A 72,089-nucleotide genomic window follows, 5' to 3' on the forward strand; every position below is an offset into this window, starting at 1 on the left:
CCGGAGGGGCTCCTTCAGCCCAAGCGCTATACTACTGCGGCGTGTAGTCCGATCCATATAATATACTACTGCGATGTGCAGTCCGATCCATATAATATACTACTGCGGCGTGCAGTCCGATCCATATAATATACTACTGCAGCGTGTAGTCCGATCCATATAATATACTACTGCGGCGTGCAGTCTGATCCATATAATATACTACTGCGGCGTGCTGTTCCATCCACATAAATACTTATTGCTGCGGCGTGCAGCCCGATCCATAGCATATCAAATACCCTCACCATGGGGTTCTCGACCCCTCTCAGTTAATATAGACTTGGTCTCTCGGGCACACTAAGATAAGACGGGGTTCTCAACCCATACGTTGCTCTCATTAGGATTTAACAATTTCTAAAGCTGGTTCATATTATGTTTACCAGTTAAGAACATGACTGAGGGTATGATTTTGACAAGAAAAGTGAGGTCAACCAATACAAATGCCCCCTAAGGGTTCTATAGGTCGGCACAAAGCCCCAAACATGGCAACTAGCCCATAATATAATGATAATAATTAAGTCTCAGTCAAAAGTACAGTAGAGTCATCAAACGGGATGGGCCGAGTCCAAATCCCCAGTAGTAACAGACCCCACGCTCGTCATACAGCGTGTGTCTCATCTTAACATAGCACCACGTTGTGCAAATCCGGGGTTTCAAACCCTCAGAACATCATTTAAAACCATTACTCACCTCAAACAGGCCGAAATCCTAGCTCGCTACTCCCTTGCCTCGCAAATCAACCTCATCGAGCGTCGAATCTGATCAAAACCACAAGTAATACGTTACAATAGGCTAAGGGAATACAACCAAATCGAAAAGACTCGAAAAATATCGAAAATCACGAAGTTGGCAAAACCTGAGCCCCGGGCCCACTTCTCGAAAAAACAGAAAATTGACATCACCGGATTCCTTATCTCGCCACGAGTCTATGCATATCAAGTTTACCGAAATCGGAGCTCAAATGCCCCCTCAAACCCCCAAATTTCTATTTCAAAAGTCAAGCCCTAATTCTTCCCTTTTTAATCAAATTTCCATGAATTTAGATGTTGAATCTACAATTAAATGATGTTTTTAGGTCATAAAACTCACCTCCAATCAATCCCAGTCGAAACCCTCTTTAATCCTCGTCCAAAAGATCTCAAGGATGTTCAAAAATGGAGGAAATGGGTTTGGGTTCGCGGATGAAATGTTTTTAACATTCTGCCCGGATCAGTGTAGCTAACTCTATGCGATCGCATTAGAGCTCCTGCGATCGCATAGACCAAAAATCCCATGGTCTCAAATTACCCTATGCGATCGCAACAGGCCTTATGCGATCGCAGTGCCTTACCAAACAACATTGTGCGATCGCAACCCCTTCATGTGATCGCATTGAACAACCAAACAGCCCCTAAAATCCTTCTATGTGATCGCAACCCTTTGTGATATGCGATCGCATAGAGCAAAATTGCTCTGCACTGACTGCTGCATTTCTGCAGCATTTTCCAACTTCAAAAATTCCCGTTAACCATCCGAAATCACCCCGAGTCCCCCGGTACCTCAACCAAAAGTGCCAACCCATCCTAAAACCTTCCAATCATCAAAACACCACAAACAACACCAAAACCATCAAATTACATCGGATTCAAACCCAAATTTCTTAAAACTTCCGAAATACGCATTTGATCAAAAACCCGACCAAAACACCTCCGAATGATCTGAAATTTTGCACACACATCCAAAATCACCTAGCGAAGCTACCGCAACTCTCGGAATTCCATTCCAACCCCGGTATCGAAATCTCACCTGCCAATCGGAATTCGCCAAAATACTAACTTCGCCAATTCAAGCCTGATTCTACTACGGACCTTCAAAATCAATTTCGATCACACTCCTAAGCCACGTATCAAACCCCGAAGCTAACCGAATCACCGAAAATCACATCCGAGCCCTCTAACTCAATAGTCAATACCCGGTTGATTTTTTTCAAAACAAACTTTTCTTAAAGAGACTAAGTGTCTCATTTTCCATCAAAACCAATCAAATTTAACTCTAACACACCGAATATCAATAACAAAACATGAAGAAGCATAAAATGGGGGAAACGGGGCAGTAACTCACGTGATGACGGGCCGGGTCGTCACATAACTTATTCGTACTTCGCGCGGTAAAAAATGAATCCACCAACAACTTTTTTCAAATTTAGGTTGAGAGAGAAGGATGTGTGTGTATATATATATATATATATATATATATATATATATATATATATATATAGATAAGACATACGTATGGAAAAAAATTATTAAAAAAGAAAATCACTTAGGAAAAATTACATGTGCGAACTAAAATAGGAATAAATCTAAAAAAAAGTATCAAACTTTTTGTACTTTTATATATACTGACAGTATGTTGGGGAGCCAAAAAATGTCTTCTTAATTGGAAGAAAAGTTTCATCCCTATTTAAATACTATCGAAAATTATATTAACTATATATATTAGTAATTGTATTTAAAGACTTTTGAGATTTGAAGAATAAGAAAGCCAAAAATGTCAACAAATTAATAAATAGGTATTCATAAGATACCATGTTATCTCTAGTAAAAAAATATTATATAAGTACCAAAATGAAAAGTAGTGGATATTTAAAGTTTGATGCCGAAAAAGACCACAAATGGATATTTTATTAATAGTAATAAATATTAATTATAATGGTAGAGGATAGTTGATTAATCATATTTAGAGACGTTTTGGCTATTTAAATAAAGTAAATGCCAAAATGGGGGAAACCTTCTAGTTTCAAACAATTAAAAGAGTAAGATGAGATTTTACTCCCTCCTAATAATGACCCAACGAATCTGTATAAGGAATTCAAATTGGAAAAAGACAATTTTCTTGTGCTCAAGTCAATACTAAAATGCATAAAACGGAAAGCCGAAAAAGAAAAAATGAAACCGGATGATCAAGACATCAGACATAGAGAGGCATCAACTTTTGATGATCATACGGTGTTAACAAACTTGCCATTAGACTTAGTTGTCACCGATTGATGAAGCATTCTGACACGTGTTACGTATAGTATTAACTAATATAATCTAGATGTAGTAAGAAGTTATGATAAACACATAGAAAGTCTCAATTACTTCATTAAAGACGGAGCAACTAACATGGTGAACAACGAAGATAGACGACACAGGTATTTGCAGATCACACCATGGCCTTCAAAGAAAAATGCATACTAAATGTGGGTTACTATGACATCTTACGAACATGCAAACTTACAATCGTAAACCAAATAACTTTGCCAGATGACAGAGTGTACAGATAAAAAAATCGCACTTATAGAATGAAATGCAGACGAACATAAAATGAATCACAAAATTAGTGAGATTCCACCATGGCCCAAAAGAAAAAAATGTTCGGGACATGTTCCTGCAATTTCCTCATTCTTTCACTAATTTGAGTTCAATTTACCACCACATGAATAAAAACTTTAGTAAAAGAAAGAAAAAAAAGTCGCTCAATCACCAGACTTCCTTCATAGTATATTAAATATAAATAAAAGAACACAATCAAATAGAAATCCAAGGAAATTTGTCAATTGATTAAAGTTTTGTATAGAATTGCAAATGAAGTCAATCAAATACATCATGGAAACTTCTTTAAGAGATAAATATACATTCATTGACTACTGGTTGTAGGTACCTGTACCAGTTCACTTACAACCTCGTTCAATCCACTTCTTTTCTGTTGAAGCAAAAGCTAATTCTTCTATATTTTCATATCACTTTAATTTGTTAGTGTTGAACTTTATGAAAAGGAAGTGCGTAAAAGATTGGGTGTGAAGAGGCAGTGTATTGCTTTCTTTCTGCTTTAGTAGATATCATTGTATTGAATGCTGCAACCTTTCCATAATCAGGAGAGTGTCCGTTCAAATTGCTACTTTTGTGGGAATTAATTGTTGTAACTGTCCACTTTTTTTGGAAGAACACGATCTTTGAGAACATAAATTTTAATGTTAAAAGGAAGTTTTATATCATAGTAATAGAGAACATAAATAAATGGAAAAAAAATAGAAAAAAGGATAAATGGCAATCCTTATATATGCCACATCACCTCTTCCATTCCCAACTTTATATATTATATAGGGCAAAATACATAAGTACCCACCTAACCTATGACTCAAATCCCCCTTACACACTTTCTGTGGACGATAATAATATTACACACACAACCTTTTAAAATTGTGCCTAATACATACTACGTTTGCCAGATGGCACACGCGTGTTTAACAAAAAAAATGAGCACGTCAAACCAATGCATTATCTGTCCAAGTCCTTATATAAGCACACATGTCTAAATCTTATTTGTCCACTTATTTTTTTTAATTTAATAATTAAATGAAAAGAAAATGATATCCAAGCCCTTCTTCCCCATTTGGAGCCCTCCCCGGAAGCCGGCGACAACCGCAGCCTCCTCATCTTCTCCCTCTTGAATCTCCTTTAAGAAGATGTCAGCCATAACTCGTAATACCGGCAACGACCTCAAGCAACAAGCCGAGAACTCCCTTGTCAGGTCATTAGTTTCACTGTTAGTTCATGATCGATGAGCTCAGATCTTCTCCGCGTGGGTGGAGCTATCAGATCTTTCGGCAAGCTGGTGTTCTTCGTTCAAATCTGGTCTCGTTTGGTTAAAAAAGGCAAACAACAGCGACCTCCATTTTCGACCACTGTTACAGTGGCAAACCCATCGGTAACAATGGTGATTCCACAGCAAACAAAACTTAGAAACTAAAAAAAAAAATGAAAATTTTATAGACTAAAAAAATGGTGAAAATTCATGTTAATATTTTGTTTTGGTGGGGATTTTTCATGGCTGATGGAGTTTAGAGGAGGAGGTCGACGGGTATGGGGTTCAGAAGAAGATGAGAAACGTGGGGGGGGGGGTTGTTTCTTTTTTGTTTGTTTTCTTTTAAATATTATCAATTGGTGTAAATTTAGTATTTTTTTTTTGAGTTAGGACACGTGTCACGACCTTATTGGCGCGTGATCTCACACATATTTTGAAAAGCTGGTCAAGAAAAAAATGGTGTGTACTAGCTACACTTTAGAAAGATTGCATGTGTAATATTATTATCGTCCACAAAAAGTGTGTAAGGGGGATTTGGGCCATAAGTTAGGTGGGTACTTATGTATTTTGCCATTATATAGATATATAGATTCAACTTCGTCAATTGAATTTATTTGTAACTGACTAAAGTTTATAGTTGGCTTTCAATATATTTTAACGCCTAGGATTGTTTAAAAATTATTCTTTCAATCAAGAAGAATTATTTTCTCAACCGCATGGATGCAATGAAGCCGTGGACGGTGACCAATTACTAACAATTACCTATTGCAATTCATGGTCATAAACCGCAGCGTACGCACAAATTTTCGTAGGCAGTATCAATATTTAAAAAGTTTAATAAATAAATAAGTTACCGTAATAACAAGCGGTCTCATTTTTTATATTTATATTCATTTTAATTTTATTTATGATTTATACATATAAAGTATAAAAATATTTCGACTAAGCGGTGTCACGTAAACAAGATGCCTACGCCTCATGGATACTCCCCCCCTCCCCCATGATAGGATCAGTACAGGGGTGGACGTACCATATAAGTTACTGATTCAACTGAACCGAGTAATTTTGGTTCATATCATGTATATATATGTTAAGAAATTAATTTATTAATATTAATTAATTTCTAACCTAGTAATTAACTCAATAATTAGTGGATTTAATAGCTTCCAAATTCATAAAATTTAAATTAAATATACCCCACATTTCACTGATCCCCTTTGACACGATTCTGGTCTGCTCAGTGCTGCCAGCATAGTATTATTCCACGCATTTCATGTATATATGCTTATTGTTCTTTTATTTTTTTTCCCTCTTCGAGATAAACATAAGACTGATTCTAGAATTATCCCCTTTATTTTTTTATCCTGTGCACTGAATGCAAAAATTAACGGTGATACATTTGTTTTTGGGTTAGGTACGCTTCACATTCTTCACTTCTGAATTGTGATAATAAGGTTCATTGATGGAACTCTAATTTCTATCTTCTTTTTTCTTTTATCGATTATTACCAAATAAGTTGTGTGATTTCTGTGTGGAACTATATAGTAGATTGGCATGTAAAGTATTTGTTTTGCAGCATGGTCCACAATGCAGGATTATTAAATATATTTTGATATACTAACATGTTACTCTCTCCGGTACATAATAAGTGATCAATTTGCTTTTTTATCTTGGTCCAATATAAGTGTCCATTTATATAATCAAGAAAATATTCAATATGTTTTTTCAAAATTACCCTTATATACGTATCCCTAAAACGTTTTTTACTCCTCACATTAAATTATGCTGCAATATTTAATTAAGGGTAGTTTAGTCACACTAACTATCTTCGTTTAGAATTTAGTATTTTCTTAGTGGGTGTACCCAAGTCAAATTGATCACTTATTGTGGACCGGAGGGAGTATACATTAACAATTAATGTTAACTAAATATTGCATTGATTCATATCTAATTAATTCATTACAATAAAGTTAGTTCAAGAATAATATGGAGGCTTAAAGTTAGATAAAAGTCAGATTTCAGCAAAAGCTTTAAGTACTCCTTCCAACCCAAGGTAGTTTTTGGCCAAAATATAAAAGAGTTACATACAGAAACTATTTTAGATAATTATTTGAAAATAGGTTAAGGGTTTTACAAGTAATTTTGAGTGTTTCAAAATGAGAATTATTGATATACTTTCATTTTCATTTCCTTAGTTACCAAATTTAGAAACTTGGTCGATGAAATCCTGATCTCCAATATCTACCTATTGATTTTTGCATAGTTTTATTGTGCCATTTTTTGGTGAGGAAAGATCTTCTTCAAATCTGATCTCCATAACAGGTACATGCACTTTCAATCATTGAAACTTGGAAGGAACTTTAAGTAAACTCAGAAGCAGATATTTATCTCCGAGAAAGAGGCGAATTCAAAATTTAAATTTAATGAATATAACTTTACATTGAATTTATTGTATCGTTAAAATTATGAGTTGAAATATAAAATTTGTTAATTTTTTAGTAAGTTTATATATATGTATTCCGTGTTGAAATTCTGAATTCACGTGAACTCATAGTCAAAAGACTACCCCTCCAAACTCTGACTTGGTATAAGTGAGTATGGTCTTGCAGGGGCGGAGCTAGAGCTTCAAACGCGGGTTCGAACGAACCTAGTAGTTTTAGTTCAAATTCTTTGTTTACTTTTAAAAATTCATTGAATATAATATATACAAATTATTAATTTAGAACCCACTAACTTAGAAGAAAAATCCGAACCCATTATCTTTAAATTTTGGCTATGCCTATGTACCCTCGCCCACTCCACCAATTTGCTTTTTAAGTCAATTGAGTCGAGCAATTGTACAAACTAGATAAAGAAGGTGACATTGTGACAATCACTAGACCGCCCAACACACTTGAACCATTTGCTATTATTGACCTTGCCCGCAAATTTTGATTTTTGTTCAAGAAGATGTAGCATTTCTAGAACCTCATAACTAAAAGTGAAAAACATTCCCAACTCTCATGTCCACGCCACATTTTTGGATAGGGATGTGGGCCTTGACTTCTTCTTGTAGGATGCAATGCCCTCATGATTATCGTCAATTTAATCCTTTTCTTAAAGATTTCTATTTTTTATTTATTGAAAGTTGGGATTTCACACCTTTTGCTACTTAGTGCTTTATTTTTATTGTTTCTTCAGCCAATGGTCTATTGGAAACAATCTCTCTATCTCTATGAGGTAGGGGTAAGGTCTGCGTATATACTACCTTCCCCAGACCCCATTTATAGGATCAAACTGGGTTTTTTTTATTTATTGTTGATTTCACACCTTTGGATTAATCTCTGAGATATTATTATACAAGTTTATGTTAAAAAACTATTTAATTACTCTCTTTCTTATTATTATTATTATTATTATTATTATTATTATTATTATTATTATTATTATTATATGAACAATAGATGCTAAATATCCAACAATCATGAGAGAAAAGAGCACGAAAAGCATAAATTGAACATAAATCGTAATTATAAAGCGGAATTGATAAGAAAATATTAAAGCAAGTAAATGATAAACTTGTTCGCGTTCAGATTCCCCGGAAAAAATGAGTATATATATATATATATATATATATATATATATATATATATATATATACTGTGGATTCGGTATCCATAATAGGTACTCAATTATTTTTAATCTCCTCTTGTGTGACGACCCAAAGGGTCATCACCGGTTTTCTCCCTTTTTCCGTGCTTCCGAGGCCTTGAAAACCTCACCTTTAGTTGCCTCGATTTGCGTGCGCAGTCCAGACACGTAGCCGGAAAAGCCTATGTGTTAAATTATGTGAAATTTGATAAATTATGGCTTTAAAATAGTTAAAGTTGACTTTGGTCAACATTTTGGGTAAACGGACCCGGATCCGTGATTTGACGGTCCCGGAGGGTCCGTAGAAAAATATGGGACTCGGGCGTATTCCCGGAATCGAAATCCGAGACCGAGAAATGAATTTTTGGAAAGAAATTGTTTTCTGAAATTTAATATGAAAATTTGAAATAAAAATGAATTAGAAAGCATTAGTATCGGACCCATATTTTGGTTCCGGCGCCCGGTACAGGTCTTATATGTGGTTTAAGCGCTTCCTGTGAAATTTGGTTGAAATCGGACGTCATTTGACGAGTTTCGGACCTAAAACTCTAAGTTTGAAAGTTTATGAAGTTTGATAAAAAATGATGATTTTGAGGCTTGATTCATTGATTTTGATGTTATATTGGCGATTGAATCGCATGGTTAAGTTCGTAGGATGTTATTGAGTTGGTGTGTGTGTTTGGTTAGGAGCCCCGAGGGCTCAGGAGTGTTTCAGAGTGGTTTTGGCCTTAGAAAAGTTGCAGAAGTTTCAGTTCTGGTGTTCTGATATCTAGTTCTATGCGATCGCATAGGTAGCATTGCGATCGCATAGAGTAATCCTTCAGGTGCCCCACATTTGTTCTATGCGATCGCATAGATTCATCCGCGATCGCATAGCTTAGCCAGATCCTTCAATGCGAACACAATCTTTAATCCGCGTTCGCGTTTCATTAAGTCCAAACCTGGAATGCAAAGCCTTTTCTTCTATGCGTTCGCAGCAGCCCTTCCGCGATCGCAATGACCAGCTTCCCCTTACCCTATGCGATCGCATTACCTTCTTCGCGATCGCGCAGGGCATTTTTGCCCAGTGATTTTAAATACCAAAAGCAGACCAGTGACGAGATGTAGTCCATATTTCACACGAGTTCTTCTTCTCCACAGCTCTTGAGCGAATTTTTTGAGCACTTCTTCACCAAAGCTTCTTGGGTAAGTAATTTCCCACCTATTTCCTTCACTCTTCTTCATTAATTACTGAAATTCTAAACCTAAATCATGAAATCAAAGTAAAAATTAGGGCTTTTGGGTAGAGTTAGGTTTTTGGGAATTTTGAATGATTCGGCCTCAATTTGGGGTCGGATCTTAAAATAAATTATATATTTGAACTCCTGGAGTTATGGGTAATCGGGTTTTGGTCCGAGCCTCGTGTTTGGACCATGTGGGCTCGGGGTCAAATTTTGGTATTTTTGGAAGAATGCTAGGAACTTCATATCTAAGCTATGAGATTTTGTTATAGAGTCTTTATTGATATTATTGAATTAATTATGCCTAGATATCGTTGTTTCGGAGTCGGATTATAAAGAAAAGGCGGTATTTGAGGGTTGATTGCTATTCTTTGGACCGAGGTAAGTGTTTGTTCTAACTTTGGCTTGAGGGAATATGATTATAGTGTTGTTTGCTATTTGCTAATTGTTGAGTACGGCGTATAGGCATGGTGACGAGTATTTATACACCGGAGTCTAGCATGACCGTGAGTCTTATTTGTGTTTATTCAGATTTAGTGATACCTCTTCCTTGTTAAATTGATAAATTTCATATAATGTGAAGAGTTTGAGGAAGAATTATGATTTGTACATTCTTGGAGCATTGGCTCGAGTATATCATAAAGCGTGAAAGTATATGAAATGATTGAACCTCTTTGGAGCGTTGGCTTAGGTGGTAAAGTGAGATAAGAGGTAAAAGTGAAAGAAAGAGAAAGAATTATTGAATTGCTCCCTTGCCGGGATGCTTGTTGCTTTGTTGGCTATTTCCCTTGCCGGGATGCTGAGATTATTGATATTGTTCCCTTGCCGTTCCTTTTTTTTAACTGCTTAATTGTGCTCCCTTGCCGGGAGTTAGCTGTATATTTGTATTCCCTTGTCGGGATTTCTATCATTATTTGTCTACTCCCTTGCTCCTTGTTTGTGATTGTTGCTTGGGTGAGGAAGAGTGATAAAGCACGAAGGGTGATGCCGTGCATTGTTTGCTATTGTGACGAAAGAGTGTAAAGCACGAAGGGTGATGCCGTGCCGCACGATGTACCATTCCGTGCCGATTTTATTGATTATATGGTGAGGGAAGAGAGTAAAAGCACGAAGGGTGATGCCGTGCATATTTCATTTATATGATTGCTTTGGTGAGGACGAGAGCGTAAAAACGAAGGGTGATGCCGTGTATTTGTTGCTTTCTGATTCTTTGTTGATATCCGAGTTATGTTGTTTCTTTCATTACCTGTTCTTATTTGATTTACTTCGAGGTTATAGATTTCCTTACCCTATTTGCCTTGTGATTGTTGTTTGGGTGAGGAAGAGCGTAAAACACGAAGGGTGATGTCGTGTATTGTTTTGGTGAGGACGAGAGTAAAAGCACGAAGGGTGATGCCGTGCAAATTGTTGACTTTTGATTCTTGTTGACATTCTGGCTTTGTTACTTCTTTCTGTTATTGAGAATTTCTATTTGAAACTGTTAGCTCCCCATAGCATGCTCCCCTCTCTTAGCTGTTTAAATTCTGTATATTTCCTTTTATTGCATATATCTGCACAGGTTATTTTTGGTAGGTCCTGTCTAGCCTCGTCACTACTTAACCGGGGTTAGGCCAGGCACTTACCAGCACATGGGGTCGGTTGTGCTGATGCTACACTCTGTACATCTTTTTGCACAGATCCAGGAGCAGCTTTTGGACCTCAGCAGTAGGATTTGATCGGGAGCTGACTTCAGTCCAGAGACACCGAGGTAGCCTTGCTGACGTTTGCAGGCCTGGAGTCTCTCTCTCTTTATTCTGTTTGTTATCTTTTGTACCGAAACAAACAATTTATAATTTTCTTTCAGACGATTGTATTTAGTAAATCTTAGAAGTTCGTGAGCATTGTGACACCAAATCTTGGGTAGAGGATTATGTTAAACTTTCTGCATTTCTATTCAGTTTTATATAAGTTAAGACTTCCGCTTGAAATTTTAATTATGTTGCATTTATTACATGTTGATAATTATGGAAAAGAATGTGTGTTAAATGGAAGGTAATTTAAGTTGGCTTGCCTAGCTCCTATTAGTAGGCGCCATCACGACCCCGAGAGTGGAAAATCCGGATCGTGACATCTTGATATTGTAGAACTGTTGCTGAATTCATGGAATTTATTGAAGACGTGAAGCGAAGCTTTTTACTACTACGCTACTCTAAAGCATGTATCAACTCCACCAGTGTGAGCTTGCTCGCGTTGCTAGTATTAAACTCGGATAAATTAGGAGGTTTATAGTAAGTTAACAATTAGCATAAAATTTGTTAATTCATAATAAATAAATTATCATAATACGTTAATCTAAAGCAGGCTTTGTGTAGAAGGTATAACGATCATAAATAAGGCTGACTTGCTTGATTTGTTAGTCTACTAGATCTGTTGTGCCTTTTAGGTATTTTTGCTTAGTTTGCTGTATGTTTAGGATATGACAAAAATTTACCAATACCAGTTGCATATTATTGCTATTATTCTCCAATTTACTGGGGCTTTTGGTTTTTAGATAAAGTACAATAACATCAAAAGTTCAAACAATGAACACGTTATAATTATGAATAAGTACAAACATACTAGCCAAGGGAGAAAGAGCTAGTAAGAAGGCAAAGATCACTTTTAATAACACTCCATCATCCCATGTTTTAGGGAATTAAAATTATACATGTTCACCAAAAAGTTCACCCGAATAATTTCTCTATCAAGTCCTCCATAATCTTTTTCTTCTCTTTCATCTATGTAATCAAAAGAAAAATAAATAACGTGATAATGTTCTAATTTGGGATTTAATATATAAACTAAAATAAAATATTAGAATATGCTATTCAAACCAATACACCACAATATCCTAATAAAAAATACATTATTCAAATCAAACATCGATGATATTCCAATTTGGAATATTCAAATCAAACATAACATAATATTCTAATTTGGAATATAATATTCAAATCAAACATACCACAATATTCTAATTTGAAATACAGTATTTAACCCAGATTTTTTCAAATTAAAAAATTGTAGAATATTTGGTTTGTATATTGTATTCCAAATTAAAATATTATTTGAATATTGTATTCCAAATTAGAATATTATAGTATGTTCTGTTTAAATATAGTATTACAAATTAGAATATTATGGCATATTTAGTTTGAATGTTGTATTCCAAATTAGAATATTATAGTATTTGAATAATGTATTACAAATTAAAATATTATGGCATATTAGTTTGAATAATATATTCTAAATTAGAATATTGTAATATGTTTGGTTTAGATAGCATACTTGTCATTAGAACATTGTGATATATTCGATTTGAATTGTATTTCAAATTAGAATATTGTGGTATATTCAAAATATATGGGAAGATTTGAAAGTATAGAGTATACAATATCAAAAATGAAATTTTGATGGAAAATAGGAATATGGTTTAATTAGGGGAGATGTGAATCTCAAAATTCATTGAGTACGGGTTTCAATAACTACGGCTACATTTAAGGGATATTATTCCCTTATTAATAGTGGTTGTTACACACATAAGATTCTCTATCAAATTATATGTTGTAATTTCTTTATAGGTATATGGTGTAACTTTTATAATTAAGCTACAGTAAATAAAGAGATTTATAGAGGGGTATATGGCGTTAAAACCACTAAAACAAATTCCAAAGTACGTGGGAAAAACTTAGGGCAATTTCCAAAAGCGGGATTCTTACCCTTTTAGATCGCGCAAAAAACTATTTATATTCGGTAGCTAAAAAATTATATAAATTTATATATATATATATATATATATATATATATATATATATATATATATATATATATATGTATGTATATATATATATATATATATGTATATATATATATGTATGTGTATTTCAGCTATTATTTTGAAAGCGGCTATGCAGTGTCATTTTCCCAAAAACTTACATAATAAAAACCAGCTTTCACAAAAAACAAAAAAAAAAACAGCTTTCTGAAAATAAAAAGTAAGAAAGAAATTTCATATATATTTTATTAGGAATGTGAAGACGAAATAGTCCACCGTGTTAGAAGATTAGATGAAAATTAGACAAAAGGTGTAAATGTTCAAGAAAGGATGTATTATCTTTTTGCTAGAAAAAATGCATCTATAATATTGTTATTATTGAGGAGATAGCTCCAATTTTCAAAAAAAAAAAAGAAAAAGCAAATGTTAGTTTATCTTAAGAATTCAAGACTTAACCAATTTTTTAACTTCCAAAGGTGATGAGTGATGACTAAAGTATATATCACGTAATCCGTTACTGAAAATATTACAACTTAAGATATTATCATACGAATGTTAACTACATAAATGAGTTTTCGAGGGTCTTATTACATTAGCCCTTCGATTTTAATTTACCAAATTGACTAGGAATTATCAGTATCTTCCTTCTTACTTCTTTTTTTAATCACTTTAAATTCATTGCTCGAATTGTGAACGGATCAATTCTATTGTATCCCATTTATAGTCTTATAGATTCATAAATATGTAAGAACTAAGTTCTAAATCAAGTTTGAGAATCGGCCTATCCAACTTATATGGAGAAAATCTCAATTTATATTCATTAATCTTAAACTATTTACCCTTTAATGTCCAGACTCAAATTATTTACTACTCTTACTCATGGGGCCCAAACTATTTACCCAATTTTTTCCTTTTCTCGTTTCTTCTTCTTCACGGAGGTATCTGAAATACAGTGAAACAAAAAAAAAACCAAGAAATAGCAAAGAAAAAGGTAGCCATGGATGCAGAAGAAGGAACACAACAACCCCAACTAGTTCTTGCATACAAACTCTTCCTTTTGACACACCCAGATGTCAATGACTTGGATAAAGTTCGCCTCCGTGAAGAAGACTTGGACAAACTCTTCCATTTCCCTTATATCCTTCTTCAAAAAGAAATTAGATCTGATTATCTGAGAAGTTGACCTCTGGCTAATTTCAATTCTGCTCCACTTTTTCTTGATTATTCTTTCCCTAGCTCTTGTTCTTGCCTTGGCCCTTGAATTTAAAACTTTATTTTGAAGATTTTTTGTTTGATTCAAAGTGGGTGTTGTTAAATATTGCTTATAGTACCTTCTGGAAGTTCATACTGAAATTTGATAGCATTTGGAGCTGATTTGAGGTGATTGAGATCGAAAATTTTGGTTGAAAATCGAAGAAGAATACAGCTACAGTATACCTGTATGGTATACAATATGCAGTAAGTGTATATAGCTATACTGCAACAGTATACTATTATAGTTTATAATATACTGCAACGGTATATTATAATAATCGAATAAGAACACAGTTACCTAACAGTATACCGCTACAGTATACAATATATTATATGAGTATATAGTTATACTGCAACAGTATACTAGTATAGTATACAATATATTATTATAGTATACTGTAATAATATGCAATATACTATAATAGTATGTTGTAATAGTATACAATATACTATAATAGTATGTTGTAATACACGTAAATTCACTTGCCTTTTCCCTTTTAATTTGCTTTAAGCTTTTATCCAGCATTTCCACGATATCGTTATGATCAATTAATGGGACTTGGCCAGAAAGTGAGGGGCAAATTGAAAATATAAAAAAAAAATAATATTATAGTATGATATATAATGTAACAGTATACTCTTACAATTAGATCCTTTTAGAATTTTTTGAAATTTTTGTTGACAACTGATATTATTTCAGTTTAATAATTAAATTAATTTTTTTAACTCTTTGCGTATAATTGTATACCCTGTTGGTATAGCTATATACTATATTAGTATCATATGTTAGTTAATATTTTTTTGGTTGTATTAGCTACATTTAATTGGTACACAATTTGATTTTTCTTTAGTAATAATATTAAAAAAAAAAAAGAATAATAAAAAATAGTGAAAACAGTAAATAAAATTAGATTATGAAGAGAAAAAGAATATAAAAAAAAGAAGTTAAATGAAATTAGAAAAGGAAAAAAGAAAAAAATAAGAAGAAAAGGTGAAAAGAAAAAAAAGAAAAAAGAAAAGAAGCATAGAAATAAAAAAGAACTGAAGAATAAAAAAAAATCCCCACAAAACCTACTATAGGTAGAAAATGTAATTAGTTTATGGGTAGAAAAACAAATGGGTAGACAATGGTAAATAGTTTTGTTTTTGTGGGTAACTGTGTCAAAACCCCTTATATAAAGCTTCTTCATATAAAAACTGATTTTCTTAGGAATCTTTACACAAATAGCCATCTGGATTCACTGTTTATTGTTCTAGCCGGTATACATGTAACGACCCGATCAATCATTTTGGGAATTTGCACTTGATAGTTTGGGGGGCACAAGTAGCTCTGTATGACGTATCAGGACTTGTGTGCAAAATTTGAGTTCATTCATAGTTGATTTGATAAGTTTCGGCGCGAGTTTTTGGAAGTTGAAAGTTCGAAAGTTCATTAAGTTTGATTTGAGGTGCGTTTCATTGTTTCGATGTTGTTATGCGTGATTTAAGGCCTCGAGTAGGTCCGTATTTTGTTATGTGACTTGTTGGTATATTCGTACGGGATCCCGAGGGGCTCGAGTGACTTTCGGATAGGTTTGAGCTGTGTTGCGCTCGTTTTTCTTATGTTTCGACCTCGTTTCTTCAAACATAAATGGTACCACATTAAACAAATGAGCTCTGATTTATATTTTGATTGAAGCATTAGATCTGTATTGTAATTAAGGAGCTATAGAAAAAAGAATCGTCAAATTTGGACATCGTATGAGGATTTTATGGTCATTTTACTAAGAAATGGGTTGTTAGATTTTTCACCGAAATTGCCACTGATTTCGTATTTAAAAATCTGCACTATTTCCGAATATTAAAACCAACATATCTCCTTCATTATAAGGTCAAATGGAGTGATTCAAAAGCCTAACTTTACTGAAATTTCATAAGGAATCCATTGGAGGCATCAAAAGCGAGTTTCAGAATCGTTTGGCATGCAAAACGAGGCAAAATAGCTGGGGCAAACATACTTGATATCAAAAGTTTGTTCATTTGGTCATATTTTGAGTTGGGGAGCTCGGTTTTGAGCGATTCTTTGTGGGGTTTTCAACCAATTTGATTGGGTAAGTATTTTTCACCTAGTAATTAATGTATTCCATGATTTTATCTTCATTTTTATCATTTAATTTGTGTTTTGGGTTGAGGAAAATGTTGGTTTTTGAAAAAAAAATTAAAATGAAAAATCATGATTTGAGGGACCAAATGGTGTCGGAATTTGATAAATTTTATATGGTTGAACTCGTATCGGAATGGGTATTCAATTTTTGTAAAATTTGTCGGGTTCCGAGGTGCGGGCCCGGGGGTCGACTTTTGGACCGATTTTTAGAATTTGATAAAGATTGAGACTTTATGATCCGAAATAGTTTCTTATGAGTTTTATTTGTACTTTGAAGTTATTTTGGTTAGATTTGAGCCGTCCGGAGGTCTTTTCACCCGAGAAGTTCATATTAGAGTACTGGTTTATCTTCTTTGAGGTAAGTATCTTGCATAACCTTGTGTGGGGGATTTTTCCTTAGGATTTGAGTCTTTTATGCTAATTGTAATCCGTGTACGCGAGGTGACGAGTGCATGCTCGGACTTATTTGTGGAAAATTTGCCTTTTAGGATTCTTAGGTCCTTAAATTCACTAAGTAGGATGTTGTTCTGATATGAGTGAGTTTCCTATTTGCTAGTTTCACCTCTACATGCTCTATATGATGTTGTTAGTACTTCTTTACCTCTTACTTGTTATTTGGCCCCTATTTGCCTTAATTGAAGTGATTGTCTTCCTTATTGTTCTTGTTACTTTATAATTGTGAGTTCCTCTATGACTTTGTGCATATATGCTACCTGTCCAAATTGTTGTGGTTGCCTGTGTAGTTATCACGTGCCTTACATGTCTTGGTGTTTTTGTAAAGGTTGTTGCATTCCTTTGATTTTTACGTTAATTTCTTGTTGATGTGTACTCATACTCTTGGTGGTAGAAATCCTTATAATTGAGTTGTTAATTTGTTGTTGTTGATTTAAATTATGTACGGTGGGATTAGGTGCATGCCGCAATGGGAGGAATAAGGGTGATATATTGAGGAGGAATAATGGTGAATTGATATTATATGGTGGGTTTGGGTTGCGCGTCGCAACATATTATGTTTATTATTATGATATTGATACTGTACGGTGGGATCGGGTTGCACGCTGCAACAGGAGGAATAAAGGTGATATATTGAGTAGGAATAAGGGTGAATTGATATTAATGGTGGTATCGGGTTGCGTGCCGCAACATATCTTGTATTTTGGTATCCCCTGTTTTACTATATTGACTTTAGTTCCTTCGTGCAAGATTTTGATAATTTGTATTTCTGGTTTCACTAAGTTTTGAGGACCGAGTTATTGTCATTGACTTGCCATCATTTCCTAAGTTCTTTTCCTAATATATTATTCTCGTGAATTAATTTTCAAAGTAAATTTACTACGTTGAGTCATTTCCTCCTGCCCTGCTGAGTCGTTCGTAATATCGTGATTTAAAATGAAGGAATTAATATCATGCTTCCTTGTGTACTTTTATGTTAGAACTCGATGTATGTTTTAGTATCTACTATTCCTAATAATTGTTATATTTTATTTCAACTGGTTTCTCAACTAAATCTCCTTAACCTGTCTGAGGTTATATTTTTCTTAAAAAGGAATCTCTATTAAGTTTTAATTTAACGAATCCTATATTAAAGGCGATAGCTTATCCAATATTGTATTTCAATTTGAAAAATATTATTTTCTTTACTCAAATGATTTCTAAAAACAACTTCATCTTTTCTTGCTGGTTTTCCTATTTGGTTTTGCAACTGTAAACTTACATTATATGATATATAAATGGAACTTCTTGAACATCTTAATTAGCATTTGTCACGGATATTATGTACTGAGTAGCACGTCGATCTTTGACATGCAAAGTGAAAGGGAAATATGTGGGTACAAGGTTTGGAAGTTGTGATTGTGATATGAGCCTTCGAGGTTTGGGATGGTCGGAATTGTGTACTAGGAATGATGCGATTGGTTGAGTTAACGTCGCTTTCCTTATTTGAGCGCATTTGTTTACTTGTCTGTATCATAGCTATGTTGCTGTTAATTTATTTGGTTACTTTTCGGTACCATCCGTGTTTTCCCCTTTTTGTTTCTACTATTTGTAATTTGATTTCTTCCTTCTATTGGCATTACTTTGTCATCTTTATCTCGTTGGTTTATTATCATATCATGTCCAGCTTATGAGACCAGTAGGTGTCTTGACTGTTCCTTGTCACTACTCCACTGAGGTTAGTCTTGATACTTACTGGGCACCACTATGGTGTGCTCATACTACACTTCTTCATTTTTGTAAAATCCAAGTATTTGATCGTTAGTGGCTGTGCGGATCGTTGTTGTGGAGACTCAAGGTAAACTTGCTGCTGCATTCGCAGGCCTCGGAGTCACCTTCTATTGTTTCATTTTGTTTTGGAACATTGATGTATTCATTTTGTATAACTTCTCCTAGAAAGACTTATGACTTGTACTACTAGTTTTGGGAATTATAAATTGTTCAGAGGTATGTAATTCGAAGTTAGTGAATATTATCGTTATTTTTGTTAATGTTAGGCTTGCTTAATTTTAGAAACTAGGTGCCATCACGACCCCTTTGGAGGGATTTTGGTCGTGACAAGTTGGTATCAGAGCTTTAGGTTCATAGGTGCTACGAGTTATAAGCAGGTTTAGTAGAGTCTTGCAGATCGGTATAGAGGCGTCTGTACTTATCTCCGAGAGGCTATGGAAACTATTAGGAAATTACACCTCTTTCTTTCCTTATCGTGCGACATTGATTCAGCTCGAAGCATATAACCTATGTTCCTTTACATCCACTCATGTACGATATTGCTCTCTCCATGTCCGCTATGCACCAATGGTTCGTGATGCTACAGATGGGCTACGAGGAAGCCAAGAATGCTCAAACATTGTCTCAACATGTCATCTAGAATGATGATACAGAGGTATTGAAAAACTATTTAGTTGTTCACATGGAGGTGCAGCGGGTTCAGGCATTTGGTGGATGAGTACGAGCTTAGAAAGGTTTAATTGGTTGACTAGTCATTGAGATTGTGGTGGGGATCACGAGGAGCATGTTGATTGAGGATAATTGGTGGTATTGAAGACTATGTGGTTGTATGGGATTTCTAGTCAGTGAAAGGTACATATTATCATTCAAGGAACTAGAGAAAGCGAGTTTGACGGTCACGAGAATGAACGTGCGCTCAGTAGATGACTTGGAGTACCTTGTGATTGGTGTTGTGCGAGCTGTGAAGGTTAGTTTTGCGGATCATCAGATGTTGTTTTCTATGGCTTCGCACCAAGTGGGGGAGTCCACTAGTGGCATTCAGATTGCAGAGTCAGATTCACATCAGTTTTGGCTTGAGGTATGCATATATGTGGTATTAGATGGTTTCCGGAGTTTGTATATGACTAAGGTCTGAGATCTTCCATGGGATGATATTGGGGCTTATGGTGTTTCTGCTTTATTAATGAATCTATATTTCAGTATCAAGGGGAGTCGGAGAAACAACTTCAGATTTATAAATGGTCTATTCAGCGTGGGCATCGTGGTTGCGGCAGAACGGAGTGCTTCAAAGGAAATGCGGTGGTTTATGAGCTTCTAGGCTACGTGGTTCGTGCTAGGATTATCTGCATTTGGGGCTTTGATTGGGATCATTGCATATTAACTATCCGAAGAAATGGGTCAACTCTGTGGTATTGGGTCAGCATAACAATGGAAGTAATTTGTCCTTTTGAATAGGAATTCTCTACTGGCAATTGTGACAGTACACTTGGGGTTGGACGGGTAGTGTGACTCGGTTGAGTTGGGGAGATGCGGTCCCAATGGCTTAGTTACGTGTGGGCGGATCTCGTAGAAGTTCTCGATGGTTTCGACAATGGCTCGAGTCGGCTGTCTACTATGGGCATAAGGAATATGTTGTACATTATGGTTTTCTCATGGATGGCTATCAGAAGTTAATGGAAGGTTGGTATTATTGGATATCATATGTGAAGGACATGCATTTTAGGAAAGACCCTTGAGTTTTGGTTTGCGGGTGCGTGGCTACTGGCATGGTGATTACTGGGTTTTGAGGCTTTTGAGGTTCAGGATTTGTTATGCGATCGAAAAATCTATATGGGTGCTTTAGTAAGATGATGGGGTGTGAGTGATGTATCGGCCATTCGATTAGCGTAGTTGAGTTCGAGTATGGAAATTCCGGTATTCATGAGATTTTGGGGTTGGATGTCCTCATATGCGGAATATTTCTTGTTTGCGCATTATGAAGGCATGTTGAGAATGGGATAACTGAGAGAATACATTATTGATAGGTTGCTATGGACTTTTGGGAGGATATTTACCTATTTGGGAATGATCAGGATTTGGGTTGGGGTCTATTTGAAAGCTCAACGAGAATATGTATTTTATATCAGGTCAAGTTTGGGTGCTCTTGTCAAATTGTTATCACGGTTATGTTACCAGGCAGAATGGATATTATTTGTGCCCCTGGCCTATATTATGTGCTACTTTCTTATGTCGTGATGGGCTGTGAGGTTGTATGGTCATTCTCCATGCATGTTGAAATTCCGTTCAGGCCTTATGGCGATGTAGGCGAAATGGCTCTCGTGATGTTGATTAGCTTATTGCACCTTAGTTGTACTTGCTTTCTTCCATATTTTATTAATTCTATTCATTTTTCCCATAGTTATACTTGTGCACTCTACTGTGTTTGATATCAGTATTCATGTGATCAGTGAACCCGAGCACTTTGGCTTGATGAGTATCTAGATGCCGCAACAGATGTTTTGTGGGATACCCTTTCCTTGTGTTTATTTGATGTTTTGTTTTTCCTCTGTGGGATGATTTAATGAAACTATACTTTTGTTATTACACATGTTATACTTGTTAGATAATCCTTATACCTTGCTTTCCTTCTATTGTACTGCATAATTGAGCTATTGCTGAGTTGGTGTACGAGCTGTGTGGTGTGAGAATCCTTGTGGTTCTGTGATGAGTTGTTAGTTGGGCTACTTGTATTGGCTGAGATGAGGTTCTTAGACCTGAGATTTGCACTATCGTATTGGGGGCGAGGAGTGTTTGGAAGTATGGGGCTGTTTCTGCTAAGATTTGGGCAACGGCCCTTGACGGACGAGAGAGCTTCTTGACTTGTTGACTTTATGGGCGGTTATGAGTTCCTGTATGTTTCTTTATCATGGGCAGCATTATGGAGGTCCGAAACAAGGTTCCATTCAATGTGAAGTGTATTGTCGATATCCAGAATGTTATTTGGGCAGTCATGGTGGTTAGAAGTTATTACTATGGGCATTTGAGTAGTGTGGAACATAATGCGATTGTACCCTGGGTTGGAATTATGGCTCGATTTGGCTTGTTCAGGTTTATACAGTGAGATGATGCGAGATTCGGGTCCTATAATGAATTTCAGATGTTGAGATTTGGGTTTTGTCCCAAGGTTATGGACTAAGGATGAAGTGAGGTCTTCAGTTAAATTACGTTGTTAATCCAACATAGGTTTGGGTGATGGGGAATCACCCCCCGGGTGTATGTATGGTGAGCTCTTGCAGTGGTTTGATGGCTTTGGAATAACTCTTGGCACGTTCAAGGATGAACGTATATTTAAGTGGAGGAGAATGTAACGACCCGGTCAGTCGTTTTGAGAATTTGCACTTCACTCGATAGTTTGGGGGCACAAGTAGCTCCGTATGATGTATTGGGATTTGTGTGCAAAATTTAAGTACATTCTAAGTTGATTATATGTTTCGGCGCGAGTTTTTGGAAGTCGAAAGTTCCAAAGTTCATTAAGTTTGATTTGAGCTACGTTTCGTCGTTTCGATATTGTTATGCATGATTTAAGGCCTCGAGTAGGTCCGTATTTTGTTATGAGACTTGTTGGTATGTTCGTACAAGGTTCCAAGGGGCACGGGTGAGTTTCAGATAGGTTTGGGCTATGTTGCGCTCGTTTTTCTTATGTTTCGACGTCGTTTCTTCAAGCATAAATGGTACCACATTAAACAAATGAGTTCCAATTTCTGTTTTGATTGAAGCATTAGATTCATATCATAATTAGGGAGCTATAGCAAAAAGAATCGTCAAATTTGGACATCGTATGAGAAATTTATGGTCATTTTACTAAGATTTGGGCTGCGAGATTTTTCAGATTAACTACGAAATTGCCACTGATTTCGTATTTAAAAATCTGCACTATTTTCAAATATTGAAACCAACATATGTCATTCATTATAAGGTCAAATGGAGTGATTCAAAAGCATAACTTGATTGACATTTCACAAGGAATCCATTGAAAGCATCAAAGGTGAGTTTCGAGATCGTTAGGCATGTACAACGAGGCAAAATAACTGGATAAAAATACATAATATTAAAAATTTGTTCATTTGGTCATATTTTGAGTTGGAGAGCTCGGTTTTCAGCGATTCTTTGTGGGGTTTCAAGCAATTTGATTGGGTATGTGTTCTTCACTTAGTATTTAATGTATTCCATGATTTTATCTTCATTTTTATTATCTTCATTTTTATCATTTAATTTGTGTTTTGGGTTGAGAAAAATGTTGGTTTTTGAAGAAAATTTCTAAAATGAAAAATCATGATTTGAGGGACCAAATGGTGTCGGAATTTGATAAATTTTGTATGGTTGAACTCGTATCAGAATGGAGATTCGATTTTCATAAAATTTGTCGGTTTCAGAGGTGCGGGACCGGGAGTCAACTTTAGGACAGATTTTTAGAATTTGATAAAGATTGGAATTTTATGATGAGGAATAGTTTCTTATGAGTTTTATTTGTGCTTTGAAGTTATTTTTGTTAGATTTGAGCCGTCCGGAGGACTTTTCACACGAGAAGTTCATTTTAGAGTACCAGTTTGTCTTCTTTGAGGTAATTATCTTACCTAACCTTGTGTGGGGGATTTCCCCTTAGGATTTGAGTCTTTTATGCTGATTGTAGTCCGTGTACGTGAGGTGACGAGAGCATGCTCGAACTTATTTGTGGAAAATTTGCCTTTTAGGGTTCTTAGGTCCTTAAAATTACTAAGTAGGAAGTTGTTCTGATATGAGCGAGTTTCCTATTTGCTAGTTTCACCTCTACATGCTCTATACGAGGTTGTTAGCACTTCTTTACCTCTTACTTATTATTTGGACCCTATTTGCCTTAATTGAAGTAATTGCCTTCCTTATTGTTCTTGTTACTTTTTAATTGTGAGTTCCTCTATGACTTTGTGCATATATGCTACATGTCCAAATTGTTGTGGTTGCCTGTGTAGTTATCACGTGCCTTACATGTCTTATTGTTGTTGTAAAGGTTGTTTTATTCCTTTGATTTTTACGTGAATTTCTTGTTGTTGTGTACTCATACTCTTGGTGGTAGAAATCCTTGTAATTGAGTTGTTGATTTGTTGTTACTGATTTAAATTATGTACGGTGGGATCGGGTTGCACGCTGCAACATGAGGAATAAGGGTGATATATTGAGGAGGAATAAAGGTGAATCAATATTGTACGGTGAGATGGGGTTGCATGCCGCAAATGGTGGAATAAGGGTGATATATTGAGAAGGAATAAATGTGAATTGATATTATATGGTGGGATCGTGTTGCGCGCTGCAACGTATTATGTTTATTATTATGTTATTGATATTGTACGGTGGGGTCGAGTTACACGCCGCAACAGGAGGTATAAGGGTGATATATTGAGGAGGAACAAGGGTGAATTGATATTATATGGTGGGATCGGGTTGCGCGCCGCAACATATCTTGTATTTTGGTATCCCCTATTTTATTGTATTGACTTTAGTTTCTTCGTGCAAGACTTTGATAATTTGTATTTCTGGTTTTCGCTGAGTTTTGAGGATCAAGTTATTGTCATTGACTTATTGACTTGTCGTCATTTCCTGAGTTCTTTTCCTAATACTATCATTCTGGTGAATTTTCAAAGAAAATTTACTACGTTGAGTCATTTCCTCCCGCTGCTGAGTCTTTCGTAATATCATGATTTAAAATGAAGGAATTAATATCATACTTCCTTGTGTACCTTTAAGTTAGAACTCGTTGTATGTTTTAGTATATAATATTCCTAATAATTGTTATATTTTATTTTAACTGGTTTCTCAACTAAATCTCCTTAACCTGTCGGAGGTTATATTTTTCTTAAAAAGGAATTTCTGTTATGTTTTAATTTAATGAATCCTATATTAAAGGCGATAGTTTATCCAATGTTGTATTTCTATTTGAAAAATATTATTTTCTTCATTCAAATAATTTCTAAAAATAACTTCATCTTTTCTCGCTAGTTTTCCTATATGGTCTTGAAACTGTAAACTTACTTTATATGATATATAAATGAAACTTCTTGAAAATCTTAATTAGCGTTTGTCACGGATATTATGTACTGAGTAGCATGTCGATCTTTGACATGCAAAGTGAAAGGGAAATATGTGGGCACAAGGTGCCATGTGGGTTAAAGGTTTGGAAGTTGTGATTGTGATATGAGGCTTCGAGGATTGGGATGGTCGGAATTGTGTACTAGGAATGATGCGATTAGTTGAGTTAACATCGCTTTCCTTATTTGATCACATTTGTTTACTTGTCTGTATCCCAGCTATGTTGGTGTTAATTTACTTGGTTACTTTTCGATACCATCCGTGTTTTCCCCTTTTCGTCTCTAGTGTTTGTAATTTGATTTCTTCCTACTATTGGCGTTACTTTGTCATCTTTGTTTTGTTGGTTTATTATCATATCATGTTCAGCTTATTAGACCAGTAGGTGTCTTGACTGTTCCTCATCACTACTCCACTGAGGTTAGTCTTGATACTTACTAGGCACCACTGTGGTGTGCTCATACTACAGATCCAGGTATTTGATCGTTAGTGGCTATGCGGATCGTTGCTGTGGAGACTCAGGGTAAACCTGCTGCTGCGTTCGCAGGCCTCGGAGTCACCTTCTATTGTACTTATTTCTATTGTTTCCTTTTGTTCCGGAACAGTAATGTATTTATTTTGTATAACTACTCCTAGAAAGGCTTAATACTTGTACTACTGGTTTTGGGAATTATAAATTGTTCAGAGGTATCTAATTCGAAGTTAGTGAATATTATCGTTATTTTTGTTAATGTTAGGCTTACCTAATTTTAAAAACTAGGTGCCATCACGACCACTTCGGAGGGATTTTGGGTCGTGACAATACATAAATTTTATAGCGATTATATATGGTTATATATATATTTACCCTAAAAATCGAGTAACAATTAAACTAGTAATGTGGTTTTAAGTATATGTTATTTCACTTAATACCAATTCATTAACTTAGAGATAAATGATGGGAATTGACAAGAACGTAAAACAAACCAATGCTTGGACAATGCCCTCGAGTTGATGAACCCTCGAGAATAGCGAAATAAGAATAGTTAAAGAATAATAAGTTGACGAACAATAGAGAAATATTATATTGCCTTGATCTGTATGAATGTAAGGTCTTTACAAATGATGGGGACCCCTATTTATATACTAGAGGAATCCTAATTGTGGTACAATTCTAATTACGGAAGTAAATCCTATGATTGAGACAAATAACCGGCCTTGATTTGATCCGTTCCGGGATTTCTGTCGTGATCTCTGACCGATTACGGATATTTCGCCTTTCCGTTATTGCGTTCCGCTTGAAGCTAATCATATCTGGTCTCGATCATCGGGGACCTCGATCTCGATGGTTACCTCGATCTCCGAACTTGGTATCTTGTCTTCGTGCTCAGGCCTGATCTATTACAAGACAGACCCTTGATGCAATTCTCTGATCTCAAAATAATGGCAAAATCGGGCATGCTAGATTTTACCTGTATACAGATAGTCCCCTCGTTTCTTGGAGTGTAATGAGAAGAAACGAACTGAGTCTTCAATTTTGTACATCGACCAATTACGACGTCACCTTCATAACGTAAGCAACGGAGGCGACTGAAGTGTCGCATCTGCACATTTCCCAAGACTATTAATTAGTACCAATTAATGGTCGGCCACTAGTGTTTCCAACCGTCATAGCAATATTATAAATAGATCCTCTTCACAATTTTCTCAAACTTTATTTTCAAAACTTTTCTTAATCTTCAAAGCTCTCCTTCCTTCAATTCCTCAATTCTGCAAATCATTTACATCCAAGTTTGCCAATCCTCTCCTAAAACAACAAACTTCATCTTCTTCTTTTTTCTGAACTCATATAGAAATGGCGAAAACATCTAAACTGTTCCCCAAAAGGACAAAGCCTCTTCATAGCGGCCGGCTGGTGATAAAACATCGGTGGAGCCACGCATCGAAGAGTGTGTTCCGAGTCATGCGACCTTACCTCTGATTTCAAAGTTGAAAAACCCTCTTCAATCCCTGGCCGATGTGAGCCCATGTCGAGATATATATGCTCGATAACTGAAGGCAATCTCGAGCAGGTGAAAAAAGACTGTCATTGGGAAAACACAGAGGTGTCCGAAGAGGATATTACTACTTACGTGAAAGGGTTTTTAAGTGTTTACACTTACCTTTTCATGCTGGATCCTGTTGATCCCGTTATTATCGACTTCTGGCACCAATGTCACACCTCCTTTTTTACTACACCCCCGGAAGGGTATAAATACAAGGGATTTTTTCCAATTAAAGAACAATCGAAATGGGATTATTTCATTTAAAGATTAGAGTCGCCACTTAGAATAATTTATGGTTTCCCGAGTCATCGGTTCAAATCCCGAATCGAGGAAGGAATGACTCTGTATTAGTGTCTGCGAACATAGAAATCCGGGTAAGGAATTCTGTTAACCCGGAGAAGGTGTTAGGCACTCCCGAGCTCCGTGGTTCTAGCACGGTCGCTTTGATCATACTTGGCTTATTAAAATTATTTAATTACTAATTTTAGATCCTATGTGCATTTGTCTATTAACTGCTTTTAAATCACTTGATTATTCATAAAGGATTGAGTTATGCATACGTATACTCTTTTCCTTTGGCGCGTGAAAAATTATGTCACGCGAACGTGTCCATAATTAATAACACCTTGTTTATTTTTTTAAGAAAAATTGGTTGATGTTGCGCGGACGCATCCCTCATGTTATTTTTAAGATCATAATCATGTCACGCGAACGTGTCCAGAACCACGATAATCTATTAAACGTGCCTAAAGCAAACTACGATAATTGGTTATTTGTTGTATCTAAATCATAAGAAATTAGAAGAGGTCCATGGAAAATTTGCTAAATGGCACGCCTCAAACTTAATTGCCTAAAATTCTTATTTTTAAAATTATGAGGGCCATAAACTATTGGTGTCGTTAACATCGTTCACCTAAATTGTTTTAAAGGCTGAATTATTTAACACTCGATGAAGTTAAAGTTCCCCATGGTCGTTTAATTAACAATCAAAGGCCGCAAATGGGCTTCCTATGTGAAGTCGAGAGCCAGGAAGGCTAGCGAAAGGCCTGGGCATGACTGGGTCGCAATTACGACCCAAATCATACTCGAAGAAGCTGTTAAGCTTGGGCCCATGACTGAGCCCAATTTGGAAACCCCAACAGGTCTGAGTGGAGAACTCAACATCGAGTCCCTGCAGGCCAAAACCCAGCGATATTCAACAACATGTTTGATCTAGTTTTTCTTACCAAGCAATGACAACGGAATTCTCATCAACGGACAGCATATTCGATTTAGTTTTAAACTTGTACCAATATGAGTAATGCATTTTGACCTTATCCTACTATAGAATTTTTTTACATATCTAAACAAATCAACAATTCATTCTCAACCCAATGCATGCACCTAATTACCTTGAGTACCCAGAGACTTATGCCAATCAGACCAGTATTCATAAAGTTTTATTCCTACAAAGCAGGCAGTCACCCTCTTTAATCGAATGCACTCTGGTTTCAGACAAAACTAGATGATAAACTAAAACACAACACAGTCTAACCACATGCTGGAACATATGCATAACAAACAGTGAATAGCTTAAATCACAGTCCCTATATACAAGATCCAAATGTCCTAAACTACTTACATACCATCAGACCGTGCTTCATCACAAACGAAAGGCAACATGAGTTTTCTAAGGAACAACATACTACTGTTATATTAAAATGGACAGATCAGACTAAATGTCATTACAATATACCACTAAACTCCAGAAATTGCAAGTAAACAGCTAATATTGATGATTAAAAGGAAAACAGTATTCATTCGTGAGGATCTTCATGTAATTATAGCTCTCATACTTGCATTTCATCTCCTATAGAATTAGGGAATACCTGGAATTAAATGAAATAAGAAAAAAAGAGAATCAGCAGTAGACAGCAGGGATCAACAGCAGGTTCCAGTAACAGAAACAAACCAATAAAGCATGTTCGAAACCCAGAAATGAGGTACTGCAGCCCAGAAACCAATCTCAAACACCCAATTAAATCAACTGACCTCAGAACCAACCTTAATGACTAAGTTTCAAACCATTTCTAAGCTCAAACAATCAGGAAAATCGATTCAGGAAGAAGAGGATTTTAGATTATAAAGCTCAAACCCAATGAAACAGTATTTTCTGCAGAAGTTTCAGCTGTTTTTGTTTTCCAGAATTTTTTTTCTTTCAAGTCTCTTGGGTCTGTATTTTTAGCTCCTGAATCCCTGCCTTGAAAGGCAAGATAGAGATGCCTTTATAGGCAAGGCATTAGAGCAAGCCTCAAGAGTTTATTTTTTGACCTTTGGTACCTTTTTAATTTTCATTTTAGCTTAATACCCCTAGTTCAAATTCAGATTTTGCCAAGTAGTCCCCCCCAGCTTCCTAGAAGCTTCCCAGACAGTTACAAGTAGATTCTCTCACTAAGACTACCCAAATTAACCCCCGTACCCCTGCTATTTACCTTAAACCCCAAATGAGACATGGGTCAAATTAACCCACGGCTGAATCAAGTGAACGGGCTGCCCTTCCTTTGTAGATGGGCCAGACCCAAAGCCCAAATAGCTAAATGAACCCAACTAAATTGGTAACAACAAAAATAACACACAAACGACTTCTTAAAACTGAACTGGTTGATTTATTAACCTGTATAAACCAACAAGGAATTAACTAACCCAATGAATAGATCAGAATAAACTAATTAAACTAGACTAATGAGGCCAACATAAACGAGAGAAAATCAGAGGCTTGACTATAACCCAACAAATCAAGAACACACATATTTTTAAAGGGACTTGAAAGAAAAATAGAGGGAACAGAAGACAACTCAAAACATCGGAAGATAAGTCAAGTCTTTAAACAGAGGAAAGGAGAAGAAAAGAAGAGGGACGGAAAGGTGAAATAAAACACAATAGGTCATGTTGAGGGATAGAAACTCACCAATCGGACTCGAAATTGGGCAGGCACAAAGAACTAGGCCAAACTTATATCGATCCTTTGTTCTTTGTCAAGAACAACTGAGCGACATCTGTTTCGCCGAGTCCGAACCTCAAAGCTTGATAGAACAGCACCTCCCGAACATGCATGCTACCAGGATTGACAGAAAACTGATCTTGAACTTTTGGGTTGACCTCAGATTTAAGATTCGCGGAGCTCCGGGCAGATTCGAAGGAAATTGGTCCGGGATTTAGAAAGAGAGGCGTGAGAGGGTCATGGGGTGTTGTTTTGGTGGCGTTTGGAGGTGGCGCCGCCACCGGACGGTGGTGGATTTAGGGGCGGCTCAACTAGGGTTAGGTCTGGGCCTTCTGATAGACGGAGGTGTCTGGGACGATGAAATAAGGGGGGGGGGGTAGGGCGTTAGGACATATATATATTAAATGACCCAGGCTTCTCGTCCATTCGATCAAGAGACCTCGACGGTCCTAATCTGATGCCCATGAAATGACATCGTTTCACTTAGTTGGGGGGATGGACCAGGTATAGACGGGTTTGGGCTGGATATTGGGGCGGTTCATTTGGGCTGGGGACAAATAAATGGGTTTTAGCCCAGATTTTCCTTTCATTATTTCCTTTTTTCCAATTCATTATTTCTTTTTTTTTAACAAAATCTTTTTCTTTTCCAAAACTGAAATTAAAACTTAAATTGAATCCTAAACCAAATTATCCTACCACATTAAATTAATTAACCCTAATAATTGTTACTACCAATAATTAAAAATCAAATTAAAGGAAAAAACTACCAAAATTCGACATTAAAATTAAAAGTGCAAAATAAACTACTTTTGTGATTTTTCCCATTTTTCTAAAATAATTAATTTGTCTATTAATCCTAAATGCAAATGCAACATATTTATTGTATACAAATAAAATGCAAACAATTAACAGAAAATGCCACAAAATCCGACAAAATTGCAAACAATGATAGAAATTATTTTGTTTTGAATTTGTTAGAGTAATACATATAGGGCAAAAATCACGTGCTCACAGCTGCCCCTCTTTGCCCGGAAACATGAAGAGTTTTCGTGCAAAGATAAGTGAGCGGATACGAGCGATTTTTGCCCGCTTGAATACTCAGTGGGAAGCATATTTGGAAAGATTTAACCGCACTCTCCTTCCGAGGTTGTCTACATATTTTTGGCTAAAAAGGAATCAGGTTAGTGTAGTTCGGGAAATTTTGGTAGCTGGGACTACCACGAAACTGTGATTTCACTGTTGTTGTTGCTGCTACTGCTTGCTGAACCTCCTTATTACACCATGTCAAAATAAAACAAGAAGCTAGACTAGACTATGATCTATGGATTACAAAAAGTCGTATCTATATCTTCAAACTTGATCTTGTGCTTCTTGTTGCTTTGTTGTTCTCCATTCTTTCGGAGACATCCGTTTGTTGCCACCTTGAATTGTAAACTAAGATGTTTTCCCCTTCTTCAGGTGGGCTCATGACTGATGCATTTGATATGCATTCCCTGCTCTCCAGGCGGGCTCCTGACTTCAAAACGTGAATGTATTCCCATGCTATCCAGGCGGGCTCCTAACTGCTGACTTGAAATGTATTCCCTGCTCTTCAGCGGGCTCCTGACTGCTGACTTGAAATGTATTCCCTGCTCTTCAGGCGGGCTCCTGACTTCAACATAAACAAAGCAAAGAATCTGAAAGCTAAACTTAAATGGTACTCCCTTGTTCTCCAAGCGGGTTCCTGACTGCTGCATTTGAAAGTATTCCCTGCTCTTCAGGCGGGCTCCTAACTTTAATTTGAAAGGTATTCCCTGCTCTCCAGGCGCCTCCTGACTTCAAAATAAACAAAACAAAGAATTTAAAAGCTAAACTTAAATGATAATCCCTTGTTCTCCAGGCGGGCTCCTGACTGCTGTGCTTGAAAGTATTCCCTGCTCTCCAGGCGGGCTCCTGACTTCAACTTGAAATGTATTCCCTGCTCTCCAGGCGGGCTCCTGACTTCAACATAGACAAAACAAAGAATTTGAAAGCTAAACTTAAATGATACTCCCTTGTTCTCCAGGCGGGCTCCTGACTGTTGCGCTTCAAAGTATTCCCTGCTCTCCAGGCGGGCTCCTAACTTCAACTTGAAATGTATTCCCTGCTCTCCAGGCGGGCTCCTGACTTTAACTTGAAATGTATTCCCTACTCTCCAGGCGGGCTCTTGACTTCAACAAAACAGACAAAACCAAAGAAAATTTTCTGCCCCAGTTTGGTGGCTGGGGACAGATGTGATTGTAAAACTAAATCATATTACCAAGTATTACTAAGGATTTGAAATCTAGGTCCCATTATTCAGGGGGTCCTGACAACTCTTAACTAAATGACAATTTAAAATCTAAGTTATATCTTCTACAGGTGTGACTTCTGCTAAATCTTGCTATCTAAGAGGATCTTTAAACTACTTCCCATTATCCAGGAGGGTCTTGAAACTCAAAGGTCAAATTTTATCTTAAAGGTGACAGCTTTCATGTCTGAATTATACTACCTTACAGCAGAGTTTACGCTAAATGTTGGTATCTAATCGAAATCTTAAGCTAAGTCCCATTATTCAGGAGGGTCCTGAAAACTCCTAATTGAATCATATCTCGAACATGCAAACTTCTAAGACAACTTATATTCCCTTGGGATGCATTTATGCTGGATTATGCTATTTCTGATCTTTAAACTAGGTCCCATTTTCCAAGAGGGTCCTGAAAATCAAAACAAACCTGTTTGGTGACTGCCTTTCTCCACGGAGAGTTTCTACGAATCCAACGAATTTTCTGCCACTGTTTCAATCAAAGAAAATTTTGTCAGTTTAAAGTGGTGGTTAGCTGATGGCATTATTGCTGAAGATCTTTCTGCTGCAATGTTTGTTCTGACTAGCTTCTCCGAACTGGCCCTGAACCGCTTTGACTTTCTGACTGACTTTCAAACCCCATGACTTTTGACGAGCCGAGTGTTCTATACCCCCGCTGTTGTCTTACCTCTGACTCCTTTATCTGAACTTTTTCATCTCCCATGACATTACCAAACCATTCCACCGATGAAGTTTCTGGTGATTCCTTGTATTCCCCTCTTTTGTTGAGTTATCCTTAGTATGATTTGACCACTCCGTGCTTTGCAATTTTGGAAGTTGGTAGTGAGCTTTGAAATCCTTTTCACTCGATTTGAACAAGACTGACATTGAAACATCTTTAGATAAATACCCAAAAGAAAATGAAATGCAATGACTTTGCGGGTTAAGGATAAGAAGAATCCAAAACCAGATGACTGCTACCAAAGGAGAAAGAAAAGAAACTTATCTGGGTGGAACAGCTGGTACCAATGATCATGACATGCATTTCGTATTAGTCGGCCCAATATGTCCAACCAATCAACTTTCAGTTGCCGTACATTGTTGCCCCAGAATTTTCATGACTTGATTACTTTACCCAAACCTCGGCCTTATTCATCCTGCGGTGCCTTGAAAGGTTTTCACCAACAGACCTCTTTCATTCGTTCATTTCTCGACTCACTTTCGCCTTACGGTGCCCGTGAGGGTTTTCACCGATAAGACTCTCTCATTTTTACTTTTCTCAACTCCCGTCGCCTACGGTGCCCGCGAGGGTTTTCACCAATAAGACTCTCTCATTTTAATTTCTCTCAACTTCCGTCGCCTTACGATGCCTATGAAGGTTTTCACCAATAAGACTCTCTCATTTTTATTTTTTCTGTTTGAACAAGAGTGTTGCCCCTGACATGAATTACCTTTGCCTGCTCGACTTGGCATTTCTCAAAGACTGATCAGAAGGTATTTCTTTGGACCGTAATGTGGGATTTTAGACAGGGTTAAAAAGAAAGGGTATAAAAGGCTCAAAACAATTCAAATGGGTTAGACATACAACTTTCAGAATCAGGTTTCTCACAACATCCACAACTTCTGCCCCAGTTCCTTGCTTGGGGACTTTTGGACTTTTATTTTGATGAGACCGCACCGTGAGGCTGCCTACGTATCCTTAAAAGGAATCAGGTCAAACGTAGTTCATGGCGTAGAAATTACTTTGTTGTTGCGATTTTTCTTTTCTCTCTTTCTTTTCTTTCTCTCTTTTTCTTCTGTTATTCTTCTTTTCTCTTTTTTTCTTTTTCTCTTTTTTTCTCTTTTTGCTTTTCTCTTTTCTTTTCTTTTCTTTCTCTTTCTTCTCTCTTTTCATTTTTCTTCTCCTTTTCCTTTCTTGTTCATTCTTTCTTTTCCTTTTCACTTACCTATCCCGCACTTGCATTTCTGAATTGTGTTGTTGATCCCGAAAGAGGGGTATGAAAGAAAATAAATAAGGCTCAAAAAGGGGTGACAAAGAATAAAGTGTTTAGATAGTAGAACAAAACGCCTTCGTCATTTCAATCTTCAAAATATGCCAAATACAAACAAGTACAATCAAAGAAAAAAATCATACATAGTATCTCTTGACTGCATCGAAGTTGATAGCCATTTCTACACATTTCCCTTCTACATCTGTCAAATATAATGCGCCATTGGACAATAATCTAGTTACAACAAATGGCCCCTGCCAGTTTGGGACGAACTTTCCTTTTGCTTCAGCCTGATGAGGCAAGATGCGTCTCAACACTAGTTGACCCACTTCGAACTTCCGTTGACGTACCTTCTTGTTATATGCTCTTGCCATTCTCTGTTGGTACAATTGGCCATGACATACTGCCACCAATCACTTTTCATCAATCAGACTTAACTGCTCCAAACGGGTTTTGATCCATTCAACGTCATCAATTTCTGCCTCAGCAACAATCCGAAGGGATGGGATTTCAATTTCTGTGGGTATTATTGCCTCCGTGCCATACACCAACAAATAAGGAGTAGCCCCTACTGAAGTGCGAACAGTAGTGCGATATCCTAGCAATGTAAACAAAAGCCTTTCATGCCACTGTCTAGAACCTTCCACCATTTTTCGAAGTATCTTTTATATTCTTGTTGGCTGCCTCGACTGCTCCATTCGCCTTAGGGCGATATGGGGTGGAATTGCGATGTATAATCTTAAACTGTTGACATGTCTCTCTCATCAGATGACTGTTGAGGTTAGCGTCATTGTCCGTGATGATTACCTTCGGAATCCCAAACCGACAGATGATATTTGAATGCACAAAGTCAACCACTGCTTTCTTGGTCACAGATTTGAACGTTTTTGCTTCAACCCACTTAGTGAAATAATCAATGGGTACCAGGATAAACCTGTGTCCGTTCGATGCTGCCGGCTCGATTGTCCCAATGACATCCATGCCCCAAGCAACAAAAGGCCATGGTGCAGACATTGTATGTAATTCAGATGGTGGAGAATGAATCAAATCTCCATGAACTTGGCACTGATGGAATTTACGCACAAAACTGATGCAATCCCACTCCATAGTGAGCTAGTAGTAACCTGCTCGGAGAATCTTCTTTGCTAGAACGTACCCACTCATATGTGGTCCACAAACTCCGGAGTGTACCTCAATCATGATGACTGTGGCTTGTCTGGCATCTATGCATCTTAGCAATCCAAGATCTGGAGTTCTTTTGTATAATACCCCTCTACTAAAGAAAAATCCACTTGCCAATCGTCGAATTGTTCTTTTCTAATCACCAGTGGCCTGTACCGGATATACAATGTATTCTTTGATATGATGGAACCATGGCTCCCCATCCAGTTCTTCTTCCACCATATTAAAGTAAGCATGGTGATCACGGACCTGAATCTACAAAGGGTCCACATAAGCCCTATCTGGATGATGTAACATTGACGCCAGAGTGGCCAAAGCATCGGTGACTTCATTATGGATCCTCGGGATATGCCTGAATTCTATCGACTGAAACCGCTGGCAAAGATCATGCAAACATTGTCTGTACGCTATGAGTTTCAAATGTCGTGTTTCCCATTCCCCCTGAATCTGGTGCACTAGGAGGTCCGAGTCACCCAAGACTTCCTGGACACCCATATCCACAGCTAACCTCATACCCAGAATACATACCTCGTACTCAGCCATGTTGTTGGTACAGTAAAAATGAAGCTGAGCCGTAACAGGGTAGTGCTGCCCTGTTTCAGAAATAAGTACTGCTCCTACCCCCACGCCCTTCATGTTTGCGGCTCCATCACAGAAAAGTTTCCATCCAGGCTTCTCAACTTGTTCCAACTCATCAATGTGCATCACCTCTTCATCAGGGAAATAAGTTTTCAAAGGTTCGTAATCTTTATCAACCGGGTTCTCGGCCAAGTTGTCTGCCAAGGCCTGTGCTTTCATTGCCGTTCGAGTCACATAGACAATGTCAAACTCCGTGAGCAGGATCTGCCACTTTTGAAGCCTCCCTGTGGGCATAGGCTTCTAAAAGATATACTTCAATGGATCCAAGCGGGATATGAGATAGGTAGTGTAAGATGACAAATAATGTTACAGCTTCTGCGCCAACCAGGTTAGGGCGCAACGTGTCCTCTCGAGCTGAGTGTACTTGACCTCGTACGATGTGAATTTCTTGTTGAGATAATATATGGCCTGCTCCTTCCTTCTAGTGATATCATGTTGACCCAATACACAGCCGAATGAATTGTCCAATACCGTCAAATATAGAATCAAAGGTCGCCCTGGTTCTGGCAGGACCAACACGGGTGGATTTGACAAATACCCCTTTATCTTATCAAACGCCTCCTGACATTCATCTGTCCACTTGACCGCAACGTCTTTCTTTAACAGATTGAAGATAGGCTCACAAGTTGTCGTGAGCTGAGCGATGAACCTGCTGATATAATTCAATCTCCCCAACAAACTCATCACCTCGGTCTTGTTCTTCGGAGGTGGCAATTCCTGGATGGCCTTGATTTTTGATGGGTCCAATTCAATACCCCGGCAGCTGACTACGAACCCCAACAACTTTCCAGACGGCACCCCAAAAACACACTTTGCAGGTTTAAGCTTGAGATTGTACCTGCGAAGCCTTCGGAAGAACTTTTTCAGATCCCTGACATGGTCAGACTGCTTTCTAGACTTCATGATCACATCATCCACGTACACCTTGATTTCCTGGTGTATCATATCATGGAATATTGTTGTCATTGCCCTTATGTAGGTTGCCCCAGCATTTTTCAAACCAAATGGCATGACCCGATAGCAGTACGTTCCCCATGGCGTGATGAATATCGTCTTTTCTACATCTTCCTTGTCCATTAAGATCTGATGATAACCTACGTAACAATCCACAAAAGAACTAACCTCATGTTTGGCGCAATTGTCAATCAAGATATGGATGTTCGGCAACGGGAAATTGTCTTTTGGACTTGCCTTGTTGAGATCCCGATAGTCAACACACACCCTGGTCTTGCCATCCTTCTTCGGTACAAGCACAACATTGGCTAACCAGGTGGGATACCGGGTGACCCGAATGACTTTGGCATCGAACAGCTTGGTGACCTCTTCCTTGATTTTTACACTCATATCCGTCTTGAATTTTCTCAGCTTCTGCTTGACAGGAGGAATTCCGGGTCCGTGGGCAACTTGTGAACCACTAAATCAGTGCTTAGACCCGGCATGTCATCATAGGACCATGCAAAAACGTCTTTATATTCGAACAGTGCTTTAATAATCTCCTCCCTGAGTTGGGGTTCCAGATGGACACTTATTTTGGTTTCACAGACATTTTCTTGGTCCCCTAGATTAACTGTTTCTGCGTCATTCAAATTAGGTTTGGGCTTTTCCTCAAAATGACTTAGTTCCTTACTAATTTCTTCATAGGCCTCATCATCCTCAAATTCCAACTCGTCATCATACTCAATTTCTTGTATTATTATTTCAGAGTTAGATTGGCTTTTAAAACTGGGCCGAAGATTCCTCATGTATGTCATGTCATTGATATCATCATAAAAAGAACTGTACAAAAGAAGAAAACAAAAACAAAAATAAAATTAGAAGAAATGAAGAAAAGGGAACAATTGCATTTCATTGAATATAAAGATAACAGGGTTTTAATACATTCAACTGGACGGAACATAATATTTGAATTATAGACCCTGGAATAATCCAGATAACTAAAAGAAAACCAAACCCCACTACCAAGACTCCCTCCGGATAGGAAGAGGAGTAGCTTCCCAGTTGTTGACTTTTGCATGTGGTCCCACAAATTACACATCTGCCTTGATGGATCTTTCCCCAGCCTGAACCATATTAACCTCGGCGAATAACCTTTCGAACCCCTTCTCCAAGTCTCCATCGGCTCCAATCAGTGGTCCAGGGACTTCTGACAACAGTTGCTTTCTGGTACCTGGCCTGACGAATGACATAGACAGACGCGACACTGGCTTTGGCAATGCCCATGCTTTCTTTTTCATTTTCCTAGCTCTTCTCATGTCTGCAACGGTAGGGTTGAACCCCAGACCAAAAGTATCTAAATTCCTTGGAAGGGAGACTGGCTGCACAATACCTTGCAGAGATGTACCCAAACCCTTGCCCGGTACGAAACCGTTTTTCAACATTTTGACAGCTACCATGATTGATGCCGCAGCCATATTTGGAGTTGGCACGCATTTTCTTTCCGGAATTTTCTCTACCGATACTGTGTCGGAAACCTGATAAACCCATGGTCCCTTATCATCATCAATCTCTATGAACGGAACAATGGCACCGTTGGGCACACACAAATTATCTTCGCTGTGTTCAATAATTTCCTATCGATCCCATTCAGACTTGACCATTTGATGCAGAGTAGACAGGACTGCTTTGGCCGCATGGATCTAGGGTCGTCCCAACAACAGATTGTACGAAACATCCACATCTAGCACCTGGAATTCCATAGTAAATTCAACTGGCCCTATTGTGAGCTCAAGCACTATGTCCTCGACTGAATCTTTCCCTCCTCCTTCGAATCCCCGAACGCAAATATTGTTCTTGTGAATTCTTTCATCTTCCACTTGCAGCTTGTTCAATGTGGAGAGAGGACAGATGTTCGCGCTAGACTCGTTGTCAACTAGTACCCGAGTAACCATAGAATCTATGCATTTCACCGTCAGATAGAGGGCTCTATTGTGCTCGGTACCCTTCACGGGTAACTCATCATCAGAAAAAATGACTCGGTTTACCTCAAATATCTTGTTAGCTATTTTTTCCAAGTGGTTTACTGAGATTTTGTCAGAAACGTGGGCTTCGTTCAAGATCTTCGTCAAAGCTCGACGGTGCTCGTCGGAATGGATCAATAATGACAAGAGCGAGATCTGAGCTGGAGTCTTCCTTAACTGCTCTACAATGTAATAGTCTTGCGCTTTCATCTTTCTCAGAAATTCTTCTGCTTCTTCCTCAATCACTGCTTTCTTCACCAACACTGGATTATCCTTTGAGGTCTTAGCTTTCCTCAACTCTTCGGGGGCAAAGCATCTCCCTGATCGAGTTAAACCATGAGTCTCACACACTTCTTCTTTAACCTCTTTCCCCTGGTAAGTTACTGTCACTCGTTACTGGTTTTATAATAACAGGCTCTATGCAAGCACCATTCACGACCACAACAGGTTTACTTGTAACCCCTGGTACCACCACTTTAACTTTCTCTGGTTTCACTGTGACAGCGCTTGACGACCCTTTCCCGGATACCACAGCTGGCTTATTGTCTACCCCTTTCAACTGGACCACTAATTTCCCACTGGTTACCTTTTCCTTTGAACTGGTTTCACTGGAGCGGATCATCATCACCGTCTGCGAGGGTTTCTTATCCTCCCCTCCCTTGTGTATCAACTCAATCATATGGGTCTCATGGTGAGCTGGTAGCGGATTCTGATTGATATTTGGTGTTTATAGGGCTGAACCTCAATCCGATGAGTATCAATGAACTCTTGTACATCTATTTTTAGTTTCCAACATTTCTCTGTGTCATGGCCCAGGGCTCCTAAACAATACTCACAACTCACCGAGCAATCAAGATTTCTGGGAAAGGGATTCGGCATTTTGGCCTCGATCGGATTCAACATACCCAACTGTCTCAGTCTGTGGAATAGGCTGGTATATGATTCTCCCAATGGAGTGAAAGTCTTCTGCTTCTGCAACCTTTCATTCTTAAAGGCTTGATTGGGTCGAAAACATGTTCCAGGAGGGTTTTTGTAGGCTTTTGGGGGTGGATGGGTATTTTGTGGAGCTTGGTAGGAACTCTGTGGAGCTGGTGTACGCCATTGTGCGTGAGCGGGAGGTTAGGTATAGGTTTGTGTGTGATAGACAGAAAAATGGGGATCTGGTGGTGGGTAGTAGTGTTGTGGTGAGCTATATGGAATGTGGGGGTATGTTTGGGGATAGGGTCGAGGCTTGTTGTAGAATGGTGGAAGGTTCCTGGATCCACCCCAAGTTGCCGACTCGATCGTTGCAACATCCTCTTTCTTCTTCTTTTCGAGTACACCCCCAGTATCGTTTTGAATGGCCTGGGTGGTTTCTTTGATTGCTGAGTAACTCATGATCTTATTGGACTTGAGTCCCTCCTCAACCATACCTCCCATTTTCACAACTTCATTAAGGACTTGCCCACTGCTGACACTAAGTGACCAAAATAAGTGGGCTCCAAAGCCTGTAAGAAATAATCAACCATCTCGCTTTCTTTCATCGGAGGGTCAACCCTCGCCGCTTGATCTCTCCAATGGAACCCATATTCTCGGAAACTTTCACCGGGCTTCTTCTCAATCTTTGTCAATGATAGACGGTGTGGGATGATTTCAAGATTATACTGAAAATGACAGGCGAAGGCTTGGGCCAAATTGTCCCATGTGTACCACCTGCTATGATCTTGTCTGGTGTACCATTCTAGTGCCGACCCACTCAAACTTTGGCTGAAATATGCCATCAGCAATTCGTCTCTTCCACCTGCTCCTCTCATCTTGCTACAGAATCCTCTTAAGTGTGCTACCGGGTCGCCATGCCCATCGTACAGATCAAACTTGGGAATTTTGAACCCTGCTGGCAACTGAACATCTGGGAACAGACATAAATCCTTATAGGCCACACTTACTTGGCCTCCCAGCCCCTTCATATCTCGAAACGATTGCTCTAAGCTTTTGACCTTTCTGATCATCTCTTCATGCTCGGGATTTTTAGGCGGTTTCTCGGTCTCTGTCGGGATATCAAGATGAGAAGTGTAAGGATATGGTTCTGGAACTTTGAAGGTGAGTTTAGGGGGATAGTACTGGTTGTCGTGAGTTTGAAATAGGGGTTCACTGGAAGATCTGTGTAATGTAGCAGGCAGAGGTGCCACAAAAACAGGTGTAATTGGTGGGGGAGGGTACGGGACTTGTTTGGATGGTGGAGCTTGAGAAGTATGGGAAGTGGTGCCATGGCATTGTTGGTAGAGGGGAAAGGCTGGAGATGAGTTCACAGTAGGAGGCTCTGGAGGTTGGGCTGATGGTAGGATATAAGCAGGATTGACAGGATAAACCGGTGGTGGATGCCCCTTCGCCCGAGTTCGTTCGGCTACCTGGTTCTGTTCCTGGAGTTGTTCCGAGTCCTTTTCTAGCCGTGCCATTAAGGCATAACAATGTTCTCTTTCATCTTTAAAATTTTTGGCTTGTTTAGCCATTTCACCCTCGAGGTTGCCAATTGCCTTTTCCCAACCTGTGACCCCTCTTTCATATCTTTCTTTCATCTGTTGAACGAAAGTTGCACGCCCTTCGGCGTTTTTAGCCAAACTTACCCGTGCTTTTGCTAGTTCAGACTCAGCTTTCTGCAGGTCATCTTCGTAGTCACGTACCTTTTGAGTGAGATTGTAAATGAGCCTCTCGTCTTTCATGCTTCGTCCTGGGTTCTCGACTTCAATTTTCAATTGTCGAACCTAAGCTCTGAGGGTCTCATTTTCTTGCACCAGTCTTCTCCTTTCACCTTCGGTCTCTTGTGCTTGCAAATCATTGGTGAAGGTGACATTTCTCAATTCTTCTTGCAGACCATGGATAATGGCCTTATATTCCTTTTCCTTCTCCCCCAAGCTAACCTCTCCTGAATTTTATCATCAAAGGCTTGAACATGAGGCCTTTTGGCGGGCCTCTCGGGCTCTAGGTCGTTGTTTACATAAGACATTTTCTCAAACCAAGCAGCATAATTTGGATCTACTTCCCCTTTAGCGATATCTGGTACTTGGGTACCATTTTTTAGATACCGACAGCTATTCCAATCCTGCTGAACTACAGCCTCATGCAATGCAGCTTTTGGATGTAACTCTATGACCTGGGTCTTAGATCTTCATCTTCCGGCACGACCTGATACCTTCCCAATTGCCTTAAGACCCTTTGCGGTGCATATGGCTGAATACTCCTTACGCCCATTATCCTCAGGTATCCTTTGGTAGCAGTCATATAGATGGCTTCTGTCCTCGGGAGTCATCCTATAGTCCACTCAACCTGACCTGTGTCAAGAGCTTTCAAGTGAGAAACCCATGCTTCAAATCCTTCTGGTGCATTGTAATCTTTTGTCCTCTCCTCATAACTAATGATGAAGTTGTTTGGGCTCGAACCGTAACTCATGAATCTGGGGTGATGGCGAAGATGCTCGATCAACCACATTTGCAGAATGATACTGCAACCCTCAAAAAGCTGAGCCCCTGCTTTGCATACAGTCGATGCGCGATAGATATCTGCTAGCACCAACGGGGCAAGTGTATGATCTTTCTTGGTAGTGAGGATTTGTGTGATTCTAGCCATACGAATATCCACCGTTCCTTTCTCATTTGGAAAAACTATGATCCCCAAGAATGCCACAATAAATGCGAACTGACGATGAATTTGCCAAAGGCCCTTATTTTGTTTGTTGCTCAAACCCTTTTCATGCGCTTCAAAACCAGCAGAATGTCCGAATCTGAAGTATAAGAAATGCAAAGCACAACACTTGTTGCTCACACGTTCTTTATTTGTCTGTTTACTAATGTTCAGGAGGTCAAAGAACTTGTGCACCGATGGAGCCCTTGGAAATATAAGTTGTTGCTTCCTCAAATCCCGTCCGAATTCAATGTACCCGACTATCTCCTCCAAAGTAGGGGTGATCTCAAAATCTGAGAAACGAAAGATATTGTGGACAGGATCCCAGAGCGTTACCAACGCTTTGATAAGATCTTCCTGTGGTTTGATTTCAAAGATGTCTATAAGAGCACCCAAGTGCTTTTTCACCCATTTCTGACCATCTTCGTCTAGATCATTCCACCACATACGCAAGTGTAGCTGAGCCTGTTCCCTGACCACTTCTGGCGGTTCCTGGATGGTATTCATTTGTTCCTGTGGAAGATTAGGGTTAGGGCTGACTTGAGTGGACAGTTTTTGAAGAATAAAAGAAGAATAAAGGGAAAAGAAAAGAAGAAAAGAACCATAATTTCTTCCCCTATACGCCAACTTTAGCCAAGTGACTGTTTTGCAAATGCGGCCCCTTCCCAATTTCACGCGAATTTTGAGGCCAGGGGAAATTATTTTATGACCCTTCACAAACTTGTCCATTCTTTTACGAAAATAGCCTTTCGACAACTGAAGAATACTATGAGGCTATCTCGGCAAGAACGGTTTAAGACATTGCCGAAGCTGGATCGGCTTATTTCGACCAAACATCAAGATTGCATTCACTCAACCACCGACTCTCTTTTCTTGTTTTCCTTTCTCTCTTTTCAAAAAAATAAGGCCGAACCTTATGTAGGTTGCCTACGTATCCCACATCCGGTGAGAATCAGACCTGCGTAGTTCGGTCAAATAAAACAAATTATTTTGAAAAAAAGAGTCTCTCCTCTTTTTTTATTTTCATTGGCAAATAAAATGTTTTTTGAAAACAAAAACTGTTCCTCTTCTTTTTTTCTTTTTCATCTCGTTGGTAAATGAAACATACTATTTGAGAACAAAAACTTTGTTTTTCCTTTCTTTCTTCCCTCTTTTTATTTTCTTGAAAATTCGGCAGAGTTTCGATACTATTTGGACATTGGGTTTTTTCAGAACAGGTGATTAACTCTCTTTTACCCTCCTACTACTATTCCTCTTTCCTCAACTTTTCCCAATATTCGTAAGTCGGTCAGCATGCAAGTCCGAAGCAAATAAATGCACAAGTAGCAAGTAAGATGCATCAGGATAGTCTTTTTGTTTCGGGTGCAACTGTCCTAGACAGATCCAAACCCTGTGTTGAGTCTCCAAAGTCAAAATGCACATAATACAAACAAACGTCCTACTAGGGATCCGGCATGAGGCTGTATTTTTCTAGGTTTAAATCCTGGGGTTTTGGTCAAGACTTGGGGTACCCGAGCGGACGACTGGAGCCGAGGAGGGGGCGACGTACGGGGAGCACTAAAGTCTACCCGGCCTTGTCGCTTGCCCATCCTCGTTCTATTTGGTATAATTTCTACAGAAAAAGTGGTCCACGCGAACGTGTGCACCATTTTCAGAAGACTCAGAGAGGTGGCATAATAAAACATTTATATACAATTCAAACAATAATAAAGCGATAAATAAATATCATTTAGCACAAAAGATTCACATAATACAGTAATATTAACGATGAATGAAGCCAAGTAAAAAAAATCATTAACAAACTCGAATTCTTGAACCCTGAACCAGAGATTCTGGGTTCGATCCCCAGCAGAGTGTCAGAGCTGTCACACCTCCTTTTTTACTACACCCCCGGAAGGGTATAAATACAAGGGAGTTTTTCCAATTAAAGGACAATCGAAGCAGGATTATTTCATTTAAAGATTAGAGTCGTCACTTGGGATAATTTATGGTGTCCCAAGTCACCGGTTCGAATCCCGAATCGTGGAAAGAATGAATCTGTATTAGTGTCTGCAAACACAGAAATCCGGGTAAGGAATTCTATTAACCCAGGAGAAGGTGTTAGGCACTCCCAAGCTCCGTGGTTCTAGCACGGTCGCTTTGATCATACTTGGCTTATTAAAATTATTTAATTACTGATTTTAGATCCTATGTGCATTTGTCTATTAACCGCTTTTAAATCACTTGATTATTCATAAAGGATTGAGTTACGCGTACGTATACTCTTTTCCTTTGGCGTGTCAAAGATCATGTCACGCGAACATGTCCATAATTAATAACGCCTTGTTTATTTATTTAAGAAAAATTGGTTGAGGTTGTGCGGACGCATCCCTCGTGTTGTTTTTAAGATCGTAACCATGTGACGCGAACGTGTCCACAACCACGATAATCATTAAATGTGCCTAAAGCAAACTACGATAATTGGTTATTTGTTGTATCTAAATCATAATAAATTAGAAGAGGTCCATGGAAAATTCGCTAAATGGCACGCCTCAAACTTAATTGCCTAAAATTCTTATTTTTAAAATTATGAGGGCCATAGACTATTGGTGTCATTAACATTGTTCACCTCAATTGTTTTAAAGGCTGAATTATTTAACACTCGATGAAGTTAAAGTTCCCCATGGCCGTTTAATTAACAATAAAAGGCCGCAAATGGGCTTCATATGTGAAGTCCAGAGCCAGGAAGGCTAGCGAAAGGCCTGGGCGTGACTGGGCGGCAATTATGACCCAAATCATACTCGAAGAAGCTGTTAAGCTTGGGCCCAGGACTGAGCCCAATTTCGAACCCCAATAGTTCTGAGTGGAGAACTCATCATCGAGTCCCTGCAGGCAAAAACCCAGCGATATTCAACAACATGTTTGGTCTAGTTTTTCTTAGCAAGCAATGACAATGGAATTCTCACCAACGGATAGCATATTCGATTTAGTTTTAAACTTGTACCAATATGAGTAATGCATTTTGACCTTATCCTACTATAGAAAATTTTTACATATCTAAACAAATCAACAATTCATTTTCAACCCAATGCATGCACCTAATTACCTTGAGTACCCAGAGACTTATGCCAATCAGACCAGTATTCATAAAGTTTTATTCCCACAAAGCAGGCAGTCACCTCCTTTAATCGAATGCACTCTGGTTTCAGACAAAACTAGATGATAAACTAAAACTCAACAGAGTCTAACCACATGCTGGAACATATGCATAACAAATAGTGAATAGCTTAAATCACAGTCCCTATATACAAGATCCAAATGTCTTGAACTACTTACATACAATCAAACCATCAGACCATGTGCTCCATCACAAACGAAAGGCAACATGAGTTTTCTAAGGAATAACATACTACTGTTATATTAAAATGGACATATCAGACTAAATGCCATTACAATATACCACTAAACTCCAGAAATTGCAAGTAAACAGCTAATATTGATGATTAAAAGGAAAACAGTATTCATTCGTGAGGATCTTCATGTAATTATACTCTCATACTTGCATTTCATCTCCTATAGAATCAGGGAATACCTGGAATTAAATGAAATAAGAAAAAGGGAGAATCAGCAGTAGACAGCAGGGATCAGCAGCAGGTTCCGGTAACAGAAACAAACCAACAAAGCATGTTCGAAACCCAGAAATCAAGTACTGCAGCCCAGAAACCAGTCTCAAACACCCAATTAAATCAGCTGACCTCATAACCAACCTTAATGACTAAGTTTCAAACCACTTCTAAGCTCAAACAATCAGGAAAATTGATTCAGGAAGAAGAGGATTTCAGATTATAAAGCTCAAACCCAATGAAACAATATCTTCTCCAAAAGTTTAATTTGTTCTTGTTTTCCAGAATTTTTTTTCTTTCAAGTCTCTTGGGTCTGTATTTTTAGCTCCTGAATCCCTGCCTTGAAAGGCAAGATAGACATGCCTTTATAGGCAAGGCATTAGGGCAAGCCTCAAGAGTTTATTTTTTGACCTTTGGTCCCTTTTTAATTTTTATTTTAGCTTATTACCCCTAGTTCAAATTCAGATTTTGCCAAGTACTCCCCCCCAGCTTCCTAGAAGCTTCCCAGACAGTTACAAGTAGATCCCTCACTAAGACTACCCAAATTAACCCCTGTACCCCTTCTATTTACCTTAAACCCCAAATGAGACATGGGTCAAATTAAACCACGGCTGAATCAAGTGAACGGGTTGCCCTTCCTTTATAGATGGGTCAGACCCAAAGCCCAAATAGCTAAATGAACCCAACTAAATTGGTAACAACAAAAATAACACACAAACGACTTCTTAAAACTGAACTGGTTGATTGATTAACCTGTACAAACCAACAAGGAATTAACTAACCCAATGAATAGACCAGAATAAACTAATTAAACTAGACTAATGAGGCCAACATAAATGAGAGAAAATCAGAGGCTTGACTATAACCCAACAAATCAAGAACACGCATATTTTTAAAGGGACTTGAAAGAAAAATAGAGGGAACAGAAGACAACTTAAAACACCGGAAGATAAGTCAAGTGTTTAAACAGAGGAAAGGAGAAGAAAAGAAGAGGGACGGAAAGGTGAAATAAAACACAATAGGTCATGCTGAGGGATAGAAACTCACCAATCGAACTCGAAATTGGGCAGGCACAAAGAACTAGGCTAAACTTATATCGATCCTTTGTTCTTTGTCAAGAACAAATGAGCGACATCTGTTTCGCCAAGTCCGAACCTCAAATCTTGATAGAACAGCACCTCCCGAACATGCATGCTACCAGGATTGACAGAAAACTGATCTTGAACTTTTGGGGTTGACCTCAGATTTAAGATTCACGGAGCTCCGGGCAGATTCGAAGGAAATTAGTCTGGGATTTAGAAAGAGGGGCGTGAGAGGGTCATGGGGTGTTGTTTTGGTGGCGTTTGGAGATGGCGCCGCCACCGGACGGTGGTGGAATTAGGGGCGACTCAGCTAGGGTTAGGTCTGGACCTTCTAATAGACGGGGGTGTCTGGGACGATGAAATGAGGGGGGGAGGCGGGTAGGGCATTAGGACATATATATATATATATATATATATATATATATATATATATATATATATATATATATATATATATATATGTATATATTAAATGACCCAGGCTTCTCGTCCGTTCGATCAAGTGACCTCAACGGTCCTGATCTGATGCTCATGAAACGGCGTTGCTTCACTTAGTTGGGGGATGGACCGAGTATAGGCGGGTTTGGGCTGGGTATTGGGGCGGGTCATTTGGGCTGGGGACAAATAAATGGGTTTTAGCCCAGATTTTCCTTTTATTATTTCCTTTTTTCCAATTCATTTTTTCTTTTTTTTTAACAAAATCTTTTTCTTTTCCAAAATTGAAATTAAAACTTAAATTGAATCCTAAACCAAATTATCCTACCACATTAAATTAATTAACCCTAATAATTGTTACTACCAATAATTAAAAATCAAATTAAAGGAAAAAACTACCAAAATTCGACATTAAAATTAAAAGTGCAAAATAAACTATTTTTGTGATTTTTCCCATTTTTATAAAATAATTAATTTGTCTATTAATCCTATAATGTAAAATTAAATCCTAAATGCAAATGCAATATATTTTTTGTATACAAACAAAATGCAAACAATTAACAGAAAATGCCACAAAATCCAACAAAATTGCAAACACTGACAGATATTATTTTGTTTTGAATTTGTTGGAGTAATACATATAGGGCAAAAATCACGTGCTCACAACCAATACCAAATAACTCTTGACCAGATACACCCTTCCTTTTGGCCATTGTTATCTTGCTTCGATTCTTCATGAGTAGGTCGAAGGGATGCCATTTACCCTCGACCACCTCATTAGACTGTATAGCCCCCGTATCTATCGAGACGGATTAATAAGGCTCCATCGTCGAGCCACAAAGGTATTGTTCTCGAGTATAGACGAGGAAAAAAATCAGGGATGGATGGGTCAGTTTGTCCGAGTGAGGACCTCCGATATAATCCTGGCTGAGAAAATGCCATTCCCCAAGGAATGGAACATGAAGTGTAAGTACAAACCCATCAACATCTTATGTTGATTGCTTTGTTTCTTTTATCTTACTTCACCCACATCTTTTCTCACCCATGTCTTTTCTTATGATGTAGCGGTTCCCTGAGTGCCCAGTGCAATCTCGAACCTTGAAAGTTGGGTTCAGAAGCTGGCTTCGACTTCTACATATGTTGAGCGCTCGTGGCGCAATTTAGCGAAGGGCCGATAGGAGCCCAAGAATTATGGTAAGCTTATCTTATATACTTTTGATGCTATTTTCTGAAACATTTCTTTTCATTTGTACTTGATTCCCTTTTATGCAGGTTGCAAGGATGTTGCCAAAATGAGGCCGGGCCCGCCTGGGGAAGAGGAGGCCCTGAAGCTAGCTAAGGATAAGAAGAGAAGAAGGGTCTTGCCTTCAGACACTCCGAAGCCTAAGAAGAGCAAGACTCGTAAGTCGAAGAATGACTCTGCTGCTTTGCCTGCTTACGTAGCCCATAAACTACGAGATGAAGAAGAGGAGGGAGAAGATATTGACTGGGAGCTGGTGGCTCGTAAGAGGGGAAGCTTTGAAACTTCAAAAGTAGCTGAGCCGGTGGTGGTCGAGGAGGCTCATCTTCAAACCGAGGAGATCTCGAAAGATGGTCCGAGCAAAGTCCTCGAGTCATCGGGGGCTGAAGATGTCTCCCTCCATGACGAACAATCGGTGAGTGTGCCTGTCCGCCGTGATGAACAATCGGCGGGTGTGCCTGAAGGGTCCGACTCCGAGGCCCTTCGAAAAGGAGAGATTGCCCCAAGTGACTTGCTTGGGGAAATCAATATTGATGATTCAACGCCCCTTCCCACATTTTCTAGAGGGCAATTTTGGGAGGCCCAGTCTATGGAGACCCTCGATATAGGAACGGCTGATCGGCAAGGAGTGGTCGATGCACCTTTTACCTGAAAGGTCGGGATCGATTTCCACATGGAGTTAAGATTGGTTGGGAATTGGGTTTCTATCTAATCTAACTACGTATGTTGCTTTTAATTGCACTTTTAATCATGTTTGGAGTTGTTTATAATCTATGTTTAATGCTATTGATTGATGAAAATAAACTAAGTACAATATTTTTGTAAAGTTTTCTCAAGTAATAAAAAGCACTAGAGAAGTGTCTTACACCTAGGTGAGTATATAATGGGATCTAAAATTTAGGACAAACTTGTTATAATTGGGGTCGTGATATAACCATTACACATAATTACTCACTCTATACCTTTCGGTAGTTTGAGTGACTTTGCCCTAGTTGGTTTTCTCAAGTCGAATTGGGTGTTCAAACGATACAAGTAAAATTGGATCAAGTTGGTTATTATTATCTCTAGGTTATTACTTTTGAGTGCAACCCAATTCCTTGTTAGCCTAATTTTCCTAAACTTAATCCCTCTTTCTCAAGAAGAGTCTAAGTCATAAAGGCATGAATCAGTGTTTGCAACCACCAATTCTACAATTAAAGCATGAATCAAGCTAAATATCACTAACCCATAAATAATTAAGCCCTAAAATAGAAGACCCATTAAATACCCACACTAAGGTTGGGTCACAACCCTAACTAAAGGATTTAGCTACACATAATAAAGGTAGAAATCAAAGATGAAGATGAAATATAAGCCATAAAAGTTGATACAAGATTAAAATCTAAGAATATAAGCTAAAGTTACTCTAAAATTACTCAAAGTAGTAAAATACGGCTGTTCACGAGCTCCTCAGTACAAAAGATAACCTAAAATCTAAAAAAGATCTATTTATACACAGCTAAAATTACTAGACAAAAATACCCGTACAGAGGTTCCGTTGTCAGCGCAATACTGAGCGCCTCAGCGCTTGAACTTTCGCGGCGGCGCAAAGTAAGCGCGGACCACGTTTCTTCTATTATGAACTGGGGCTAGGCTAGATTTTGTTGGGCGCATAAAATAGACTGCCTCAGCATTATCTTCAACCGCTGCCTAGTAAAATGTCTGCGGACCGCGCTTTTCATTTAAGCTTAAATTTTTAGGCCTCTGAATCTTTAATTTGCCCTAAGCGGATTTAGCACCGCGACCGCGTCAAGTATTCCGCTACCGCACTATTTCACCGCGGTCAGCGGTATCAGTTGTGCCCAAAATTGCCTTCTCTGAATCTCAATTCCGTTGTCAGTGTATTTATGGACGCCTCAGTGGTGTACCTTCCGTGGCCGCTATTTTCCTTCGCTATCAGTGCTTTTGTCTCAGCTTTGAACTTGTGCAGGTTTAACTCCTTTATGAGCTAGTTATGATTTTGTTTCTTCATTTTGACCAAACCCTGCAAACAAGCACAGTAAGTCAATTTCGGGAATACTTTTACACATTTTTTATCCAAAACCTAAGTAAAAGAGATCATAAGATAGGCTAGAATCCATAGTTATCAACGGCCCACGAAGGGATGACTTATTCTGTGGCTGCTTCACGGGGGTCGATGATGTTTCCGACCTGGATGCATCAATCATTTTCGATGAGGCTCAGTGAATCCTGAACCAGGTACATTATAGCCCACCTTATTAGGTGTATGTTTGTTTATATTTCCTTTTGTCTGATTTCCTTCCTTTCTCCATAGGTTGTAATGATCCATCGGGAAACATTTTCCAAATCCCGAACTGAGTTGAACCAGTGTGAGGCCGATCTCAAAACGCTCACGGAGGAGAGAGACACCCTCAAACTCCTCTATGTGCAAAAAGAAGAGGAGATCAGGGACCTCCGAGCTGAATTGGCAAGAGCTCATCAAGAGCAGACCGATCTCATCGAGCAAGTAACATAAATTTTTGGGAGCTTGAAATATCAATTTGATATCGGCGACTAACACTTAGATCCTGCAGGTTTAGCATAAGGCTAAAAAAATTGAGCAGCTTTGCGAGGAGGCTGAGATGAAAGAGGTAGAGACTTTGGAGTGGAAGTAGAACATGGATCGCCTCTCCTCGGGGAAAGATACGTCTCGAGCCCAGATGTCTTCGGTTGAGCGTCAACTCCAAAGCGTGAAGGAGGAGAGCTTGGCCCGAGCCAAGAAAATTGAAGATCTCGAGACTCGGTTGGCTGCTGAGCTTGCAAATCCTGCATCTATAGCGGAAAAAGTAAAGGCCGATGCAGAGGCGGTTGCGGCCGTCTACCGAGTCGATGCTAAAGTCGCTAACGCTTGAGCAAAGGAAATTTCTGGTGCTGCTCAATTTCGATTATCTTGCATTGCCGAGCATGCTAAATGCTAGTCTCGAAGATATTAATGCTCGTGGCTTTGACCTCACGGTCGATATCGAGAATGCTAAAGTGTTAGAGGCCGAAGCCGAAGCTTTGCTCTCTGACGATAATGAATCCGTGAGTGCGAGCGGATTCGAGAGCGGAGAAGATGAAGATGAAGCTCCCGGGGAAGATTAGGCAGTTAGAATTTTTTTCTTTTTTTTTGGATTTTTGTGTAAGACCCTAAGTGGTCTTTGTAAATACTTTTGCATATATAAAAGATCCCTTTTCTTTCCAATTTGTCTCTAATTTCTATTTCATGAAAACTTTGTTTTGCTTTCGCCTTATGATAGGTCTTGTGAGAAATTTGACTCACTTCGCTGCCTTGTGAAACTTTTGTTGAAATCGAATTACTATAGTTTCTATAGTCGAGTGAGTGCTTGCTCGAACATGGAGTAGAAAAAACCCTTATGTTTTGGTTAAGCGAGGGCGGGTCCTTGAGCTTGACAATGTAATGGCCCTTAGGATCTTGAATCGGGCCGATACGGCCTCGAAAGAGTGGCTTTTTCCCCTTTTTTGGCTTAAAAGTTTCAATCGTATAAAGATTTGTTATTCCTTAGCATGAGATAGATCTGTATCCATTAGGGTTCAGTGTTATCGAAAAAACTTTGTTATGCCTTAGCATAAGTTTGTTCGGGAGTTTGAACAATTTGGTACCTCTTAAGGTTTTCGAGGGTTGATGTTATCGAAAACCTATGTAAATTTGCCGAGGGTAGTCCTTTTTTAACCGATTTTATGAGAATATTTGAAGGCCTATTTGGTTGCGGAATTTGGACGTCTCCGAACCGTGTTAGTTTGGTCGTAGCCTTTAACTTGATATTTTCCCGTTGGGCTTGTCTCTCGATCATACTTCAAACTTTTTCGAAGTATCAGTCCCCGAGTGGGATGGTTGCGGCCTATAAAATCGAGGATTGCCTTTTTAAGGTCATAAGATTTCGAAGTTTAATAATTTGAGCATGTTGATTTTTGGGCCACAGTCCCCGAGTACGGGGTTAATTGCTCGAGCTTTAGTTGCGATTGGCTCTTGAGCCGATTTTTGAAAAATATCGTAAGTACAAAATTGTAACATAGAAATTTCACTAAGGCATGGAACATCTTATAAGGAAAAAGTACTTATTTTAATAGATCATTCATGCATATATGTTTTGTCATTAGCGGTCAATCTACATGGGCACGATTCATTTGACTATTTGGCCCTTTATAAAATTTTCCTATCAAGATCCTGTTGACACGAAGCATCTTCCTTGAAAACATGACATCCGAGGGTGATGCCCCCTGTGAGCACGTGATTTTTGCCTCACGAAAAATACTCTAAAATAAATAAAAAATAAAACAAAATTCTCTTAGTATGCAATTTTTAGAATTTATGTGATGTTTATTAATTGTTTGTATTTTGTCCGTAAATGTTTGCTTTGTTATAATTAAACGAAACTAAAATAAAAATACATGTTTCATGCATATCTAGGTTTTAATTATGCATTTAAGAATTAAAAGGGAAAATCACAAAAAATATGAATTTATTCTATTTTTTGTTATTTAAATTATGTCATTGTGGGATTAATGTTTTGTTTATGTGTTAATAGTTGTTAAAAAAGTAATTAATTTTTTTTTGTTGTAAAGAGTAATTTTGTTTTTATAATTAAAATTAGGATTTTTATAATTAGAAATAAAATTAGGAATGGAAAATAATTTATAAAAGGTAAAAAATCGGACCTGGATTGAAATCCAGGCCCAAACAAAATCACTTCCCCACAGCCCAGTCCAAACAACCCCAAGTCCGGTCCAATTCAAAACCAATACCAAACGACGACGTTTGGTCATATTTCATCAAAGGCCGTTGGATCAAATCCATCCAACGGCTAAGATCCCACACCCTTTACCTGGAACCCTCTACCCGACCCATTGCCCCGATCCAACCCTTTCCCTCAACTTAAACCAAACGACGTCGTTTGGTTAAGTGAACTGATCCTGACCGTGTATCTTACTTGATCGGATGGTCAATATCCATCCACCCCATCCCTATATAAGTCCAAATCCCTACCCCGGCCCCCTAACTAAACACCCCCCTTCTCTACTGTTCATCGTCCTCTCCGAAATCACACCCTTAACCCTAGCCGCCTTAACTCTCCATCGCCTGAAACCCGGCGGCAACAATGCCGCCGATCACCACCTGAACACCCTCGACTCCTCACAACCCCCTCTTCACGGATCTAGTGTCAGTTTCCTTCGAATCAGGCCCCAACTCTTCGAATCTTAAATCGAAGGTTGGCCTGAAAACCTTATCTTCTCCAATGGTCTCCAAATTAACACCACAGCTTCCCCTAACTACCCTCACTACGGATCTGTTAGTAGCATGGTTCGAATCCTCCTAGAATTGCTTGAATCTTCATTTGAAGATTCGAGTGAAACCGGACCCTATCCCAACCTGCCTCAAACTTACACCAGTTATCCACCTGACCCCACTCGTGCCTAGAACACCATTGGTTTGATTCGAATATACCTAGAAATGTTCGGATTGAAATCAAAAAATCTAAAACCCTAAAAATTTCCAGTCATGGAATTTTTCCAATTCAAGTGAGGGATTGAGGTCTAAGAGACTTTAATCGAGGTATTCTCAATTGAGAATACTTCGAATAAAGTCTGTTCAGCCTCAAAAAGGTCCGAATCCAAGTTGAGTCTGAGTCCGTGTAAATTTAAAGATTCAGAGGTATTTTTCCTATTTTCTTTTGTTTCCTACATGTATTGTTGTTTGTTTCAGTAACATGTGTAATTTTTCATATTTTTTTTTATTTAATTCTGTGATTCTGTCTCATACCCGTCTATTTGATCAAATAAGTGAATTGTTTCTGTTGGTTATGTTTGTTTACAATGTGTGTAATCGACTCGATTAAGTTCGTCGATTAGTTATATTATAAAATCCTGTTTCTGAAAATGTTGTTTGAAATGATCTGTTTATCTGTTTATAAACTGATTGTTGGCAAATGTTGTAGATAATCAGTTTGATTAATACTCGTCAATTAAATCATCCTTGTTTATAGTTCAATAAGTTCATCAAAAGGATGATGTGTATGTGTTGATTTCTGAGCATTAAGTTTCAGGGCATTGTCAGTATATTGATAATGCTCCTGTATTTGTTTGGATCTTAGTTCAATGTTGAAATTCAGTTTAAATTGTTATGCTGAATTCAGTATAATGTTATTGTGATGTTGGGTTTGAATTCAAGTTTACAAGGGTTGGTTAGATACAACTGTGTTAGGAAGTTGATAGGATTGGTTATAGCTGTTTAATTCAGAAAGATAATCGAGTTTGAACAGATTTTAAAATCTGTTTTGTATCAGATTCTGATTTCTTTGAGGGCAGTAATAACAGTAGGCTTTCAGGGGTACTATTGGGAATGAAACAGTGAGGGTAGTAGTGTGCTGATAGTGGAGTGTTAATGGCTCTTATTTAATGTAATAATGGGAAACAAAGGGTAATGGGAGTTCTGAAAATCAGGGAAAAGATTTGTAATTGGATTTAAAGTAGTTAAAAGCAGGTTTTGAATGAGATGTTCTGCTTTTTTAAAAGAGAAGGGGTCCAGGCAGCACTGAAAGGAAAGGGGCAGACCTGTATAAATACAGGGACACACACTAAGGAAAGAGGAGAGATAGAAATAAATGAACACACACAGAAGCAGAAAAAAGAAATCTAATTCAAGAAAACAGAAATAAAGAAAGAAAAATCAGAAGCAGGAAAAACAGATTTCTACAATAGAAGCTAGTGTTAAGGTTGAATTTCTGAGATTGAAATTTTCAGTTTGCCTTCTCCTAAGTCTTGAAAAATCAGAAATACTGTGTTTTTATCTGTCTGGATTTGTTCAAATCACATTGTTGAGTTTAAAATCTGAAATTTCATAAAGAGTCATTCTACGTTACGTCTGTGTTCTCGGGTTCTGTATTGTTGTTCAAATCTGTTGAAACATTGGGGTTTTCTACTGGTTTTTGTTGCTGCTATTACTGCTGAAATTCACTTCTCCTTCCCTCATTTCCAGGTATATACTTTAAAACTCATGTTATGGAAAGCTTCAACCTTGCCAAATAAATGAAGTTTGGGATTATAATTATGTCATCTACTCTGTTAAGTCTATTAGCTTAAATTCCAGTTTGTTTTCAGTTGGCCAACATAGTAGTATGCTTGACATAAAGAATACTAGTTAATCATTTCCTTTTGAAGTTCCTATGGGAGTTGTAATAATGTTACCTATTTCGGAATTTCATTAAAAGTATAGTTATGATTGGATTGCCAAGATAGGAAAATATGGCATAAAGATTGGCCATTAACTAAGCTTTGTGGCATTGTTAGTTGAATAAAGAATAGTATAAAAATGTCAAAAACCATATTACTAGCTTATTCTAATATCTGGTTTAGTTGTGGATTGAATGATGTTAGTTGCAATTTATTCATATATGGCGTAATAATGTTTATGTTTATAATCAATAGTTGAAAGATGCATTAGTACAATCCGTTATGTTCACAATGTTGAAATATGGCGAATAATGTTGTATGCAATTTCCTCTTATTGAGTCAACGGGTAGATTAGTTCTCTTTCTTAATAACAAATGGCCTAGGAATTTATACAATGCGTAAAGTTAGTAGTAATAGTTCGCATAGATTGAGAATAAAAATCGGTTTGATTATTTATATCCCAAACTCAATCATAAGCAGAATTAATCAAAAATAATTAGGCCTATCAGATTAGGAACAAGCAATGTAGAAGAAGATTAGATTTATAATGTGTAACAATTTTAAGAATGTAAAAATAACATTCGATACAAATAGAGTAATGAAAATTCTTCGAAAATGTCACCTCCTTTCATGAATCGATTTTTTTTTTAGTTTCATACCCCATTCACATTTTGAGTATACATATACGAGAAAAATGGTAGTATTAATCACACTTTGTTTATTTTACTCTTTAAGTTTAAATGGCTTGGAGGAATATAATTTATACGCGAAAAAATATAATTTGTGGTCAACACTCAATAATTTGTGAATTCTTTTCGAGTAATTTAGAGGCGTCTCAAATAGTGATTTACCATGACTTTCACATAAAAATATATGGATGTAATAAACAATTTGTGAAAAATTTATACTACCATCAAGAATATTTTTGTGATAGGGATACGTTTGCATGACCTGATTATATTTCTAAAAAGCAATTCGGATTATGTGTTCGCGCAACTTCGAGTGAACATTTAATAAAAAGGAGTTTTTCGGAGAATATCAAATTAATTTCATAAAAACCCGAGGTGTGCGGTTCACTATTTAATCAATACAAGAGCGATAAACGTTCTTAGTTTTATTCTAAGCATGATTTCAAACATATGATTTTTATAATAAAAAATATATATATATTGCCAACCCTATTGTGTACACGTATGCGTGGCACGATGCTCTACATTTATAAAAGGTATATAATACGAATATACGTACGCGTGATTCGTTTATATAATTGTAAACAATCTAAACAAAAAGCGGTAATAAAATCAAGCAACAAGAAAAAGGTATTTAGTAAATCAAGATAATTAAGCCAAATATAAAAATGGTTAAGCGACCATGCTAGAACCACGGAATTCGGGAATGCCTAACACCTTCTCCCGAATTAACAGAATTCCTTATCCGGATTTCTGGTTCGCGGACTGTAATACGGAGTCATTCTTTTCCTCGATTCGGGATTAAATTGGTGACTTGGGACATCCTAAATCTCCCAAGTGGCGACTCTGAAATAAATAAACAAATCCCGTTTCGATTGTCCTTTAATTGGAAAAACTCCTTCACCCCTCGCGGGGGTGGAAAAAGGAGGTGTGACAGCTCTGGCGACTCTGCTGGGGATTAAAGTGAAAACTGTAACCCAGAACCACTGGTTCAGGGTTTAAAGAATTCGAGCTTAAAATAACTGTTATAGTTGGCTTTATTTATTATATGATTTTCACACGTTTATGCTTAATATGCTAAATGTTGCTTTTACCGCTTTAATATTATTTGAATTGTGAATATATACAACTGCTACGAAACCCCCTTCTTTCTGAGTCTTCTGAATTTATGGTGCACATGTGCGCGTGGCCCACCTTTCTGTTAAAGGTCATACCAAATAAGACGAAGTTGGGACAAGTAACTAGGCCGGGTAGACTTTCGTGCTCCCGGTACGTTGCCCCCACTTCGGCTCAAACTGTCCGTTTGGGTGAGCCAGGTTTAGAACAATATGCCTCAGGTTTTTCACCTAGAATAACTCAGCCATGTACCGGATCCCTAGTAGGAACGTCTATTTGCATCATGTACATTTGGCCTTGGAGACTCAACACAGGGGTTGGGTCTGTCTAGGACAGGTGAACCCAAGATGAAAAGACTATCCTGATGCATCCTACTTGCTACCTATGCATTCATTTGCCTCGGATTTGCTTGTTGACCAGCTTAATTGAAATCATTGTGAGAGCCGAGGAATAAAATGGGTTCTTTTAGAAAATTCCCAAAAATAGTTTTAAATCTTGAAAAAAAAAGTGTTAAATAAATAAAAATAATTTTTTTTATTTTGAGTGTATATTTTCAAAATGAGTCTTGATTTTGTTAAAATTAAATTTCAGATACAAAATGAGCACCACACAAAACTCCCCGTCCACGAATACAGACGAGTTTCTATTTCAGCTTCAAATGTGGTGGTATGAGTTAGGCGAAGATGGTCAAAAATGGGTCATTAAGCATTTGGGAAATATCACAGATATTATGAAAGTTAAACCACGTGATGATCTGATTGCGGCGTTAGTAACTTTTTTGGGACCCTGTTCACAATGTCTTTCGTTTCTCTGATTTCGAGCTTACTCCTACATTAGAAGAGATAGCTGGATATGCTGGTTTTGACGGAAGTCTAAGAAATCAAAACCTGATATTCACAAAGGCTCCCTCGGTACATCGATTCTTCGGTCTTCTGAACATCAGTAATCAAATCAGGAAAAGCAATGTCATCAACGGATGTTGTTCTTTCAACTTCTTGTATTCAAGGTTCGGAAAGCCAGATGGATTTGAAATTCATGAGAAAGGCCTTACTAACAAGCAAAACAAAGACACCTGGCAGATTCACCATCGCTTCGCCTTCATGGTGGCTTTTCTAGGAATCATGGTCTTCCCAAACAAAGAGCGAACAATTGATATTCGCACAGCGAAAGTTGTACAGGTCCTCACCACCAAGGAAAATCACACCCTTGTCCCGATCATTCTCTCAGACATTTATCGGGCGTTAACTTTATGTAAATCAGGGGCAAAAGTCTTCAAAGGATGCAAAATTTTGTTGCAAATGTGGGTGATTGAACATCTCCAACATCAGCCCAAGACCATACAGTATGGGCCAAGAAATGATAATTCCATCGAGAGTTATGAGGAAAGAATAAAAGATTATAAGTCCCCAGAAGGGATAGAAGCCTGGGTATCTCATCTAAGGGCTTTAACGGCAAATCAAATTGAGTGGACTTTGGGATGGCTCCCGATGAGGGAAGTGATACACATGTCAACCTCAAATAGTTATTTGCTACTATTGGGATTGAGAAGCATCCAGCCATATGCGCCACTAAGAGTTCTAAGACAACTAGGGAGATACCAAGTAGTTCCTGATGATGAAGATTTGAGTATGCAAGTAATCGAATTACACCCTGAAGCCACTATTCCCGAGGCTCTAATTCAGCAGATGTGGAATGGATGTCGATACTTGAAAAGTGATACTCAAGTCCCAGACACTACAAGGGGCGAGATAAATCCAGGATATGCAAGGTGGTTTGAGAAACGGTCTCGCGTGGATGATATACCAGAACCCGAGCTAAGAAGGCCAACAAAAAGACCCCATGTTCAAACCTTTAATGATAAAATCCAAGAGCGGTTGATTTGGGGAGAAAAGGAAAAAGGGTACAAAGCAACTATCCATGCCCTAAAGGAAAATCTGAGGAGCCTCAGTCTGGAGAAAGATTTGCAAGCACAAGAAGCCGAAGGCGAGAAGAAGAGTCTAGCTTGTGAGAATGAAAATCTTCACGCTCGATTTCAAAAAATGAAAAAAGCTTCTGAAACACCAATGAGGAGTTGGAAGGATCAAAAAACCATCGCCAATCTTTTTGAAAGAATGCAAGATTATGATTCCATTCTTGCAAAAAACGAAAGGGCGTTGAGCAAAGCTAAAGAAAGAATCCAACAATTAAACGAAGAAGCCAGATCTAATAAGGAACGCCAAGTAAGGCAATCCGAAGAAGACAGGGCACAATTCAAGAAGGAAAAAGACCATTGGATACGTTCAGAAGACCAACTTCGTACACAACTGGAAGAGGCGAGAAGATACAACAGAGAACATCAACATGCGGACATCGACAGAGAAAGGGCACAGGCAAGACTCGATCTGGCCAGACTCCGAGCTCAGTTAGAGTCAGCTTTAGATCGTGAGGACCGTATCAGAGATATAGCCACCACTTGCCAACAACAACTGCAAAACCAAGACCAACGTCTCCAATATTTCAGGGCACAAATCCATGATTTAGCGGTTTACACCTCTCAAAGTTATATGAACTTCCAAGGGATGGATTATGAAAGGTTTATAGAACATGCACCTATTTTTGCCCGTCATCTGGCAATGGAGTTAGAAAGGATGTATTGTGTGCTGGGAGGTCATCCAGGTCAAGTCCCACATTGAGCAGATAATCCAATGATTGACAACAAAAGTGGAAAGTGGAGCATGATGAGAGATGTTAAGAGTTGTGTCTTTTATTTTGATTTGGGTGTGTGTGTTTCAGACCATTTTCTTATAAGGTTTTCAAATGTAATGTCTGTTCCATCTTTGTATTATTTTCAAGAATAAATAAAAATGTTTGCCTTACATCCGAACTACGCAAGGTCTGATTTATGCGGGGGCATGATACGTAGGCAATCTCTATAAGATTCGACCACAATAAAAAAATATATATAAGAAAATAAAATAAAATAAGAGTGAACAACAATAAAAGACCAAGAAAAGCTGGGATGACACAAGCAGCCGAGCAAATGCATAATAGAAATGGGTTATTTGTCTAGGAGCATTGCATCTCAACGTGTAATTATATATGTGTTAAACTCTCAAAACTAACAAGTTTGTTCATTTCCAGAATTCAAGCAGTTAGTTTCTCTAAAGAGTATACTGGCATATTATCATTATCACACGAGATCAAAAGGACCAATACCCGAAAGTATGTCTATCCCAGATGTCGACACAGGTATTGAGATAGAGGAGATGGATGTCGGTAAAATGAAAGAAGAGATGTTTAAACTCAAGCAACAAATGGCTGAGATGTACCGGGCCTGGTCTACAGGGAAATCACCCCCATCTTACCCAACTAACCCTGCTCCATCATTAGCCCAAACTCAGGATAATTTACCACTGAATTATCCTCAAATTTCCCCATCTACCAACACTACCGAGGCACCACCTCTCAGACACCGCAATCTCCCCCTCCTAAACCAGTTCCGTACCTTCCTCCACCTGTAACTTCTGTCTTTGTGACACTTCCCACAGCTATACTCCACAAATCTCCTAGTGAGCCTACATTCCAGGCCCAGGACAACCAATATTACCCCCCGGAACCCACCCTCAAAGCCTCCGAAATCCATTCAACTACTCCTCGTTTTGACCTCCCAACCGAAATTGACAAGCCATCCAAAAATGCTGAACAAGAAAAGATGTTCAGGAAGGTCAAAAGCCTAGAACAATCGTTCCGAGACATGCGAGGGTTAGGTGGGCAAGTCAGTGTAGCATACAAGGATTTGTGCTTATTCCCAAATGTACAATTACCAGTTGGCTTCAAGATGCCTAAATTTGACCTATACAATGGGCACGGCGACCCAGTAGCCCACTTAAGGGGTTTCTGCAGCAAGATGCGAGGAGCTGGGGGAAAGGACGAATTATTGATGGCTTACTTCAGTCAAAGTTTAAGCGGATCAGCTTTGGAGTGGTATACACGCCAGGACCATGGGAGATGGTACACCTGGGATGACCTGGCACAGGCATTTGCATACCATTTCCAATACAATCTGGAAATCATCCCAGATCGACTATCTTTGACAAAATTTGAGAAAAAACACAATGAAAGTTTCAGAGAGTATGGCTTCCGGTGGAGAGAACAGGCAGCAAGAGTGGATCCTCCTATGAAGGAGAGTGAAATGGTAGACTACTTCCTTCAAGCCTTGGAACCAACTTACTATGCCCATTTGGTTTCAGCGGTAGGAAAATCATTCAACGAAGTAGTAAAGATGGGAGGTATGGTGGAAGAAGGCCTCAAGACAAATAAAATCATGAGCTATTCGGCTATTAAGGCAACTACTCAAGCTATTCAAGGCGGGGTAGGAGGAATCGGAAGAAAGAAAAGGGAGGAAGAAGCGGTAATTGATTCAGGAACTTGGTCGGGATCCAGAGGTTCACCTCCTTACTATAATCAACATCGACCTCACCAATAAACTCACCACCATAATTCACCTCAACACTACTATCACCCTTCGGAACCTCATTTTTCCATCAACCATGCACAAGCATACAATCATCCACCTGCTCATGCTAATTGGCGTGCTCCTGTCATACCAAGTACCTACCCTTATCCGCGAGCCCACTCCGGACCAGGTTTCAGACCTAGTCCATTATTCAGGGGTGAAAGGGGGCAGAAAAAGAAAACCTACACTCCATTGGGATAGTCCTACACTAGTCTGTTCCACAGGCTGAGACAGCTGGACATGCTAAGACCAATACAATCCAAGCTACCCAATCCTCCTCCAAAGAATCTGGACTACACCATTAGCTGTGAGTATTGTTCCGGTACACCAGGCCATGATACAGAAAAATGCTGGCATTTAAAAAATGCAATACAAGAGCTGATTGATACTAATAAAATCGAGGTTCAAACCCCCGAAGCTCCCAATATCAACAGAAATCCAATGCCAGCCCATCAGGAGGCTAATATGATAGAAATAGTACAGGTTGATGGGGAGACAAAGAAGCCGTCACAAACTGTCATGATGATCAGGTCTCATGAAGCCAAGCCAGATAAGCAGTTAACAGAGGAGAAGCCGGTACCTAAGCAGAACAGAAATGGTGATGAACCAACTGTGGTAGTCGAGAAGGGATCTTCGAGCAAAGTTGCCACAAAGTAAGAAAGGCCGAAAGTGGTAGTACCAGGGATTGCCAGCAAACCCATTGTAGTCGTGGAAGGAGCCCGTATAGATCGGGTTATTATCAAACCTGTGACCCAGCTACCAGTGATCAACAACAAGGCCATTCCATGGAACTATGAACGGGTGACTGTAATGTACAAGGGAAAAGAAGTCAAGGAAGAAGTCTGTGAGGTGCAAGGCTTGACTCGTTCGGGAAGATGTTTTACTCCCGAAGAGTTAAGAAAAACTAAAAATAATCCAACACCAATAAAGAGAGCTGTGACGGAAGAACAAGCGGAAGAGTTTTTAAGAAAAATGAAGCTTCATGACTATTCTGTTGTGGATCAACTGAAGAAGACGCCCGCTCAAATTTCATTATTGTCATTACTGATCCATTCAGAGGAGCACCGTCTGGCTTTGATGAAAATCCTGAATGAGGCTCACGTTCCCGATAAAATCTCTGTAAATCATTTGGGAAGAATAGCCAACAGAATCTTTGAGGCGAACAGAATTACATTTTCTGATGATGAATTGCCTGTGGAAGGGACTGAGCACAACAGAGCTCTTTACCTCACCGTGAAATGTGAAAACTCCGTAGTAACCCGGGTATTGGTTGACAACGGGTCAAGTGCAAACATCTGCCCTCTCTCCACTTTAAGCAAATTGAAAATCAAAGAGGAGAGGATCCAGAAGAATAGCATTTGCGTACGGGGGTTTGATGGTGGAAGCAGAGATTTATTTGGCGACATAGTGTTGGAACTGACAATAGGGCCAGTTGAATTCACGATGGAGTTTCAAGTACTGGACATAACTGTTTCTTATAATTTGTTGTTGGGTCGACCATGGATCCATGCTGCTAAAGCAGTCCCGTCAACACTACACCAGGCGGTCAAGTTTGAATGGGATCATCAAGAAATAGTTGTGCATGGGGAAGAAAGTTTAAATGCTCACAGCAGTGCCATTGTACCGGTCGAGGGAATAGAAAATGACCAGGGACCATGGGTATACCAAGTGTCCGATACAGTGTCGGTAGAGAAAATTCCAGAGGGGAAGTACCTTCCGAATCCAAAGATAACCTCTGCATCAGTCATGGTAGCCTATGAAATGTTAAAAAATGGTTTTATACCCGGCAAAGGTCTGGGCTCATCTTTGCAAGGAATTATACAACCAGTATCTCTCCCCGAGAACTGGGGAACATTTGGTTTAGGATTCATACCCACTGTCACCGACGTGAGAAAGGCCAGAAAGTTGAAACAAAAGGCATGGATTCTTCCAAAACCAGTCCCACATCTATCAAAGTCTTTTGTCAAGATCGGTGCTAAAAATCGCCCGATAACAACAATTCCTAAATCCCTGGTTAATCCTGAGGAGGAATTAACTGAAAGATTCGAGAAATTGTTTGACGATGTGAATATGGTGGAAAGCGGGGAAGGTTGTAGCAACGCAGAAGTTCAATTCGTTGGGCCAAAAACAAAGCTTAATAATTGGAAAGTCACTCCTCTCCCCATTCGAAAGGAGTCTTGGTAGTTTATTTTTGATTTTTCCTTCAGTTTGTTTGGGTTACTTCAGGGTTGTAATCCCAATGCTTATCTTACAGTTTGTTTGAAGTGTGCAAACCTTGTTATCTTTCATCATCCAATAAAATACAGTTTCCTTTTTCATTATCATTCCTGATAGTTTTCTTTTCCTTTTCTTCTTTTTCTGTACAGTTCTTTTTACGCTGGCTCTAGTGATATGGCATGCATGAGGAATCCTCAGCCCAGTCTTAAAAATCAATCTGGTTCCGAAATAATAATTCAAGAAATATATTGTGATTATGAATCAGAATATGATGAAGATGAGGCTTTTGAAGAGATTAGTAAAGAGTTAATTCACTTTGAGGAAAAAACCAAACCTAACCTGAGTGATACCGAAGACATCAACATAGGGGACACGAATAATATCCGGGAAACTAAAATAAGTGTCCATCTCGAACCAAGGATCCGAGAAGAGTTAATTAAAGCACTCATAGAATTCAAAGATGTTTTTGCATGGTCATATGACGACATGCCGGGCCTGAGCACTGATTTAGTGGTTCACAAATTGCCCACCGATCCAACGGTGCCTCCTGTCAAGCAGAGGCTGAGAAAATTCAAGCCTGATATGAGTGTGAGAATTAAGGAAGAAATCACCAAACAGTTGGAAGCAAAGGTCATTCGAGTCACTCGATATCCTGTTTGGTTAGCTAATATCGTTCCTGTACCAAAGAAAGACGGCAAAATTAGAGTATGCATCGACTACAGCAATATCAACAAAGCAAGTCCGAAGGATAATTTTCTATTACCCAATATCCATATTTTGATCGATAATTGTGCCAAGCATGAGATAGGGTCTTTCGTGGATTGTTATGCCGGGTATCATCAAATTCTAATGGATGAAGAAGATGCAGAAAAGATGGCATTCATCACACCATGGGGAACTTATTGCTACCGGGTAATGCCATTCGGTTTAAAGAACGCCGGGGCAACTTACATGAGAGCAATGACCACAGTATTTCATGATATGATACACAAAGAGATTGAGGTATACGTGGACGATGTGATCATAAAATCAAAGCATCAGGACAACCATGTTGGGGATTTGAGGAAATTCTTCTTAAGACTTCGCAGGTACAACCTCAAGCTTAACCCTGCCAAATGCGCATTTGGAGTTCCATCTAGAAAGTTGCTGGGATTCATAGTTAGTCGGCGAGGCATCGAGTTAGACCCATCAAAAATCAAAGCCATCCAAGAATTGCCACCTCCAAGGAACAAAACTGAAGTAATGAGTTTGTTGGGGAGGTTGAATTACATCAGCAGGTTTATTGCTCAGCTTACGACAACCTGTGAGCCTATTTTCAAATTGTTGAAAAAGGATGATGCGGTCAAATGGACCGATGAGTGTCAAGAGGCGTTTGATAAGATAAAAGGATACCTGTCGAACCCACCCGTGTTGGTCCCGCCAGAGCCAGGAAGACCTCTGATTCTTTACTTGACGGTCTTGGAAAATTCATTTGGTTGTGTATTGGGGCAACATGACCTCACCGGCAGAAAAGAACAGGCCATCTACTACCTTAGCAAGAAATTCACAGCTTATGAGGTTAAGTATACTCATCTGGAGAAGACATGTTGCGCCCTAACTTGGGTAGCTCAGAAATTGAAACACTATTTGTCATCCTACACTACTTACCTCATTTCGCGTCTGGATCCGTTGAAATATATTTTTCAAAAGCCTATGCCAACGGGAAGACTTGCAAAGTGGCAAATATTGCTCACAGAATTTGACATCATCTATGTGACTCGAACTGCAATGAAAGCCCAAGCACTGGCTGATCATTTAGCTGAAAACCCGGTCGACGAGGAGTACGAGCCGTTGAAAACCTATTTTCCCGATGAAGAAATAATGCATATCGATGAGATCGAGCAAATTGAAAAACCTAGCTGGAAACTTTTCTTTGATGGGCCCGCTAACATGAAAGGAGTCGGGATAGGAGCTGTAATCATTTCTGAAACAGGGCATCACTATCCTGTTACGGCTCAACTACGATTTTATTGCACCAATAATATGGCTGAATATGAAGCTTGTATTTTGGGGTTAAGGCTAGCCGCAGACATGGGTATCCAGGAAATTTTAGTCATGGGAGATTCGGATCTTCTGGTACATCAAATTCAAGGAGAATGGGAAACCCGAGACTTGAAGCTCATACCATACCGACAATGTCTACATGATCTTTGTCAGCGGTTTCGATCAGTGGAGTTCCGGCATATTCCAAGGATCCATAATGAGGTTGCCGATGCATTGGCTACCTTGGCATCAATGATGCACCATCCAGACAAAGCTTATGTGGATCCACTACATATTCAAGTCCACGATCAGCACGCTTACTGCAATATGGTTGAAGAAGAATTTGACGGTGAACTGTGGTTCCACGACATCAAGGAGTATATCAAAATGGGGATATATCCAGCACAAGCCACAGGGGATCAAAAGAGAACCATTAGGCGATTGGCAAATGGATTTTTCTTAAGCGGAGGAGTTTTGTATAAAAGAACACCAGACCTTGGATTATTAAGATGCATAGATGCCCGACAAGCTACGGTTGTCATGTCTGAAGTACATTCGGGAGTTTGCGGACCCCACATGAGCGGATATGTGTTGGCAAAGAAAATCCTCCGAGCTGGTTACTATTGGCTTACCATGGAGCGAGATTGTATCAGTTTTGTGCGCAAGTGTCATCAATGCCAGATACACGGAGATTTGATTCATTCTCCACCATCCGAGTTGCACACAATGTCGGCACCATGGCCCTTCGTTGCCTGGGGCATGGATGTGATTGGACCAATTGAGCCGGCAGCATCCAATGGGCACAGGTTCATTCTGGTAGCCATTGATTATTTTACCAAATGGGTTGAGGCCAAAACATTCAAATCAGTGACCAAGAAAGCTGTGGTCGATTTTGTCCACTCAAATATCATATGTCGATTCGGAATCCCAAAGGTGATCATCACAGATAACGGTGCTAATCTTAACAGTAACTTAATGAAGGAAGTATGTCAACAGTTTAAGATTACACATCGCAACTCTACCCCATATCGGCCCAAGGCGAATGGAGCAGTCGAGGCAGCCAACAAAAACATAAAGAAGATACTTCGGAAAATGGTAGAAGGTTCAAGACAATGGCATGAAAAATTACCATTTGCGTTATTGGGATATCGCACTACTGTTCGCACTTCAGTAGGAGCAACTCCTTATTTGTTGGTATATGGCACTGAGGCAGTAATTCCTGCAGAAGTTGAAATTCCTTCCCTTCGGATCATCGCCGAAGCTAAGATTGATGATGATGAATGGGTCAAAACCCGTCTGGAACAGTTAAACTTGATTGATGAAAAACGATTGGCCGCAGTATGTCATGGCCAATTGTATCAAAGAAGAATAGCAAGAGCATACAACAAAAAGGTGCGTCCCCGGAAGTTTGAAGTGGGTCAACATGTGCTGAAACGTATTCTTCCACATCAGGTTGAGGCAAAAGGCAAATTTGCCCCGAATTGGCAAGGACCATTCATCGTGACCAGAGTATTATCCAATGGTGCATTATGTTTAACAGATATTGAAGGAAAATGCATAGACATGGCTATCAATTCTGACGCGGTAAAGAGATATTATGCATAACTTTTTGAATGTTTGTATTTGGCATTATTTCGAAGATTGGAATGACAAAGGCAATTTATTCTGCTATACAAACACTATACCCTTTGCTTCCCCTTTGAGCCACATTTGTTTCTTTCCTACCCTCTCTTGGAATCAATGAAAATCAAATATGAAAAATATAATTTAAAAAAAAGGGAGAAAAATAGAAAATCACTATTATTGGAGTGAACTACGTTTGACCTGATTCCTCAAAGAAGGATACGTAGGCTCCTCACGGCTCGGTCATAGGGTGCACGATATGCACAAAAAGAAACATCAAGAGACCCCAATCAAGAAATTGGGGCAGGAATTGTATTGGTAATAAGAAAAGATTCCAAGAGTTGTAATTTTAAACCCATATCAAAATTGTTTAACTTTTGATTCCAACCACATACCAAAAAAGACCTTTCGATCAATTTTAGAAAAATGTCGAGTCGAGCAAATAAAAATGGTTCATAACACTCTGGTCCAAACAAGAAAAAAAGTAAAAATGAGAGAGTCGTATAGGTGAAAACCCACACGGGCACCATGAGACGACGGAAGAAAAGAAAGTAAAAATGAGAGAGTCCTATAGGTGAAAACCCACACGGGCACCATGAGACGACGGAAGTTGAGAGAAAGTAAAATGAGAGAGTCTTATTGGTGAAAACCTTCGCAGGCACCATAAGGCGAGAAGTAATTAAGAAATGAACAAATGAGGAAGGTTTGTCGGTGAAAACTCTTTAAGATATTGCAAGTCAAACAGGTCTGTAAAAAAAAAAAGTGAAGTTGGGTTATGGAAATTTTGGGAAAGCCAGATAAAACAATTGAAAGAGATTGATTAAAAGACTGGGTTGATTAATCCAAAATGCATACCATGATCATTGGTGCCAGTAACTACAATTAGATAAGTCCTTTATTCCTTCTCCAACAGTCATCCAAATTTGGATTTTTCTTTTTTTAGATTGTCGAAATCGTCATGTTTTCGTCACTAATAATCTTACTCTTCTAAAGCTTTTGAGATGAGTTTTGTTCCAAACAAATAAGAAGGAATGTCAAGGTATACTACCAAAATTCAAGGTTGCATAGGACAAAAATACGGCCATGATGGGCAGGAGGTAATAAGATATGGGTGTAAGAAAAGTGGAATCAAAAGTGGTTCAGCAATGTCAGGAGAGACATATGATTACAATTGAAAGGGTTTGAAGTGAAAAAAACAGTTGGGATCCTATAGTTAAGGATCAATTACAAGGACAAAACAGTTTTTTCAACCATTCCAAGGGAATTAAAGAAGAAATCAGGCGTCCACCTGGAGAATGAGGATGAAGAATTAAAGAAGAAATCAGGCGTCCACCTGGAGAATGAGGATGAAGAATTAAAGAAGAAATCAGGCGTCCACCTGGAGAATGAGGATGAAGAATTAAAGAAGAAATCAGGCGTCCACCTGGAGAATGAGGATGAAAAATTTAAGAAGAAGTCAGGCGTCCACCTGGAGAATGAGGATGAAGAATTAAAGAAGAAATCAGGCGTCCACCTGGATAATGAGGATGAAGAATTAAAGAAGAAATCAAGCGTCCACCTGGAGAATGAGGATGAAGAATTAAAGAAGAAATCAGGAGTCCACCTGGAGAATGAGGATGAAGAATTAAAGAAGAAATCAGGCGTCCACCTGGATAATGAGGATGAAGAATTAAAGAAGAAATCAGGCGTCCACCTGGAGAATGAGGATGAAGAATTAAAGAAGAAATCAGGCGTCCACCTGGAGAATGAGGATGAAGAATTAAAGAAGAAATCAGGCGTCCACCTGGATAATGAGGATGAAGAAATTAAAGAAGAAATCAGGCATCCACCTGGAGAATGAGGATGAAGAATTAAAGAAGAAATCAGGCGTCCACCTGGAGAATGAGGATGAAGAATTAAAGAAGAAATCAGGCGTCCACCTGGATAATGAGGATGAAGAATTAAAGAAGAAATCAGGCGTCCACCTGGAGAATGAGGATGAAGAATTAAAGAAGAAATCAGGCGTCCACCTGGAGAATGAGGATGAAGAATTAAAGAAGAAATCAGGCGTCCACCTGGAGAATGAGGATGAAGAATTAAAGAAGAAATCAGGCGTCCACCTGGATAATGAGGATGAAGAATTAAAGAAGAAATCAGGCGTCCACCTGAATAATGAGGATGAAGAATTAAAGAAGAAATCAGGCGTCCACCTGGAGAATGAGGATGAAGAATTAAAGAAGAAATCAGGCGTCCATCTGGAGAATGAGGATGGAGAATTAAAGAAGAAATCAGGCGTCCACCTGGAGAATGAGGATGGAGAATTAAAGAAGAAATCAGGCGTCTACCTGGAGAATGAGGATGAAGAATTAAAGAATAAATCAGGCGTCCACCTGGAGAATGAGGATGAAGAATTTAAGAAGAAGTCAGGCGTCCACCTGGAGAATGAGGATGAAGAATTGAAAAGGCAATCAGGCGTCCACCTGGAGAATAAGGGAATACAATTGAAGGATCAGCAGTCAGGCGCCCACCTGAAGAACAGAATGGCAATGTAGTTTGACATTATGGGTTGAAGTCAAAATCCCGCCCATATGAGAAAGGAGCACACGTAAAGTCAATAAAGCAGAGGAGTCCAACCAAATCCCCAGCAAGAAACAACAAGAGTCCCAAACAAATAAAGGAAATACGAGGCACAATGAAAGGAAATGCGGAACAAGTCAGAAGCAAAAGATGCCCAAAAGTCACCAAGACATCAAGACAACAAGAAACGCAAGGGCATGATCTAGATAAGATTCTATAATTCATATACCATAGTCTAGTTTAGCTTTTGTTTTACCTTTGAAGCAAGGTGTAATAAGGAGGTCAGCAAGCAGTAAAAGCAGCACAAAACAGCAGTAACATCGCAGTCTCACGGTAGTCCCAGCTACCCAAAACTTCCTGAACTACATCGACCTGATTCCTTTATAGCCAAGGATATGTAGGAAACCTTTGAAGCAGAGGTTCGGTCAAATCTTTCAAAAAATGCTTCTCACAGAGTATTCGAACAGGCAAAAATCGCTCGTATCCGCTCACTTTATCTTTGCACGCAAACTCTTCGAGTTTCCGCACAAAGAGGGGAAGCTGTGAGCACGTGATTTTTGCCTCACGAATAATACTCTAAAATAAATCAAAAATAAAACAAAATTCTCTTAGTATGCAATTTTTAGAATTTATGTGATGTTTATTAATTGTTTGTATTTTGTCCGTAAATGTTTGCTTTGTTATAATTAAACGAAACTAAAATAAAAATACATGTTTCATGCATATCTAGGTTTTAATTATGCATTTAAGAATTAAAAGGGAAAATCACAAAAAAATATGAATTTATTCTATTTTTTGTTATTTAAATTATGTCATTGTGGGATTAATGTTTTGTTTATGTGTTAATAGTTGTTAAAAAGTAATTAATTTTTTTTTTTTGTTGTAAAGAGTAATTTTGTTTTTATAATTAAAATTAGGATTTTTATAATTAGAAATAAAATTAGGAAATGGAAAATAATTTATAAAAGGTAAAAAATCGGACCTGGATTGAAATCCAGGCCCAAACAAAATCACTTCCCCACAGCCCAGTCCAAACAACCCCAGGTCCGGTCCAATTCAAAACCA

The sequence above is a fragment of the Nicotiana sylvestris genome, chromosome 5 (assembly GCF_000393655.2).
Source record: "Nicotiana sylvestris chromosome 5, ASM39365v2, whole genome shotgun sequence".
NCBI classification, from domain to species: domain Eukaryota; kingdom Viridiplantae; phylum Streptophyta; class Magnoliopsida; order Solanales; family Solanaceae; genus Nicotiana; species Nicotiana sylvestris.